Source organism: Lissotriton helveticus, chromosome 5_1 (genome assembly GCF_964261635.1).
Source record: "Lissotriton helveticus chromosome 5_1, aLisHel1.1, whole genome shotgun sequence".
Taxonomy (NCBI): Eukaryota; Metazoa; Chordata; class Amphibia; order Caudata; family Salamandridae; genus Lissotriton; species Lissotriton helveticus.
The window spans coordinates 1,341,207,534-1,341,279,622 of NC_136065.1; the positions used below are offsets into that span (position 1 = coordinate 1,341,207,534).

At 45.9% G+C, this 72,089-nt stretch overlaps 1 long non-coding RNA gene across 1 annotated transcript; it reads left to right on the top strand.

The window, feature by feature from the left end:
- The first annotated feature begins 11,396 nt into the window (after nt 1-11,396).
- LOC144755374 (uncharacterized) lies at nt 11,397-46,905 on the top strand. Its single transcript, XR_013594884.1, has 2 exons — nt 11,397-11,750; nt 46,541-46,905. It is a non-coding gene; the product is annotated as an uncharacterized LOC144755374 (long non-coding RNA).
- The last annotated feature ends 25,184 nt before the right edge of the window (nt 46,906-72,089 follow it).

The following is a 72,089-nucleotide window of genomic DNA, read 5'->3' on the forward strand; positions in this document are numbered from 1 at the left end:
GTCATATTCATGTCCCCTGCAATTGGCATATTGTTGGCACTTGGCTGGGCTTCGATCAGCTGGTCCAGTACTACTAGAACTGGAGATTTCCCACCGTTTGAACCTCTTCTATACAAATTATAAATGTCTAGCGGTTCCCATTTGGTCACATGTAATCTTATGTGCTGGATGTCATTATTACCTGTGGGGAGTTCTACTATTTTTTCAAATAGTGCCTGTCGAACCCAAATCGGCAATCCCCCTTTTGGTCTGCCCTTTGGGCCCTTCACAGCAGGAATGAAAAAGTTAAGGAAACCCAAGAGAAACTGGGGCTCACAGGCCCATGTCTCTTGGAAGATGCATACATCATATCCATTTATGAATGATACCCATTCTGGTGAATGCAGTCTGGGGCCCAATTCCCGCGATGTTCCATGATACTATGCTACCAACCCTGCCACTGGGATTATACCCTGATATTGAGTTGGTTAATGGAGGGTTCACTGGGCCGCCTTTGCTCAGGGAAACGCTATCTACTGTTGTCTCCTTGTTAGTTATTCGGGGTTCCCTCCCACCCACAGGGCTATCTAGATCAATCACTGTCATAGGGTAAGAGCCTACCAGACCCAAATGTTCACTTCCTTTAGCCCCACTACGTGTTTCCAGGGGATACCATTCATTGTGCACCTGTTGTACAGAAGATACCTCACCAACCCCCCCCCCTGGGGCAGTCAATCGTTGGAATTAAGCCTAGACCTAGGTACCCTTTTCCCTGTCTTTCCTATTTCCATGGCTAAAGGCATTGAGTAAGGTAGAGGGGGCATTTTCCTCAGCTGAATACTGGAATGGGCTGGGAGACTACATCTATACTCCATCTTAAATAGATCCTCTGCTAGAGTGTCGGAGACAAGGGTTAGTTCGATGACATCCTGTGAGGCCCCAGGGTGGCTCATCCTCCTGGCTCTAATGATGTCTTCCCTAATTATCGATCGACACCCTCTAACTTGCCTTAACCAATGTATGGCCTTGTTTGTTAGAGAGTCTGCCCCCTCCCTTATTCCATTGGGTCGCATATGGTACTTTGGGACATTTGCCATATATATAGTATTAGTTGCAAAGCTACCCATACCCTGCATGTGGGGCCTAGGCGGGTCAGCCTCATGGGAGAGAGACCCAACTACCGTTCTTGATCCGTTCCTAGGCAGCAACCCTGGTCTAACACTCCCCCCTGTGGATCCTAACTGAGGTTTCTGGGTACTAGTACTGGGCCTGTTAGGCACTCTAGAGTCACTCCTCAATGATTTAGTGGTCTTTGTGCTCGGGTTGGGGACAATTCCTGGGACCATTGTGCCTCCATCAGCTTGAACAGATCCTGGCAACTTAGGTGTTACAGCAGGCTTTCCCCCCACAACCTGCCTAGTGCTTTGAGATCGAATTGGGTAGGCGGTAGAAGATACAGCAGATACGGCAGAAATATTTGCAGGGGGCAAAAATTGTTAGCAAGGAACACGTTGGTTGACGTTTGGGGCATTTGTTAGATTTAAGACTAATGTCTTCAGACCTTCAATCTCGTCTCTTAATAAGGAGACTAGATTGACCAGGTCGCCAATGGTACCAGAGTTTATCACATCAGGCTGAGGACTACCAGACCCACTAAGAATGATGTTTTCTCCTTCTGGTTCCGGCTCAACATCTGCCAGAACAGTGAATCTATTGGCACAAACAATTGGGTCATTAGCAACAACGGATACAACCTGGGAATTGGCTATGATCTTCTCATTGGCTCCTCCTTTGTGTAAGTTTGCCTTACCCCCCTTTCGGGTGATCTCATGACCAGGTTGGTTTTGGGAAGCCTCCCTATGCTTTATACTCATTCTGAACATTTCTGGGATAGTAGTTACTGGACGAGATACCTCTTGTGAGTCAAGAAGCGGGTCACCCCCTGACTTCTCATGCTCAGATACTTGTGTGATTCCCACATCCCCATTTAAAATGTCCTGGCAGTCCTCAATGATGGTATCAATATTGTCCATAATGCAATTTAGCCCATCGTGCTTCGGTATCCCCTTAGGTTTCTTCTTTTTAATCCGCTTTTGTCGTTTAGCTGTTTCTATGGACCCACCACCTCCCTCCATAGTTTTGCGCTTACCCATTGCCAAACCACAGGAAGTAAAGGAGTCCCAAACAGCCACAGATATGTAAAGGGCGACGCGCAAGGTACCTTGGTAGATGGTAAGTCAGTGCAGGGTTTCTTAACGATGGTGCGCGTAAAAGGTCAATGGAGATTTTAGTAATGTGGCCCGTCCCGTCCTCTTCCGTCCACGGACGGCCCGCCCTCTGCCCGGGCTCAGCCCGGCGTCGCCCGCGCGCGTCCCACGACACGGGAGGAGCGCCTCGCTCTTATGCGCCTCCGGGCGCGGCAGAGTGATGCTGCGGTCAGCGTCCACGGAGCAGGGGACGCTGTGAGTTGTAGTTGAGCCCCAAAGACTCTTCCCTCTCGGCGGCCGCGATGTTCACAGCGGCGGCGGGGGAGATCAGAGGTGCTGGCGGGACCGGAATGCTGCCTCAAGAGGTAGGAGTGGGTGGCAGTTAGTATCACCCCTGGCTGAAGTTGTTCCCCGCTCCGCCGCAGGAGCGCCTCGCTCTTATGTGCCTCCGGGCGCGGCAGAGTGATGCGGCGGTCAGCGTCCACGAAGCAGGGGACGCTGGGAGTTGTAGTTGAGCCCCAAAGGCTCTCCCCTCTCGGCGGCCGCGATGTTCACAGCGGCGGCGGGGGAGAGCAGAGGTGCTGGCGGGACCGGAATGCTGCCTCAAGAGGTAGGAGTGGGTGGCAGTTAGTATCACCCCCGGCATTAAGTTTTGTGGTGGGCTAAACATCGTAAGCGCATCAACACAAAAAAAACGGTGGTAGGTGCATGAAAGGAAGATTATTCTCACGTTGGCTTGTTGCCAAATTAGCCCCACGGAGTAGTCTGGCAGAGGAGTGGACACTGGGAAAATAAAGGGGCCTCAGGGGGTTAGGGACCTGTGGAAAGAGAGCTTACCCGGCTCGTAGCTGAAGCGCTTGGTTTACTCACGAAAACTTAAGTCAGTGTCTGCGTTGAACCTCTTGTCGTCTCTGCAGCCTCCGTAAGACTGTTCTGGGCCGTGTTTGTGCCTTAAATGCAGTCTGCATCATTCGGAACACCTGTGCGGGCAGGACAGAGAAAACAGTCTGTGCGAGGACACGCTGAGTCATGGCTATGCTGCACATGTGCAGGAGAGTAGTGTATCCTGCTGTGAGCATGCCCGTTAGCGAGTGCTACACATTTTCAAAATTACACAATCACTTAAAAATTAAGTAATCTACACCTACACACTTTGGTCCTGAGGAAAGCCAGGTTTAATCATAAAGGTCTGGCTGAAACATGTAGACCACACCTGGACGTAGGAGACCCTAATTAATACTCATATAACATCCAACAGCCTTTTTTTAATGCTAACAGTGACCCAGTTATTAAAATATAATGTACTCCCGGGTACTGGGATCCCTGTACAGCTTTTAAACTTTCACCTTCACGTCACTACACAGCACACTCAGAAACATACCTGCTCCGCTGTATTCAGGCGTCGAAGCACACCCGGGACACACTCGGTGTCACTGGGTGGGCCCGATGATGAAGCATGCCACCAACCAGGTTGGTGGGTGAGGGCTTCATGAACAAACAAAAGGGTTTGTACCCTGTCGTACAGTCTTGAGTCTATGTAAATTCACAAATAGTCTAGTCCTTATTGATTTCACATATAAAACCCTGGGGATACGGACTAGCTACCTAGTCCTCTCTCTCTCCTTTGATAGTGATATATTTATATTTATTGAACATAATGTCATAATAAGGTCATGTGATTACTGGACAAAAAGGCGTGTCCTTTGATGGGAAATGAGCAAGAACGAGGCATTCATCCAGCCCTGCATTGCATACTTTGGAACCACGAATCCTAGGATCAAATTAAGCCTGGTCGGAGCTCTCGGAGTTTCACTCCATGGAATTCTGGGTGGAGTCACTGAAAAACTATGCAGAATTCCATGGAGTTCCATCTGCGGGCAGAGTATTGCTCGGCCATCAGGAACAGGTGAACAGGGATGCCACATCTGTGGTACTGTTGCACCTCGCACCTCTCACAACTTTAGCAGCATGGCCAGCACGAGCTACGTGAAATAACAGCCAGATGCCAACAGAGCATGGCACAGACTGCAGCGGCGGCTGTGAAATACCTGTGGGGGATGCAGTGCCTCTGTTGTCATCTGCATGTGATGCGGTTCGCTCTGGGTTATTGTAAATAAGTAAATATTAGCATACCACAAAACATCCATGCAAGCTTGGACCTCCATGGAACCCCGACGTGGTCCCCTGCAGCCTGCGCACCCACACCACAGTGCCAAACTTGCATTGGGAGTGTAGACATGTTCCCGAGAGGAGGCACTGACGTCTCAAGGTCCATGCTCCTCCAAGAGGGTCGGGCTCCCAGTCCCAGCACCATGAACCTGGCAGTGCCACAAAATTGTAATCCCAAGGTTAAATCCTGCGATTTGGCTGGTTGTGATAACTTTAGCTTTGGGGTTGGCTAAGGGAGCTATTGTTGTTCATAGGCAGTTGGACTTCCGAGATTGTTCCAATGATTTGGATTGACTAGAGGAACACTCCTATGTTGTTCTGTAGAGTGAACAACGTTCCTGGCAAAAGTTTGACGGTTGCAAGTCCCTATAAGTATCTACCGCCGGTCACTGGGAATGCTCTGAACTATACCGGATTCAACTCCGCTGCTGCTCCCATGGCCCCATCCATCCGCTAGAGCCACTAGGGCTTTGCCTATATCAGAAACATATCATCTTCTGTCTCACCTCAGTTTTGGCCAGCCCAGCAAATTAGCATTTAGTTGCCTTTAAAGGGCCGAATCCGTTCAGCATCCCTAGCTATGTGAAACGTGGCTGAGGGACGATATGACAGCAGTATCCAATCTCACTCTCCCCTCAGGCTATTCGATTTGTACCATAAATAGGGACTCCACGGGTGGGGTCGTTGTGATAATTTATAAATCTCAATATTCCAGCATATTTATTAAGGAAGACATCGCGGACTGTGAATGCGCCCGCTATAGGGTGTCTATAGGCCCGCATCTGACCCTCTCTGGACTCTTTGTCTATCGCCCTCCAGGGCCGGCTTCTAAGTTTATAGAGGGCTTGTTGGAGACTGTTAGCGCACTTGTTGTAGGATCCGCCAATTTCACTGTCTTGGGAGATCTTAATCTCCACTTTGATCTGACTCAGGACAGCGTCATCTGCAGTCTATTAGATGACTGGATGCTCTACAGTTGGAGCAACTAGTGTCTGACCTCACGCACATAGCCGGCATCTACTAGATCCTGTTTTTTCTAACATACAATCCATGAAGATTGAAACCCCCAAACCCATGGGATGAACCAATCATTCCTTGATAGAAATGTCGCTACCGGTCACCAAACCTCATAAATTAGATACAGACAACCCAGTCCTTAGACGTCCATGGCATAAACTTAGACTAGAAGGCCTTCATGCCTTCCTTATGGCCAACCCCCGGGTGACATGTCGGATCCCGAGGTGGCCTACAATGCGTTTTGCGAGTGGATCTTAAAGGGCTTGGATACCTTTATTCCTGCAAAATGGATTAAGGGGCGCACCTCCGACACCAGCCCCTGGTATAATGATTCGCTGAGAACTCTTAGGAAAGCTTGTAAGAAAGCGGAGCGTGACTGGAGAAGGGACTATGCTTGCAAGAAAAAAGTTACTTATCTCTCTCAAATTAAGCTCTATCATAAATCTATCTGCTCTGCTCCAGCGGCCTTTTATGCGAACGAAATAAAGTCAAGTTCTAATCCAACTAAATGCATTTTTAAAATCTTTAAAGATCTTAGGAGTAAAAAAGCGGCTATGCCTAGTATAGTGTCCGCACAGCAATGTGAAGAGCTTCCGACTTTCTTTGTGGAAAAAGTCCAAAAGATCTATCAATCTTTTTCACACACGTCTTCTTATTCCATTCTCTCGTCCTCTAGCGATGAGATTTGTCCAACCTTATCGGCAATCCCGGACATCTCCGAGGATGAATTTACCAGACTGAGTGGTAGAATTAAATCAGGCTCACCCTCTGATCCTCTGAGACCTTCCCAATTCATTGAGTCGCTTCCGATTTTTCGGCAGCTGCTTTGTCAAATACTTAACTCTTCCTTCTCCACGGCTACTGTTCCCGGTGACTGGAAACAGGCCTGGGTGTCACCTATCATTAAGAAGCCCACGTTAGACTCTTCAAAACCCGAGAATTTTAGAACCATATCTCTTCTCCCTTGGGTGGCCAAGATTGCAGAAGCCCATGTTAATAACGTCTTATCTCAATTTCTGAGTTCCAATAATATTCTGGACCCATCGTAGAACGGATTTCGACCGGGTCATAGCATGGAAACGGCTCTGTTGGCTACCACTGAACATCTCCGGTCAATCCTTGATGCTGGTCAAAGTGCAGCGCTGTTTCTGTTAGATCTTAGCCCTGCCTTTGATACGGTGTCACATGGCATCCTTCACAGCCCTAGAATGGTTCAAGTCGTTCTTGACAGAGAGATCTTTCCGTGTGTCCGCCCGCCCGTTCCTCTCCCAGTCCCACTCCATCGGACAGGGGGTTCCACAGGGCTCAGCATTGAGCCCGTCGCTGTTTAATCTTTACGTCCAGCCTCTAGCTGCTGTCGCTAAACAGTGGGACCATACGATGGTCTCCTATGCTGACGACACGCAGCTTGTTGTCACCTTAGCTGAAGGGCCTTCTACAACGGCTACTAGATTCAGAGACGGGATGACGGCGGTGGCACAATGGATGGCCAATAATTGTCTGCAATTAAATGCAAGCAAAACAGAGGTTCTATTGGTGGGAAAGAGTGCTGCTCTATGGAATGAACACTGGTGGCCATCACTCCTTGGTGTTATGCCTATGCCTAAGACAGTGGTAAAGAATCTTGGGGTCTGGATGGATTCTACTCTTAGTTTCCAGACCCACACAAAGAAGGTTGCTGCTACTTGTGTTGGCCTGTTACGGGGCCTTAAACCTCTTTTGAAATTTTTTGACCCGGTGGTACGACAATTGTGCAGACAACTATACTATCTCGCTTGGACTATGCCAGCTCCCTGCTCCTAGGGGCAAACAAAGCAGAGATACTTCGGCTGCAACGAGTACAAAACTCCGCAGCTAGAACACTGGTGGGTCTCCCCTGCTCCTGCCATGTGGAGGCTACTATTCGAGGGCTGCACTGGCTTCCGATGGAGAAGCGGATCCATTTTAAAGCACTATGTATATCCTTTAAGTTCTTAAAAACTGCCAGCCCAGTGCTTCTGGGAGACCTTTTGACCCCATATGTCCCCCCCCCTACAGCTGCGTTCGCTGGGGCAGCACTTGGTGATTGTCCCTCGGATCAAACTTTGCCGGGTAGGATGGCGTTCGTTTCGCTGTTTGCCCGCCAAATTATGGAATTCGCTGCCTGTACATATTCGTGGTATGGACGGCCAGCTCGCTTTCAGGAAAGCCATTAAAACTTTCCTCTTCCCCTCAGTGTAGTCTATTGGTTTCGTGACGCCTGTTGCGATCTTTGCAGCTGTGTGTGCTAATTCGATCCTTGCAGCGCCGGGATGCCCCTTTGCTGGGGCAGCTGCGCGCTATAGAAAAACGGTTAACATAACAGTTAACATGGTGCACTTCAACTAAATGGTGCCAGAGTATAGGAGAGAGTAACTTTCTATCATAGGGTGCAGACAGCTTTGTGGAGAGACGAGCCACTCTATTTCGCCAGCAGTAGGCAGAGTTTTTTGGGTCAAATTCCGCACTCCAAGCGGAGCGCAAAGTGTCAAAACTCTGCGACCTTTGCCGGTAGTGCAAAGTTTGCCGCCCACCCCAAAATTAAATCCTAGATTCTCCACTTCACCGAATTGTATGATCCTATGTACATTTCTTTAGTTCACTGTGCCTCTGTTAGAACCGGGGTCTCTAGTTGGCAGGGTTATGCACCCTAGTCCAAGTAGGGACCACCGCTTCCGACCTAGTAGCTTGGCGCAGAGCAGCAAAGGCGTAACTTCAGAGGCAATGTGTAAAGTATATGTGCAACACACAACGGCGATGACACAGTAAAAACACTCACAAAAGGAACACCACACCAGTTTTGTATAAGAATAAGAATTTCTTTATCTAAAAATTACGCGAGAACCACAAAAGCAGGTAAATCCAGCTCCAGGCAAGATCAATAATGAAAAGGATTCCGGTTTCCAAGCAAGATCAATAATCAATAAGAATGAATCCAGTTCCCAGGCCTGATCAATAATAAAAAGGATTCCAGTTTCCAAGCAAGATCAATGATCAATAAGAATGAATCCAGCTCCCAGGCCTGATCAAATCACCAAAAGCTCATGTGTGCCAAGGGCTCCTGCTTGTAATGTCTTTCTCACAGTGTCCTTGGATGGCAAAAGTTCACTTGAGGTAGGTTCTTATGGTCAAAATTCACTGTGGGAAGGTTCTTAGGCCAAAGTTTCCCTGCAGCGTAATAAGTGTGCCTCTCATAGAAATGATGCTCCCAGCGTAGGAAGTGCGGCTGCCCAGGCGCTGCTGGTAATGCTAAAAAATGCCCCAGTGTCAATTACCAAGTAATTATGCCCCCGTAGGCCGGTCAGTGAAGGGCGGTTCCCAGCCAAGCACAAAGCTCACACTCCAGGTACCCGGCCAACCCGCATCCCGCCCCCTCGCAGCAGCCTGGTTGCACTGAGGCGTTACCTGGGGTGGTGGTTGCGGGCGCGGGTGCGAGGCGCCTCTCCCCCTGAGGCCTCGGGCTCAGCAGGCGCTGCACGGGTGGGGGTCACGGCCACACAGCGCTCCTTTAGCACAGCGCTTAACAGTGCCTCCAAGTCCGGGGCAACGACGGAGCCTCCTGCCACACAGCGCTTCGCTTCTCAGCGCTACACCACGCGCTCCGGTCCCAGTGGCGGTGACCTCAGGGCCAGTTTCAGTCGGCTTGTGCCAGAAGCAGAGGCAATCACAGAGCCCTCGGGAGGATCACGGGGCAAGCAGTGCTGAGGGCAGGTACAGCGTTGCAGGGCAAATCTTGAGAGTGTTGTTGCTGTTCCAAAGGGCAGTCTTTAAAACGCTGTGGTCCAAGGACAGGTAGTTTCCTTTAGCTTAAAAAGGGTGCAGTCCCAAAAAGGCAATCTTTAAAATGTTGAAGACTCTTTAAATTGTTGTTCAAAGAAAAGTAGTTCCTTTGGGATGTTGTGGAGACACTCTGGTGGTGATGTTGCAGTCTCCCATACAGGGCAGGATCAGCAGACGGTAGGGCAGCTCAGCAGGTTGTGGGGCAGCAGTTCCTTGGAGCAGTCAGCCCCCTTCCCAGTGGCAATCCTCTTGCGCAGCAGTCCTCACTCCAGCAGGGATTCTTCCAGGTCCAGCAGTGTAACAAGAATGTGAGGCCAGGACCCTCCCTTATATATCTTTTTAGTCTAAGGGCTAGAAAGTGGTGGAAGTCTCTGGAAGGGTCTGGGGGCAGGGGCTTCTGGAAGAGTCCAGGGAGTTCTGGTATGTTCCCTGCCTTCCCTGACCTAGCTGTCACAGTGACGAGAGACAGGCCGTTAAGGCTACAGTGGGCAGCCCATCACAGCTCATCCCAGGGAAGAAGGTGTGAATCACCACTCCCACCTCCCAACCCAGGCAGGCTATCAGTCTGCAGAGGGGAGGGGGGAGTCTGCAGCCTAATCTAAGTGTAGGCAGGAAAAGGTCCCCTTTATAAAAGTGGGATCCCTAGCATAGTAATGCCCAAACCCTATATATCACTGGAAAGGGTTCCCCGCCCCGAGTCCAACAAGACCAAACATGATAGACTTATTAGGTCCCTGTCAGAAGTTATTCCATAAGGGGAGGTTCCCACTGTTAGCCTATGGAGGATTAAACCTTACTGCGGTAGCAGTGGCTTGTGGCAGGTATGCCAGCCTCACAAGGTTTTAGGGAAGAGCACCTGCACCTCAGCACTGTTTAGCAGTGGTGAGGCGCCCAGAGTCCTAAGTCCAACAAAATCTAGGATAAAAATGGGAGGCAAAAAGGGCAAACATGTAGGGGAGACCACCCAACGGCTGACAGGTCTAACAGCCCCATATTAATGTAAAGTCATTTCTGAATCTACCATGACGAAATTCAGTCCAGGAGGTGCACTATATAAACATCTCACTTAACCCTGGTTTAATAAACAATAGTTTTACTCCACAAACAAAAACGTTAGCCACATAAACAGCACGCATGACGGACTGACATCTCTTGGTTTAGGTAAGGCAGTTTTGTCAGGGCATTTGGGAAGAAATGCTCATATTTAAAAAATAATACTACTGCCAGGTATTAATGGCATACGTACGACAATCTAATGTACTAAAGTGAAACAAAAGCTGTCAATAAAATCACCTATTTTTAGTTTCGGAATTGTTATTTGAAATTCAACCGATAACACGTGTACAGCTACAAAGGCAACTGAATTAGTCTTGCGACATCTAGGTTAATATCATGGAGAAGAAAGATACAACAGCATCATGCACTAAAACGAGCGATTATTTGACTTTAGATACATGGCGAAGAGAGCCTTATCCTTGTAGAACCGCGATCGATAGTTTTCATTTTAGAATATAAAAATACAGAGTAGAGGGGCGTTTGCCACTCAGAGCCAGGCCAGGCCAGGCCCCGGATCTCCGTATGAATTTGCTGTCTTAGTGCCGCTATTTTTAGTGCGTGCACAGCTAGAGATGGTCCCAAGTAGCTGTGACATTTCCGTACAAGGAGACTCCAGTGCTTCAAATGTAGCGCTGCGGGTTGGGCGCACAGACTTCACAGCTTTCACTGCAGTATTTTCGTTCTCTTACATACAGATGTCAGACCTCCGGGTAATCAGCGCTGCTTTAACACACAGACAATCGAGCTTCACATGTAGTATTTCTGCTTTGCTGAAGAATACACAAGCTTTCTATGCGACATATATGTTGATGCAGGCTTTACATCCAGGCAGGCAGAGCAGGTACTTAAAGCACCTCCGTCAGAGCTTTCAGAATACTTCAGCTGCTGTAAAAACAGACATCAGAACTTATGGCATTTCTGATTTACAATATACACACACTGTGGAATCTTCCATGCATTGTTGACGATGCTGCAACCCCTACTTTAGAGATTTTCATGAAATATTTGATTTTGTAAATACACACTTTAAAGTCTAATACATGTCTTCCATCGATCGTCCAGGTTGCACTGCTGCTTATAGACTTTAGACTTAGGCCTTCGTCACTCTAGGCAGCCGCGGATACTTTGGACCTTGAGAAACCTGGTTAATGATTACTACAAGCCCAAGCCGTCTTGGTACAGGAGCCGCAGCATGGCGGAGCAGGCCTTCTACCCAGCGGTGGCTCTCTACTACTTCTTCAAGGTGTCCCGGGGATGCCAAGACGATGAACTGATCCTGGACTCAAGGGCCTCCCTGAATGTGGCCTGCCTCTTTGTGGTCATCCAGCCACTCTGCCTACTCGTTGGCGGCTACACGGGCATGCTGGTCTACTTGAGCTCAGCCCTGGTGTCACACAGCCTCATTCCCAGGAAGGACAGAGATCAGGCTGGTGCAGGCCCGGTGAAGGACAAGACAGACAAGAAGCAGGTGAAGGAAAAGAAGAAAAGTGGCACCAAAGAGGACTGATGTGACCACACACTAAGGTAAAGCTTGAGCGGAACAGGACTTGGGCAGTCCTGCTAGAGTTTTGTACTTTGAATCTGTTTGTACCAGGAAGCTTTCTTTTATGTTCAGGGGTGGGACAGAGTGTGTTCTCCTTCACTCTGAGTCATTTCTTTTATTTTATATCTTTTACCCGTTCCTCTGTCTGGGGCACACTTCTCACTATGTCGATGACTTCCTGTCTTTAGCGAAAAATACCCCTCTTGTAACTCCCTCTGCCAGGAGGGCAGCGGCCCACTCTGTGGGTGAGCCATCATGCATTTTCAAATGTCTGTCTCTACAGTGCCATATTCTCAAACATCCTTTTCGGAAATTTCTCATCTTCGGTCAAGCTTTAATCATTTACATAAGCTATCAAGTATCCCTCCATCTTGGTGAGTTGCACTACTTCTATTCCTATGGGATAATCTTTTCACTCTGGGAATGACGTCCCCATCATTCTCCTGTCTAGAGTTGCCTCTTTGCGGGGAGTTTTCATCTGTTCCTCCCGAAAGTCTACGTTCAGGGAAGTCTGAATCTGCCCCTCTCTAGTGGAATCATTGTATTGTACTGTTTTTTAATTGCATTGTTACAGCACTTACTAGCCCTTCCTATGTGTGGAAGCGCTTTAGAGCGAGTAGCATCACTTTGGAACCCAAGGTTAGTGGTTAATTTAGTGGTTATGGTTGGGAATTGAGATTAGGATAAATAAATAAATAAATAAATAAATAAAAAACAATTCTGCGAGAAAGGAGCAGATGCTGACTTCCCTGGCCGCATACAGGGAGGGGCAGATAAAAACTCTCAAGGAGATCAAATGTATTAACTCCAGTTTTTAGGTCTCGCCTGGCGACGCAGCGCGAAAGCGCTGTTGCCAGCGAGATCTATTGTCACTGACTTGCCTCTCATGGGAGACTGGAGATGGGCACGTGCAGGGCGGACTGGAAATGTGAATGCGCGCGTTAACCACGTACAGTCATCCGATGTGCCCATCTCCTGTCCCCCTTCCGTCCTCGCAAGGCATGCAATCTGCTGCATGCCTCCCGTTCAACCCCACTCACCGGGGGACTCTACGCTGCTCCGTGGCTGGCTTTTCATGTCTCTCACTGGATTTCCCTCTGCGGGGTAGGCTCCTTCATGCCAGTTGTAACACGCAGGGCTCTCAGCTCATGGGAGCCCCGAACACTTCTGGGCCGCACGCTCCATGCCCCGCCCATGTCACAGGCAAGGTTGCCAGCACGCATGCTCAGCTCGGGATGGCGTGCTGTCGCTTTCTCTCCCTATGGCGTGCTTTCGCTTTTCCTGTTCGGGACACTGCGCTTAAACTCGGCTACCCCTCCACCGGAGAGTCCGCGGGCTGCACCTGCCTATGATGAGGAGGCTCCGGGCTCCCTCGGCCCGTCGCCGCAGTGCGGGGCCGACATGCAGCTTATTGACCAGCTGTACGCGGGACGAGTCCCTGGCCTCACTGCACTTCAGCACCGCCAGCCTCGGGCAGCGCCTGGCGGGTGGCCGTAGGGGGCGCTGCCTCTATCGGGGCACGGTGGACGGCAGCCCGCAGTGATGGCCGTCTTCAGCCTGTGTGGGGGCCTGGACGGCTTCTTCGCCATGAAGCATGCCCACTACACCGTGCACCCACTGGGCAGGGCGTCGGACAACGGCATCTATGGGGACCGCTCCGGGCCGCTTCTGCACGTCTTCAGCAAGGGACACTTCAGCTTCCAGACCCTGCCGCCCCCGCTGGAGAGCTGCAGGACCCCTGGCCAGTGGAGTAACACCACCACCGCAGCCCCATCCCCGGCAACCCAGAGGCGCAGCCACAGGTCTTTGTCCAAGGCCCGGCACGGGGAGCTGCTGCTGGGGGCTGACGAGTCCATGGCCAAGAAGTACGGCAAGGAGATGCACCACTACCTGCTCACCCTGGCCTCCATCGCCTCCTCCCTCTACGGCATGCCAGCATCGAGGACCTGGTGCGCCTGGCCGTGGTCAAGGTGGTGGTGCTGTCCAACACGGACAAGGGCCCAGAGGTGAGCAAGCATGCCACCACCACCGTGAAGAACTTCTGCAAGTTGCAGCATCAGCACAACCAGCTGGACGATGAGCATGACGAGCACCACAACACCACCATCCTCTTCACGCGAGAGGTAGGTCAGGCTGGAGCGTGCCCCCGCGTGCTACCATGCTGGATACCCAGCTAGATGTGAGCTACCTCTCTGGACACCCTGCTCCTTGCTACCTTACTGGGTATTCTGAGATAGGCCACCTTACCAAATATCCTGGTGTAATTCTGCATGGGATACCCAGCTGTCTCCTGTCTTACAGGTTCTGGGCTATATGTTGCATGCTGGAGACACCACTGCATTCTTTTAAAGATATACCACTGCATGCGTCCTAACCAGAGGCCGCTCTGTGTGCTGCCTGGCTAGAAACCCCCCTGTATGCTCTGAGATTAGGGACACCAGCTGGGTAGACATCAGCTGTACGTTACTTGTCTGAATAGCCTCCTGCATGACCCCTACCTTCCATGTCCCCAGCCTAACAAACCACACCAGGTTATATATTTTGAGAAATGCAACCTGGCTCCATAGCTAACTAAAATGCTCTGTGCTTGCACACCTTGCTCAGGCTTGTCTCGTGGGATAATGTACCGAAGGCTACCCAACAAGATACTCTATGGAAAGTCGAATAGTTTAGTGAAGGTTCACTGGCTAGATGCAAACAAGACACAAGCTGCTTTGAGATAGTAGAATGTGTGTGGGGTAGGGAGAGAGGAATCATCAACCGACATATCATTATTGCTTTTTGAACAATGTTACCGACCCTGGTACAAGTCAGCAATGCATTCTAGGCAGCAGATTAGAGTACAGCCCAGCTGACCCTGCTTGAACTTTGTGTTAACTTGAACAAAATAGAACCCTTTCTTTCTCCTTGCAAGCTCTATGTAGCGGGTGGGCTGCAGCCATTCCTAGGAACAAGCATTTGCAAAGCAATAGGTCTCGCAGTTATGTGAGTTTTGAGCTATTGACATCGCAAATAACAACGCCTTTTATTCTTGTTTTTGTTTTAAAAACATAAATAAAAGGCATTGTCATTTACAATGCCAATAGCTTAAACTTGCGTAACTGCGAGACCTATTGCATTGCAAATGCTTGTTATTTTCAGTAGATTAAATTGCTAGGAGTTAGATATGGTCATTAGTGGAGACTATACGAGTTCTTGAAAATGATTGGTAGGATGAACAGACAGGCTAGAGATTAGTTAGTATAGAGTTGTAGGTATATTGCATGATCGCAGCAACTCTATTTGGTTTTTAATTTGCACCACAAGGTCCAGGGTGCCCCTACCTTGCCCCCTTATACTTGTTTATTTTTTTTAATTTTCAGGAGACAGGGACAGAGTTCCTGTATCCCGTAATGGCAGCTGATACATTTCACTTTATGTTGCAGCCAGCTAATCAGAGCACAAGCTCCAGTAGGAGCAAGGCAGTGGATGGGCGAAAAAGTCCCCTTAGCCCATCAGATCTCCCTATTATTTGAAGATGTGTGTTGGCAGGACTCCCTCGGGCCCAGCCATCCAAATATTTATACATTTTGAACCTTCATTTACTACTGAATGGATTTACACCAACGGGCAAAAGGCACACTTTCCGTGTAAAGAGCTAGCTTTCTGCCAAATTTTGTGCAATTCAGTTCAGCCATATTGACTGCACCATTGTTCAAAAATCCCTTTGGAAACCGTATAGGGAAATTGCATTCAGGTACCCTTCCCTTTCTCTCATCATCCTGCTTAATAACTAGTGGCGTATCTAGCCCTTTAGGTGCCCGTGGCGGTGCCTGAGTTTGCCGCCCCATGGCGGCCAGAGGGAAGAGTGGGGGTTGCTGGCGAGATCTCCGTTTTGTTTGCCACCCGCAGCGGCCGATTGAAGGGGGGGAGTGCCTGCCCCGCGACTGCAGGTAAGAGCGGTGGCAAGCCGCCGCCCCCAGAACTTGTCCCATCCGGGGCAGACCGCCCCCGCCTTTGATGGAGAGCGGTAATTTCTTCTGGTAGTTTCTCAATGCAAAACCCTCATGCTACCTCTAATTTACCGCTCAAAAGGTGTTGGGCCCTTCACACCATGTATTACCTTCAGGAGACTTTAAATAAACCTGAACAGTCAAAAATGCAATTTTATTATTCAAGCCAATAAAGAGAGTTGTTGAGTATTTTAAAGGGTTTTATTTTCTAGTCAAAAAGTTAATTTTTCTCTGACCCTTTATTCATTAGTAAAATATCAATCAGGTTACAGAATTTGGAAAACAGGAAAAATATCAATAATACAGAACACATTACAGTCTGCATATAAGCATTACATGTAGTTATGAAAAATGTGGCGCAAAAGTCTTAAAGAGTTTCTAAGAAAAATAGTCTTGCAAAGCTAATCAGTACTTAAATAGTTTGCAAAAATATGCTATTAAGAGAAATAAATGCATAAATCAAATAAATCTTTTCAGACCTAATTAATTAGTCAAAACATATTAGCATCTAATCCTATCCTGATCCACTGCACTCTCTGTCTGTCTGTGTCTAAAGAGGAAAGCAGCCCGCCCTTCACAGGCCTCAAAGGAATGTGGCAATGAAGTGCCAAGATATGATGTGGAAGCAAGAAACCTCCCCCTGACACTTCTCGGACGCAAACCTGCCCTTCAGCAATCTCCCGAGACGTTTCTCGTACCTAACCCATAGAAGCCAGCTGAGCTGAGAAAAAAGAAGAAGTGCCAGCTCCCATCCAGAGAGGACAGTATTTATACCATAATTATTGGCAGAGTACACAAAGATGTAACATTTTTCAGGAGAACCTAACGTGATTGGTCAGTCATAAAGGCATGAGGTCACACTTCCCTGACTCATTCTAAAAACCTGACTTCACTAGTCTTAACAAAAGAAGCATACATGAATAACTACATTTATAAACATTGCAACATTTACTAGGAAAAATGTTTCAATCTAATTCATCTTTCCTTCCTTCTCAGCGCAGTAGATGGACACTTTTAACTAACTGGTACATTGGCAGAATGACAAGAATTCAAGTTGTCCTTGACTTTTTGTCATGAGGAAAGCTGCCACAGTCTGCGCATGCTCCCTTCTCATTAAATTGCAAGCCATAGCCTTGATGGATTCACAGGCAGCCATGTTTTGTGTAGGCCCCAAAAATAAAACAAACACAAAGATAATATTAATTTCATGTAAATCAGTCCATTATGTATCCCAAGTGCATTATTAATTCACACACATTATAAAAAGAGGTGTTATTAACTGAAAATGTTTATCAAAATATGCAACAAGTCAAAGTCTATTAAGACAGGAATAATACATCTAGATTACATGGATGAGCTGGGAAGAGAGAAACACATTCAATGAATCCTCAAAGGTAAAAAGGCCACTTTTCTCTACACTGTAAAAACACATGTTAATGCAGCACAAGCATTACAGACTAAATAGGCCTCACTTTCATGTTTTTCATGTGCCATGTTTTTAACTTGCACCAAAATGTGCGTGGCAATTTAAATGCAGCCTGTCTGAAGCACAAAAATAAACAATGCATGACTGCAGATGAAATCTGCTCCATCACCTTCCCTTGCTACACCACTGTTGATCACCACAACAGCAAGTCTCCCTCTGACCTACAGTTATTTTACATCACTATTATTTTACTTTTTCATATGTGGGACATCCAAAAACTATTCAAAACACCAATAGGTCAATAAATGCAAAAGAGCATATTAATACTGCAAAGCAAATACATAATATGGGACAGTGCGCATAAAGTGTTTGCTTCAAAATGTATAGGGCAGCGCAGGTATAAGGTTCACTAAACTTTGAATTTACTAAACATCCAAATCCTCCCGTCCCCTTTCCCAAAGGGAGAAGAGCCGAGAAACACCAGTACTAGTCCATTCACAAACGCGCCTCTAACAAGGGTATCAGGCGTATCTTGCTGGATTATTCACAGCACGTGAAACACTTCCTGCCAAGTGTCCACTACTTCATCGATTATAAAGTTGAAACGAAGAACAAGAAAAACGCCCTAAACAGAGCGTTCCTTTTTAACAATAACCTCACCTTTGCGTGTACGGGTCCTGGGTCTACAAAGCCGGCCGTCTTCGCGGGTAAAGCACCTCTCAAACTGGCCTGCAAAAACCACTCGATTGAAGTACCGGAATTGGACGCATCCAATTAGCCCCGCCTACCGGAATTGTAGTCAGCTGTGATCATCTAATTAAAACTGTAAATGGACTAACTACAACCTCAGCGCTGTCGCCGCCATCTTTGAGCAGTATTAGATGTCGATAAGGAGGGGGTGGAAAAATGTACTATCGGTGTTGAGTTCACCTATACGCATGCAGTTCAAACCATGAACGCACTACATTAAACCTTGGCAGTCTAACTGCCAAATCCCGTTTTTTTACTATCAGTGGTACACATCTCTTACCAAACCTGGATATCTTTTAAAATCTATAAACACACAGATATTTTCAGAAATTTAAAAAAAATCAGGACCCTAGGTAATGAAAGTAATTTCCACGGGCACAACCGAGGTTGTGCCCAGAAACCACATATATAGCACTCTGTCCCATATTAAAACACTACACCTTTCTAGCAGCGAGCCCCTAGCTTACCAAGGATGGGTTACAATCCATTGTATATCCTCATTAAGGCCACTTCTTACACTGTCAAATGAAAAGATCCAGTAGGTTTCTCTCTTTTTGCGTGTTACGACCATCGGAAGACCAATTTTATTTTTTACCTTTTCCAAAATGCACCATCTAATGTCTTCTTCTGAGTGTTTTTCATCCAGACAATGTTGTACAATTGGGGCTGCAGTTTTTTTGGTGCGTATAGCTGATTTATGTTTTGCTTTTCATGATGGTCCAGAGAGATGTTAAATATAAATTGATTTATTCTTGTAATTATTATGTGCATCCTTTATAGTGCATTTCTATTTTTAGGTGGTTATTTCCTCGGGTTGAGTAGACACTTTCTTGTGTTCTCTGGCTGGTCCTGAAGAAGGTGGCAAGTCATCCTTGTTTAGCCGCCGAAACGCGTCGACTATAGCCTGACCAAGATCCTGCTTTGTGCAGTTTTAGGATATAGTCCATGGAAACTACTATGTCATGCTGTAGCAGATCCTCCCAGATTGATTGAGTGCAAGTTTGGGGAAAATGGTTGTATTGGTATGAAAGTGGTTGTGTGAGTTTGTTGCGTGTCGCCCTTCTCGGGGACAACATGTGTTGTGTATATTATGTCAATTGATTTCATTTGTTTATATATATTCTGATTTTGAATAATCTACATATGGTGCATAATTGTAAAAAAGAGAAAACAATTTATACATGTTTGAAAAAAGAGAACAAGACTATAAAAAATATTTTTGATAAAAGAAATTAAAAAAGATATTTTTATAAAGTTTCTTGTGTTTTGAATAGTTTTTGGATGTCCCACATATGAAAAAGTAAAATAATAGTGATGTAAAATAACTGTAGGTCAGAGGGAGACTTTCTGTTGTGGTGGTTTTGTAATTCCCCTCTTCTCCCTGACCTTTTATTGCTCTTTCAGAGGGGGTCCCTCATTTTTCTGCGCTACACCACTGTTGATAACACGTTCATAACCTCTCTTCGGAGTCTAATAAATCCCAGACAATAAATTACCCACTGCAAAGGTCTTTCCTCTAAAAAAAATATTCCCAAAAATGTTTCCTAAAGGTCTTTACAAGCCGAACTGCACAGGAGAAAAGGCATTACAAGCTCCATAACCTTCAAGAGTAAAAGGCTTTATTCCAATATAACAAAAAAAATCCCATTCAGATATAGCATATATTTCTTTCTTAGGACACAGTACATCTTGGCAGAGCACTAGGGAGCATTAAGTACTGCAGTTACAGCAATGTCTGCCCTTTTTTTCTTGTGTATTATTTTTATTGACTTTCACTAAAATGTTAATATGCAAAAGGAACATTGACTGTAGGAAAATGAGAAGTATTCAGATCGCTATGTGCAGTACTGTATCAAGAAAAATAATGACCTCTTGTGACTGCTCTGAACCCGTCAAAACCTGGAGAATGCTGGGCCAGACCACCCATCTTTCACCTGCCCGTTCTTCAGGTACGATGCCTGCCCCATATCTCTGCCCCTTCGCTGCATGCTGTCCCTGCACTGCCTGCTGTCCTGCCCCTGTGCTGGCTGCTGTTCCTGCCCCTGTGCTGCCTGCTTGCTGTGCTGCCTGCTTCTCCTGTCCTGCCTGGGGTCCCGGAGATGCTTGCTGCCCTATGCTGCCTGGTGTCCCTACGCTGTCTGGTGTCCCTGCACTGCTTACTGTCCCTGCACTGTCTGCTGTCCCAGAGAGGCCTACTGTCACTGCCCCTGCGCTGCCTGTGGTCCCTGCCCCTGCACTGCCTGTTGTCCCTGCGCTGCCTGCTGTCCTGGTCCCAGGGCAACCTGATCCAGATGCCTTCCCAGTGCATTGGTCCACTAGGACCACCTACCAAGACCACAAATACAGACTGCAGCATGGCCAGGCAAAAAATGCATACAGCGGGTATGCTGCCAATGCACCACCAGTTGGCCAAAACCCAGAGCCAGAACCCCTGACCCTCCCGCCACCTGATGGTACACTGTCAAGGAACACCTGGACATGGACCCCAGATGCCAAAATACCAGCTATGTCTCCTCCTACCCACGATCCAGCAAAATACCCTTCACCTGTCGACACTGCCACTTCTCCTGCGACACTACCCACGAAAGATCACACACCACTCCTGCTCACAAGAGGAAAGAACACCCCACAACCACTACACTGTATCTTGCTCAACACCCTCTTACTCTGAACACACACCACAGAATTGTGGGACACCATCACCACCCTCTCCACGGACGTCGCCTTCATCACTGAAACTTGGTTCAACACCTCCACGAACCCCGACCTAACCACTGCCACTACTGAATGCTACAAGAAGATACACTGATACCGTGCCAACAAACAAGGTGGAGAAATCACCATCATTTTGAAGGAAACCATCAGATCCACCAACGACGGCCCCATGCCACTTACCGAACACCTCAACTTCCTAATGCAAACAGACGTGAAGACCATGATAAGAGGCACCCCCACCTACAGAGCCCTGGGACCCAGAGCAACATTCTGTGACACCATCTACAACCTCATCACCCCCAGCAATCGATTCTCACCACTACGTCCTACTTTGCAACCTCAACTTCCATATCGACGACCCCAAGAACGCCAACTCCAATGCCCTCCTGGACAATCTGAACAACATCTACCTCAGCCAACTGGTCTCCGAACCCACGCACAAAGCCGGACACACACTTGTCCCTGCTTTCACCTCCAGTGACAGAATCAAATGTATTCACACCACAGAACTCAACTGGACTGATCACACCATCATATACTTCATCATCACTGACGCCCAGCTCACCATCACCAGGCGTCAGATCTTTTCCCACCGCAACTGGAGCAAAGTCAGACCTCGACCAGCCTGTTCAGAACTTTGCCACCTGGATCATCAACAGCGTCAACAGAATTGCACCACTGAGACCTACAAAACTCAACAAGACCTCCAAACATGCCAGCTGGTACACCCGAGAACTCAAGACCAACAAGCACAACTGCCACCAACTGCAAAAATGATGGCGCACCACCAAGAACCCCACCGAAATAGCAGCTCACAAAACAGCCCAAAGGCAACTATGACCCGCACATCAAAGAAGCCAAGAAAGCAGCCATCACCACCCACATCCACTCCACGGCCAACCAAGCAAAGGAACTCTTCAAAATAGTAAAAGAATTATCCTACCCAAGACCCATAGCGAACACCATCCACCCCTCCCAAGAACTCTACAACACCCTCTCAGAATACTTGCACAGCAAGATCACCAACATCTACAACTTCAACCTCCAACCCGCTGCTCTCAACCCTGCTGACCTCAACCAGCCAGCGAACATAAGCCAAACCATTACTACCTGGTCTCCGCTCACTGCCCTAACCACCTCAGCCATTGTGTCTTCCATCCGCTCCAGGGTGCCCACAGACCCCTGCCCGAACCACCTCTACAACCTTGCAACGAACTCAATCAGCACCCACCTCCTCAGCATCTTCAACACCTTCTTCTCCACAGCAACCTTCCTGGACAGACAGAAACACACAGACGTCAGACCCCTCCTAAAGAAAGCCTCAGCCGACCCCTCAAAAATGATCGGCCTATCTCTCTGCTCCCCTACCCAGGCAAAGTACTTGAGAAAGCCGTCAACCAGCAGATCACCTAATTTCTGGAACAAAACTACCTACTGGACGCCTCACAATCAGGATTCCGTGACAACCACAGCACTGAGACTGCGCCGATCGTGCCATTGATGACATCCGAACACTCCTCGCCCCATGGAGAAACGGTGGCCCTGATCCTCCTTGACCTCTCCGTGGTTTTCAACACCATCTCCCACCACACCCTCATTAAAAAAGACACCACAACATAGGCATACAGCAAGACGCCCTCAAGTGGATCGCTTCCTTCCTCACAGGACGCACACAGATCATCCAAATGCCTCCCTTCACCTCCGCACCCAAAGACATCATATACAGCGTACCAGAAGGATCATCCCTTATTCCCACCCTGTTCTACATCTACATGACCCCCCCTTGCAGAATTCATCAGATCCCACGTACTGAACATAATCTCCTTTGCAGATGTGACACTCAACTGATCCTCTCACTCACAGAGGACCCCTCCAACGCCAAACTTCTGCAATACCATGACCAAAGTAGCTAAATGGATGAGACCACTGCCTCCAACTCAACTCAGCCAAAAATAAAGTACTGATCTTGGGGAAGTACACTTCTGCAGTAGACCACACCTGGTGGCCTGCAAAACTCGGACCTACACCGACCATGAACGCAACCTCAGCATCATCCTTGACAGCCAACTGACCATAAAATGACAAGTCAATGTATCCCCCTCCTCCTGCTTCCAAACACTTCACATGCTCCGCAGCATCTCCAGATGGATCCCAACCAACACCAGGCTCTCGTCACCAGCCATCTTGACTATGGCAACACCCTCTACGCTGGCATTTCCACCCAGCGCCCCAGAAGATTCCAGAACATACAGAACGCCGCGGCAAGACTAATCCTGGACCTCCCCAAATCAATCCACATTGCCCCCCACCTGATAGACCTCCACTGGCTACCCATCGAGAAGAGATGCCAGTTCAAGATCCTCATGTACGCCTACAAAGTCCTCCACGACTTAGGACCTGCCTACATCAACCATCGACTGAACATCCATATAACCCTCTAAACACCTGCGCTCCTCTTCACTCGCTCTCGCACACACCTCTCACATCCGTCACAGCCGCACTTTCTCCTACATCACTGCCAAGACCTGGAACTACCTTCTCGTCCAGCTCCGCACAACCCCCTTGCTGGTAGACTTCAGAAAGAGACTCAAAGTCTGGCTCTTCGACAGAGACACAGAGCCCAGATTCCCCTAGGGGTGACAGTGTTTTGCTTTACAAATGCTGATTGGTTGATTGATCTCCTCACACTACATAAATGTCCTTTCCTACACCAACAACACTCATCTTATTTTCTTCATCACTGACAAGTCTCCTAGCACCTGGAACAAGTTCACAGTCTGCATGATAAATATTGGCTGGATGCAGACCAAATGCCTGAAACTGAACAGAGACAAGACCAAAGTCACGCTCTTTGGGAAGAGCACCTCTCCACCCAGGATTCACTGGATCATTATCTACAGCAAATTTGACATTATGGCCCAAGTAAATGTCATCATTGACTCATGCTCCCAGATGCTGAGGACGATTTTCAAATGGCTCCCTATCAGCATCTGAAAAACCGCCACCTTCTTACAAGTAAGCTAGACTATGGAAACACCCTTTAGGCCGGGATCAACAAACAACTCACCAGAAAACTACAGATCATCCAGAACTCAGCGGCTAGAATCATGCTCAACCTCCCACCCTACACCCACACATCACCTTATCTCAGGGAGCTCCACTGCCTACACAAATGAGCACAGTTTAAAAATCCTCACTCACATCTATAAAGCACCACACAACACTGGCCCAGCAGATATCAAAAATCCTATCTTTCTTCACAAACACTCCAGACACCTCCGATCAGCTGGACTCCTACTTATACGCATCCCACACATACCAAAAACTCGATCCAGCAGCCAAAAATTTTCTGACCACTCCTAAAGTGCAGAAAGTTCATTACATACAAAGTTCCTCATCACTACTGAAGTTTCACAAGAAGTTCAAGAACTGGGTCTTCAAGTAGCCCCATGCTGCCCTAGGCAAGGCCGAACTTACACCTAATCAGTAGGTGGATACCCACCTGGGTGATAGCGTATTATACAAATCAACATAACATATGTGAGAACATGGATAAGATCAGCTGGTTAAGCAGCTATTGCAGAGTCTCAAATGCAACACAAATGCCACAGGTTCAAAACCCAGCAAATTCAACAAACTATACAATAAGAAAAACAACAATAACTTATAATACTATCTTTTATATAAGCACTGAAAAGAATGACTTTGGGTGTGCTTCTTTTGATTTTCTTGGTCGTCTTCTTAGTCTTTTCTTGATCTTCTATTTATTTTCTTGGCCAGTCCCTTGGCTATTAGATCCCTCCTCAAAGTTTCATCAATGTTCATCACAATGCTCACATGGATATTTAAAATGTTGTTATTCAGTTAATCTTAGAAAAGAGAATGCAATTGAATGGACACATATGTTTTTAATAAACTATGCTTAAAAGCACCATAATTTACCGTCCAGTGGAGAACATTGTTCTTCTTTTTCTGGGGAAATCCGCCACCTCAGCTGTATTTCTGGACAGGGATGCTTTCTTCTTATAACTGGGACTCTTAAGTAGCCTGAAAAGTGCATATGGAGCCTACACAACCCAGCTATATATTAGAACAAGCATCTGTAACGCAACAGGTCGTGCATTTGTGGGTGTTTGAGTTATTGGCATTGTAAATAATAATTCCTTTTATTTATGTTTTGGTTTTTAAAACATAAATACAAGGCATTGTCATTTACAATGCCAATAGCTTAAATTCTCACAAATGCGAGACTATTGCATTCCAAGTGCTTGTTTAAAAGTGTGTGTGGGAGATGTTACAAACAGAAGGTAGCAGAAGGAACACAGACGGGGAGGGTGTGGGCAAGCAAAACAGAGTGAGGGTGTGGGGAAACAAAAATTATGGCACGGTGGGGGAAGGGCAAGGCGGGCATAGGGAAGCAAATGATAGACAGAACAATGTGGCGGAAAGGGGGGAGAAAAGCAAATGAGTGAGGGCAACTTTAAGCTGGGGGTGGAAGCAAATCCTTTACAGGTAATCTGAGCCGAGGAGCAATGTGCAGCGAGCTGCCACTTAGGAACTGGAGAACTGCTCATTAAAGATACCAGATCTAGCGGAATTTACATCACGCACCTTTGACCTCCCTAAAGGCATCGCTGAGTAGCCCCCTTCTGTCTCCCATGGCCCCCTAAGAGCTAACCATTTGGTCACAATTGCACATGAGACCCTCATGCCCTCCTGCAGCAAGAGAAACTCATTAAAAAATATACTGCTTACAGACTAAAGAAGACTTACTGAGTAACAACCAAAGTAAAAGGGCCAGTCTTCAGGGGAGGTTACAAATGAAGATAAGGCGGTACTGAGGAGGGACTAAAAAGCCTAAAAACGAATCAGAAGCCAGCATTTACGAAGGACAATGACACAAACCAATGACAAATATGGGGGGAGAGTGGGCGGGGGTTCAAGTACATACTCCAATACAGCATGGCTCGCAGAGCAGCGCATGCACTGCCCAGCCTCGACCCAAAAATTACAGCACCAGAGCACAGAAAATGGGACATCACAGATATAAGCCCATGAGAAGACAAACATTGGCGAAGCCAGTAGGTCTGCCTTTCATGTGGTAAGACGCACAGACAAGGGCATTTCCAAATGTTCTGGTGGTGGTAAAGGAAACAGTGATTGTGTACTTATGGTGGTGTTAGTAATGATGGTAGTAATGGTGATTTTGGTAAGGGCTCAGACTATAGTCCTGTCAAAGACACAGCCTACTGCAGAAAAAAATACAAAAAGTGATTGGTATCTGTACTGTATGTATTCAATACAAGTACGAAATAAAGAAATTAATGTGGGATGATTTATCGCCTGCTCGTGTAAAATAGTCTCTTGTGCATTTGAATGCAAGCACACCATGGGAACTGGAAAGATACACCAATCAACCAATAGTGATGACCTACTTCTGGTAAAGAGCAAAATGCCACTCTATGTATAATTTACATAACTGTTAGCAGTTACTAGAGAGATGCACTCTCAAGCCAGCCCTAAGAAAGGGGACTGCTGCACTGCAATGAGAAAAACATGACATTATAGCTTAACTACACTAAAGAAATGACAGCATAACTATATTAAATGAAAAAAATTACTTTTCAGCCGGGCTTAAATGACATCAAAAAAGGAAAGCAATAATGTATGGTAGCACAGTTCGAAGGTCACTACACTATCCGCATTACAGTGCATCTCGATATCTGATTAACGACCATTGTCTGGTGGTAATGGATGACTTGAATTACAAGGTGGAGGGTACACAAACCTGGTTAGCAAAACAATCATTGCCAAACCAGGGGACAGAAGTGTTAATCCAGTCTTCTCAGCTTTACCAAATTTACAATTCTGGACAAATCTTGTCCCTTATCTGCCAAAACACCAAGGCACACAATGTCATATGCAAATTTTATGACGTTAATCTACTTGGAAAGGAAAAAAATGTTTGTGATTAAGTGTAAAGAATGTGTAGCCATTAAACACTGCCAGACATCTGTGTAATACGGTACTCAAAGTACACCCTCAGTTGTTCATACTTGCAGGCTGATGAAATGAGCAAATTGTGTGATAAATACACCCGATAATTACAACGCCATTAAGTTCCGGGCTCGCACATATTTCAGGAAGACATGGTAATCCTTAACATTTCACACGGTATCATTGGCCCACAGGATGGGTGAACACTGAAACCCTCAGGCAACCTGGCGCCGCATTTATAACAAGATGTTGTCGCATCGGAATGGTGAACTGTGCCTGTTGCTCGTTATTCTTCTGAGCCCTGCCTTTAACGCCAGTTTTGAAAATGGCTCACCACGGTGGTAATACCAGTCGGAAAGAAACTAATAAATGGCGACAGCTTGTTATTCTTTATAGATACGGTGTTGTTCGTCACTCTTTACTTTAATGATTCTCTCTACGTGCAGGCAAGACATGCGCTGCTTCAGCTGCTTTATTTTGGCAGTGCACCTTGCAGTAACTATAGCGTCTGTGCGCCTTTATTTTCTGTGCAGCTCGTTTTTTTCTGCCCACCACCACCGCAGCAGCAGCAGCGAGAAACCTGGCAGTGGCGGGAGCTTACCCTTTCATTTATGGGGTGATGTTTCCCGGGGCTAGTGAGAGTGCAGAGCACACCGAGTACACGAGCGACTGAGACTTACTCTTTGTCCTGTATTTATGTTACACACAGTCAGTCGCCTAATGCAGGGCCCTGCGCGCTGCAGCATACACACATGCCTCGTATTCTTCTTGTTGCTCTGCTGTGAACTTGTTAGTGCTGAGCCATCGGACCTGCTCTCACTCTGCTTAGCCTACTCCCTCCGCAAGGATGTCTGTCTCGCCGTTGCCGTCCTTCAATGGGACCTCAGTCGTCATATAGGGTCCCGTTCTGGTTTCTGTGGGCTCGATATATCTCTAGGTTTCCTGCTGACTGCGGCGTTGCTGTTGCGAGTTTATCTTTCAATGGAAAGCAGCCCGGCGCCAGATGTGACGACTGGAAGAAGTAAGGTGAGAGAATAAAGCACTCGATTAGAAACGCCCTCATTCTGAGAGAGGAAGTGGGAAACGGTATAGACTTTCAGTCTATGGTTTGTCAGTCCATGTACATTAGTTTGCTAAATTTTCCCCACAGAATCAACGATGAGAAGTGCACCAATAGAGCATTTTTGGCTCACTTTATTAGTAGATCTGGAGGTTCATAAACATGTTTTATACATATCCGGGGTCATGTTTAAATCATCATTTTATGTAGAGAGTTTTATATAATTGCGAAAAGACCTCGGGCCGTGGGGGGGGGAAGAGGATGTAGCACAACGGCCAGAGCTGCCTACCTTAGAGCTCGAGAACCAGGCTCGAACCCTCTGGCGAAATCACTTAATCTCCACGCCCCTATCAAAAACAAGCATTTGCAATGCAACAGGTCTCGCCTTCGGGATCATTTGAGCTATTGGCATTGTAAATGTCAATGCCTTATATTTATGTGTTTTGAAGACCTGCAGGAGGTGCGTGTACCAGAGGGAAGGCTGGCAGCAAAAGAGGCGCAGTTACTTCCAGCCTTGCTTCACGTAAGCAAGGACTATAAGTACAAAGTGCATTTTACACACCGCTTGCAGGATTTCCAAACACAAATAAAAGACATTGCTATTTACAATGCCATTAGCTCAAACTCTCGCAAATGCGAGACCTATTGCATTGCAAATGCTTGTTATATTATGGGTATATTACAAGACTCTCTTCTGTAGCTTAATGTGCACTGGAGATATTGGCGTAATGTAATTAAAGAAACAGCAACGAATTACAGAAACATTTGAGACCTCAAGAGCATGACCTTGTGCCAAAAGAAACATTTTGAAACCAACTCTACAGGGTCTTAACTTGTTTGAAAGGGTAGTAGTGTGAGTATCAAGGCTGTTTGAGAGGAAAAACATGGCAATTATCACAGTTCACTGAGTCCAATAGGGATCTGGGCCCCAGTGACATTTTACCTGCTGCACCAAGGGTAGCTACGACCCTGTGGAAGGGTATAAAAGCACACGAGGACGGGCACTCCGAGCGAAGCTCTTACGTACGAGCCACAGAGAAAATTATTTCCCCAGTAATCCTCAGCCCTTTCTCTTCTAGATTTTAATTTGCTCTATTTATTCAGTCCTCTTGGCCGAATATCAGGCTCCTAGCTGCACTCACACATTTGTTAATGTCTAAACCCTTGCCTTCCTTACATTTATACTTCTTCACTGAATATGGCACAGCTCTCCCTGTCCTCCTCCCTTGCCTTTAACTCCTAACTACCCCATGCTCATGTATTTGCTGGAATTCATTGAAATTAGTCGGTGTAATTCTTTTGTGTCTGAAGACCGTATTACCTCCTTCCTTTACTACTTAATGTACAAAGATGTATGCTTGATGTTCAGAAGAGTACATGAAACCTGATGAGGCCCAATACACGTGTGCGAAATTCAGAGCAAGACGTCATGAGCATGTGGCAGCCAGTAGCCATGGTGTGTGTTTACAATAGGCACAGTGGGTACAATGAGGAGCATTTGGTCAGGCGCGCCACCACGGTCACGCACTGGGATGTATTTAAGGATCCAATGCTTTCCTAGAGTTGGAGTTCTTGTTCACACAACAAAAACACTTAGGCTTAAATGTCCAGGTCACAGGGGTTTTGTGAATGGACAACAGCGCTAGCGGATCGGGTCTTCGATGGCTCTGAACGATCTAGTAATCTTAGACACAGTACCTCTTCCAGGTTACCATAAGCAAGGCTTGAAGTGGGATAAAAAAAAACTGTTGGGTCTCTCAAAGGGGCGTGAACGATGTAATTGTAGGCGTGGATTAAAGGCACATAAGCTGAAAATCTATGCTTAGCATAGAGTGCCGCCGACTGCTATTTTGCTACATCCAAATATATAATCCACATTACATAAAAAAACAAGCACTGTTGGCTTTGTGAATGGTTGTCAGATGCAGAACAAAATAAGCACCAACCATGGCTTCGTAGTTAGGGTGACCCACTGGCATGGTTGTAAATTCAGGACAGTGAGTGTAAAAATTCAGGACTAAGGGTCAAAATTCAGGACAAAAATTCAGGACGGAAGGTCAAAATTCAGGACAAAAATTCGGGACAAAGGTACGTTCTACAGACACTACGAAGGAGGTCACGCAATGGTATATTACAGGCAAGGCACCAAAAGGGCATGAATCCAGACCACACAGCCCTGAAGTGTCTAGTTTGTGCAAGCTCAAAAGTCCCTTCATTCTTAAGAATTGTTGTCTGTCTCTACTTTACTCTGTTCTCCACATCACTGCACTTGAGATAAGATAGTAGAGAACGGAGAATAAGTATTCATCAGAAGTTCTGTGGGACTGTCATTTTTCTGCGGGTAGCCACTCCCCAGAGAGTTCTGACTGTCTTTGCCCACAGTTCTCAACCAGAAACGCAACCTTATTTGACTTGCATCCGACCTAAATGATAAAACTGTGATGTTGTTGAAGGAAATAGCCACGAGAGCAGCACTCCTACCCACAATACTTGGAATATTGGAGCGCCGGTCCCTTGACATAGAATTTCCCTCAGAAGGGTTCTTGAACTTTCAAGATTTTGCCATGGGCATAATTTATGGGTGCAACGGTGGCCCCCTGGTCTCAGTGAAGTAAGGGTGGTGTCAGAAACAGGAGTGATACAAAGCTCCAATGAGCCTTGTTTACTTTCTGTACCTCTCACCTACATCATTTGAAATGAAAGTTCTAACCAGCAGCAGGGTGTAAGCTAAGCTACACACTTGCAAAACAATGACTTATTTCTGAAAGTGGAACCAACCCTAGTAAAAGTTAGTCTCTGTCACTCCTCCACCCCATGAGCGTGTGAAGGTAATAAGAAGTACAGCAGAGGGGGAGAAATGGGTAAAAGAGAAAAACTATGAGGGGAAAATAAGGAAGGAAGAGCATGAAGAGTACACTAAAGAGAGACAGGTGAGAGACAAAGATAGGGGTTTGATAGAGAGAGGGATTAAAAACATAAGAGAATGGCGACAGATGTTAGTGAAATATAGACGTGAAAAAGAATGAGGCAGGTGACAGCGGTAGGTGATTTGCACATAGAAAGGGGACAAAGAGACAGCCAAGAATCAGAGACAGACGGGAAAGTGGCGATATGGGATGATAGTATGAGAGTTGTGATCTACATAGAGGCAGATGCGAAGAGAGATAGGACGAGAGGAGAGACAGATGTGAGAGAGGTGCGATAAAGAGAGGTTATAAAGACCGCTGAAAGGGTGGGGTAGTAGACAGGTGAGAAAGTACAAATGACAGAAGGGAGACAATTGAGAGTGGTTGGAAAAAACATCTGGGGAGAGGAAGGAGGAAAGGGGAGAGGTATGAACCTGATATAAAACTGCTGCGAAAGAGACAGACAAGGGGTTATAAGAGAGGTGGAAGACAGGTGAAATAGGTGAAAAAGTGATAGAACAGGTAAGAAAGTCAGTTGAGACTCCTTCAGTTACAGATCTGCAAAACGGCATCAAATATTTTCGCCCAACCACATCCAAGTGGCAGGGAATTCTACTAGAGCCGAGTGGTGCCCACCGAAACAGTTTTTTTCATATATTGTTTTTCAATCCAGACAAACTATCATCCGCTCAATAGCTTTTAAAGGACAAACCAAGGTCGGATGAGCAAGCATCATTTATTCACTGCTAGGCTCAACATCTTCACCTTTAGAGACGAAAAAACCTTTGATGAGGTTTCCTGAATCATAAACACCATGTACCGAATAACACGCTGTGATCTGGATATGATATTTTGCTCCTGCTCTCAGGAAGACTAAGGGCCCCATTTCATGTTAGATGGGATATTGTTCTCCAGATTTTAGCTTTATTGGGTGCAGAAATGCAGACAGTAAAAAAATGTGTTTCTGCATAGCTGCCAAGGTTTCTGATTGCTTATGTGTGACATTTTCATAATCTCAGTGAAATTATGAGTGACATTCAACAACTATGAGTGACACATTCTAGCGAGGAAAATCAAGCAATGAAGACAAGGTAAACCTATAAATATCAGAAATGACACCCACTTGAGCAACGACAAACCCACAGCTGCCAAGCTTTCAGGTTGTGACATTTTGAGTGACACTGTATAAAGAGCTGAAAATAGCAGTTACATCCCTGCAATGAGATGTTTCTGAAATTATCCCTTTTGTGCTATCTAATGGTCTCAAAACGGTTTCAAATATGAACTCATGGAAATTCTTTCACCTACTTCCGATGTCTTTTTCTCTCTCACAGTTAGGGTGACCAACCGTCCGTAAATTTCACGGACAGTCCGTCATTTCGGCCGTCTGTCCGTTGTCCATGAAGGATCTTTTAACGGACGCCATTTGTCCGTAATTTTAACAGGGCACCGGTTGCAACTCCCTGAAGCCGGCACAGCTTGCCCCCACCTCCCTTCTTGACTCCGATGCTGAGGTCGGGTGTAACACTCAGAGGCAGACAGCAGTACAAACGCTCAGATACCTGGCAGCACTGGAAGGGCATAGCGGGGTGGCAACCCTGACACCTTCAGCCTTTGATGAGCTGTTAAAGGTGCTTGAAGGTGACTGAGAGGGGGTGGGGGGAAGCTGCAGGAGCTGGGGCATCCTATTCTGATGCAAACAGCCCTGAATGCGGCATGTCTCCACAATTTAAAGGGGCTTGACACATTCCATTTCTCCCCAGGGCCCCAAACATCCTAGAACCGGCCCTGATTAAACCGAGGCAGCACGTGAGCGTAATTACTGTCACTAAATTGTAAGTAAACCTCTGTTCTTCAAACATGCAGTCTATAATGTAAGAAAAAAAATAATAGATACAATCGCACCCACACTGATTAACAAAGTATCGAGGACTATCAGTTAAATCAGTTCTCTTCGAGTATCTCCTTTAAGTACTGTACATCAGTGTTTGGTGGGGGGGAGGGGGGTGGGCAAAACTAACATTTTGGAAAGAGAGCCTGTCTTATCGTTGTCTTGTCCATGAGGGGGTGAGGAGCCCTACCCCACCCTGGAAGAGACTAAGATGATACTAGAATACTGCATGCCCACCCTGGTGGATCCTGTTCCCCCTCCTGTGATGGCTCCTGCCCCCCCAGCCAGTGATGACTCCTGTCCCCCCATGTGGTGACTCCTGTCCTGTCCTGTCCTCCCCTGTGGTGGATCCTGTCTCTGCCCTGGGTGGCTTCTGGCCCCCCATGTGGTGGCTCCTGCCCCCCCGATCCCACCTGTGGTGGCTCCTGTCCCCCCCTGTGGTGGATCCTGTCTCCGCCCTCGGTGGCTTCTGTCCCAGTCCTGGAATGGCTCCTGCAGCAAGGGTGAAGTTCTAGATGGGTCTCTTCTCAAAAAGGCTCAGCTCAAAATTAATATGAAAAGGTGGGCGAGTGAGCAAGTGAAGGGATGGATGGATGGCTGGATGAAGTAGTGAAAGGGTAAATGGATGAATGAAAGATTGAATAGATGGATAATGAGAGGATGGATGGATGGATAGATGAGTGAGTGGAAAAGGTAAATAGCTGGATGTATGGTTGGAAGGGTAGCTGGATGGGTAAAAGGGTGGATGGATGAGTGAAAGGATGGATGAGTGACAAGGTGGATGATGAGTGAGTGAGTGAGTGGGTGGATGGATGAGTGAAATGATGGATGGATTGATGAACTGATAAGTGCAAGGGTGAATGGATGGGCAGATGAGCGAAAGGGTGGATGTAAGGATGGATGAGTGAGTGAAAAGGAAGGTGGATGGACAAAAGGATGAATAGATGAGTGAAGGAGTGAAAGGATAAATGGATGAGAGAAAGGATGGATGAGTGATAGGGTCAATGGATGGATTCATGAGTGGATGAGTAGATGGGTGGGTGAGTGGATGGATGGAAGGAAGGATTGCAAAGTGAAGGGGTCGATGGAGAGAGAAAGGGAGGATGGATGACTGAAAGGGTGAATGGATGAGTGACTGGGTGGATGGATAGTAAGTAAATGTAAAAATGTAAATTGATACTTGTATAGCGCACTACTCACCCGCAAGGGTCTCAAGACGCTTGTACGAATACCGCTGTGGAACCCATCCTGGCTTTCCCTCTGAGGTGTCCACTCCTTGGCACCCCCAAGGTGGAGGCCAGGCATCCTTAGCGTTGTGGGGGCCGTTGTGGAGATTAAGCAAGCTATTGCCCAGAGTTGCAGAGTGGGACTCCATGATTGGAATAGGTACCGAGGCGAGAATTATCAGGTCCGTGGAATTTTGAGCCCAAGACCCGCCGAGGCGGAGAATTGAACCCTGGTTCCGGGCTAGATCTCTGCATCAGGGTCTGCCGCTCTAACCATTGAGCCACACTTCTCCATTAAGTGAAAGGATGGCTGGATGGGTGAAAGGGTAAATGGCTGGATGGATGAGTGAATGAATGGATGGATGGGTAGAAGAGTGGATGGATGAGTGTACAGATGGGTAGGGTGAAAGGATGGATGGATAATGGATGGATGAGTGAAAGGATGAATGAAGGGATGGATGAGTGAAATGAAAGATGGAAGGATACATGATGGATAGGTTTGCAAATGGTTGAATATGTTTGGATATGGCTGGGCTTACTTAAATACCATTGCGCGACCTCTGATGTGTCTGTAAAACGTATCCAATTATCCTGAAGTTTTGTCCTGAATTTTGACCTCCTGTCCTGAATTTGTGTCCTGAATTTTGACCCTTTGTCCTGAATTTTTACACTCACCGTCCTGAATTTGCACCAATGCCAGTTGGTCACCCTACTCACAGTATGATGGTAGAGTGTATATACATGGCTAGGCACAGGACATAAAAGTCAGAATTGCATATTGCACTAGACCTAACAGAGAGCAGATGGTTGCTATTGGGGTCACCTTACATGGGTTAAACATAACGTAAACACAAGTCACCAAATTGACAATTAAGATCTCAATCAAACAAAATGATCCCCCAGTTAGGAGAGATGTCTTAGTGGCTATACTTGCATTAAAAAAGGAAACCAGTGTGATAGGTTTATCCAAAACTGACTTTTTTAGCCAGCAGTGTGAAAATGTATTCTGGGACTTGCAGTTTCACTTTTCATATGGGCTGTTATCTAAAAACTGCAACTCACTGCATTTGCATCACTTGATTCATTCTGAGTAAAACATGTTCCAAGCAAAGAAGGGGTGCTGGGTGCATGCAGCATCCGTAGTCCCATCTTGGACCTCTAGCAGTGGCCTTAAGCAGTACATGCATCAGTGGTAAATCAAAATGTATGCACCAGTGGCCTCCTTACATTACATGCATCCATAGTCTCTTGCATTACATGTATCTGTGGCTCTTCGAGGTACATACATTCGTGGTCCAGCAGTCCTGAGGATTAATAATACTCCTACAAAATCAAATTAAAGGGTTGAGTGGAAAAAAGGCTGAACATCAACTTAAATAAATCACCTAAAAATCAGCTGGGCTCTCCATTATCAGTGATTAAATGACGAGTAAATACTCCTTAGAATTATCATTTTGAACAACTGTTCTATCGGCCATGAAGCGCACTTACTGCAACAATGTATTATAGGCTATTGCCTTTGTAAGCTTTGGCACAACACCAACTTGCGTAAGTTGGCTAATAAATTAATTTGGCACTAAAAATGTGGCAAATACAAACCTGTCTTCAGATAATACGTTTTAAGCCTGGTACAAAACTTCGGCTGAATCTATCCACTCTTAACTTTGAAATATTAGTAAGCATTTTACTTTTAATGGTCCAAAAACTGCACCATGTCCTGGAGCTCTTATTTCACTGGAAGCGAAGGGTCTTTCTATATGCACTGTAGCATCTAAATACCCAGGGATGGCTTTTGGGCGTTTTCTAAATGGAGTTGTAACTGCCTCTCCTGCTCACAGAGAGCAGCGAGTCTAGTCCTTTCCTCCTTCCTCTGAAGAAAGATCCCCGAGGCATGTTTAACCTGAAGTAACGTCTATCGGTGAAGGTGAGTGATTATAAAAAACCCATCACTTGGCCGATGGTGCTAGAAGACCCTTTATTGTTGTACTTCTGCATAATTGCAGCTCGTAACCGAAACGAGTGGCGGAAAAAACTTACTAAACATGGAACTTGCTCTGCTTTCCGATTTCCGTCCTTAAATAAATAGTTACAAAGCTCAAAAAAGTGATATTGTTTTGTTGCTAGCGGTGGGAACTAATCACTTCAATGTCCAAAGAATCATTCTCTACTCTCTGCCTGGAGCGCCGGCCGACTTCTGTTGAATGTGCGGCACAAGGCCTCGAATCGGGACACGCATGTAAAATTGAACTTGGTAATTCAATAGCAAGCATGATTTACCTGACTTTGGAGTCAGACCCAGTAACTCGTGACTCCTTGTAATTGGGGAAGACAGTGACTGAAGTCATCAACTTCGGCCCAGTAGCCCCTCACCTCGTTAACAAGCATTCCTCTTATCTAAAGAATGAGGCGTAGTTTGAAGGGTTAAAGGGCGAGAGAAAGCTAGAGAGAGCCTAGGAACGAGCACACTAGGGGAAATTGTGAAAACAGCAGACAAACTTCGATGAACTGGAAATAAACGCACACACACCTAAGTGAATGGTAGAAAGCACATTTATTAAATTTACCGACCACTTGAGAAGTTCTTTGCAAAGGGCAACGATTAAGACCATGGCTGTCAATATGGTCCAAAAACTGGGGCTGAGAGAGTCTGCGGACAAACGAGGTCACTCTTCCAAACATGCAGGAGTCGGACCCTACAAACAAAACTGAAAGCGTGCTTCTGCACTACTAAAGTAATATAAGGGTGGTGCCCTAAAGCTGTTCTCATTAGCCCCGAAGCATCGGTGCCAATGAAAACAGTCCTGAGTGGCGCCTGGTGCACTAGGATTGGCTGAAGGCTTTCAAGTCAATCCTAGGTTCTACACACAACCTCTTGGGCAATCATTCACGAGTGAAAACCACACAATTATTGGCTGTCATACAAAAATCAGCAAAATTACGGACAAATGGCGTCCGTTAAAGATGTTGTCACGGACAACGGACAGAGGGTGAAAATTACGGATTGTCCGTGAAATTTACGGACGGTTGGTCACCCTATTCGTAGAGCATATTGAAAATGCTTCCATTCTGAAATGGTGAGATTGTGAAAGTGCTAAAACGAGTCTCTTTGAAGTGCAGTGATACTGCTGCAGAGTTGAGATTCTTTTTTCCTGATGGTGAGGGTACAAATGGGGAGCCTCATAGAGACCAGTCTCAGTACCTGGTTTTCAGAACTGTCGGTGCCGAGCAAATACGTCCCGTCCTGCAAGCGCTGCATACGACCCCATTGTGAACAAGCATTTACAATGCAATGGTCTCGGGATTATTAAAGGTAGAGCTATTGGCATTGCTCATGACATTTTTTTTATGTTTTTTAAAATCATAAATAAATGGCATTGTCATTTACATTGCCAATAGCTTAATCGTTAAATAAATGGCATTGTCATTTAAAGTGCCAATAGCTTGCAAATGCATGACCTATTGCATTTACACCCACACAGAGCCACACATACAGAGCCACCCACACAGTCACAGACACACACACAGAGCCACACACACACACAGCGCCACACACACAGCCACACACACACAGCCACACACACACACACAGCCACACACACACACACACACACACACACACACACACACAAAGAGCCACACACACACACACAGCACCACACACACACAAAGAATAACACAAACACACACACACACACACACACAGAGGCACACACACACACAGGGAGCCACCAGAGAGACACACACACACACACAGAGCCACACACACACACACACACAGAGCCACACACACACACACAGAGCCACACACACACACCCAGAGCCACACAGACACCCAGAGCCACATACACACACAGGAGAGCAAGCACAGCCAGGGGGCAGGGAAGCAAGCACAGCCAGGGGGCAGGGGAGCAAGCACAGCCAGGGGGCAGGGGAGCAAGCACAGCCAGGGGGCAGGGGAGCAAGCACAGCCAGGGGGCAGGTAAGCAAGCACAGCCAGGAGGCAGGGAAGCAAGCACAGCCAGGGGCAGGGGAACCAGGGAGCGGGGGATAAAGCACAGCCAGGTGGCAGGGAAGCAAGCACAGCCATTGGGCAGGGAAGCAAGCATAGCCAGGGGGCAGGGAAGCAAGCACAGCCAGGTGGCAGGGAAGCAAGCACAGCCAGGGGGCAGGGAAGCAAGCATAGCCAGGGGGCAGGGAAGCAAGCACAGCCAGGGGCGGGGAAGCAAGCACAGCCAGGGGGCAGGGAAGCAAGCACAGCCAGGGGGCAGGGGAGCAAGCACAGCCAGGGAGCTGACAATTAAGTGTTCGGAAACACCGGCTCAAATTAAGCACTGCACGCCTCCCTCATAAATACACTGTTTTCCTCTCAAATGGCTCACTAAGGTAAAAGCTTTCAGATGCCACCTGCAGATCACAAGATCAAATTCTGACAAGACCAACTCAAACTTACATTTTTCTGAGGTTGGTAAACCTAGTTCTATTTCAATATTATCAACACATCTTATTTACAACTGATAGGGTCGGGTGGTGACAAAGTTGGAATATCACTAACTCTTTCACAGAAACCACAGGTGTGCTGGAAAATGTAGGAAAGCGATGGCTTTGTTATTCAAGAGCCAAAACCGAAGCTTTGTTCAAGTGTTTACTGCAACAGCGCTCGATTATTTTGCGAATGTACAAACCAGGACGCCCAGTATAAACATTTGTTTTCACGTAGCCAAAGTGGGGGAAGCAAGCTCTGAGGAAGGTAAAACCACAAGGGAGTATAACTGTGAGGAAAAGTCCGACTTCTAAAAAGTTTGAAATGAAGGCATTTTTCTGCTAATAAAACCTCATGACATCTGACCCGTAAGAAAATAGACGTTTTAAAACGGTTTATCTGCGCCACAGGCGGCTTTAGCGTGCAGAATGCTCCACGCTCTTGCACCTTGTATGTATATGCTGAAAGGTAACCATTTTACCGGCATCGGAATGTGGTAAAGCAAACTCAGCCCTGCTTGGAAGCCAACCTGCATACTGCACAAGCGCCTGAAACATTGTAGTTGAAAATGTAGTTTTAAGACAAAAGTACAGTAACGTATTCAGCAGTAAAAAAGATAGTATGGAATTCGGCCCCTTCAATTCCCACGCACATTGAACTTGTGAAAGTGCAGTGGAAATATTTTTACTGCACAAATATACGTTTGAAACGTAGTACGTAATGAATAAACTGCTGCCTTTGAAAACTCTGATAGGGCGGTGTGTGTATCTGTGGCGGTTAAGGGCATGGGCTGAATATGAAGGAGAGAAGCAGGAACTTCGAAATATGTCCAAGTCCAAACGTGTTGTAGTAATTGTTGCCGAGACTGTGGGCAGGAGCCGCGGTGTGGGCGGCATGGGGCTAGGGTGGGCGCTCTGAGCCGCGGTGTGAGCGGCAGGGGGATGGGGTGGGCACTCTGAGCCACGGGGTGGGCGCAGGGGGCTGTGGTGGCCGCTCTGAGCATCGGGGTGGGCGGCCGGGGTGGGGGCTCTGAGCGGGGACGGCTGCTGCTCGCTTCGGGTGACTGGTCTCACAGGCAGTTCACTGCACCGAGGACTCCTCTGGGGTTTGGAAAGCAGTCAGTCCCGCGTGCCTGTCTGCCTGGGAGGTTGTGCCGCCGTCCAGGGCTGGGATCTCACCTGCCCCCCAGAGCCAAGAGCAGAGATCCGGGCAGAAGAAAGATGCAGGCGCCGAGGCTGGGGACATGGAGCTGCGCCAGAGCCAGCATGCCATCGGAGTCTGAGGAGAGACCGAGGGAGCGGGGTCCAGGGAGCAGCGGGCAGCGGAGATGTTGGGGCACCGAGGACGGAGCAGCTGACTGAGCCCGGGGCGAGCGGGCCTCACTGAACCATGGGGACTAAAACATGCACATGATACAGCGTCACCGCAGAGGGAGGGGGCGGGGGTGACGGGGAAATACAGGGTAAATACCGGGGGTAAATACCGGCAGAAGGAAGGAGAGGAATGGTGGGGCTTCCTCACCCCGGGGAAGTGAAATGTACTCTTCGTCACCAGCGAGAGTGAAGAGGGAAACAAATGGCAAAGGCAGGAGGGGCATGAAGGGCAAATGTAGGAAAACTACCACAGGCAATTACAAGGTAAACACCGGCAAAGGAGAATATTCGGGGGGACTCGGAGAAGAAAAACGGCACAAACAGGGGGGCAGGGGCACGAAAAACGGCACAAACAGGGTTGCAGAGTCAAGACAAAGGATAGTTACCTCATGTCCTCGGTAGGCGAGGCTCTCCAGGTTTTACCGAGCAGCAAAATGGCGCCCGCAAAGCTCCGAAAATTTCGGAATCGGGGGCGTGTTTTTGGCGTTCTGAGTGACGGATGACGTCACAGGGTGAAAGAATGCAAAAAACACGCACCCGAATCGAAAGAGACGGGGCTTAAAGGGAGTGACGCCCCTCTCCTCCAATGGCTGGCCAGCATTTACGAGGCCAGCCAATGGAGAAGAGGGGCGGGTTCAAGCCCCCTACACCAAGAAACATAAAATCTTAGGAGCTCCGCCCACTGCTTACAGCAGTGCGACGAGTCCTCAACCTAAAAAGTGCGGCCGCTATAGTTAAAGCGGACCACACTGTAATTATAATAAATACATTACTAAAAGTGTGCAGCATGCTGCGATATAATGGAACATCATTAAATATCAGCTGAAGCAGTGCATGTCATGCCTCCAGTTAGAGAAACGAAGGAAAAGGAAAATAAGGCGGCACTAAGGAGTGACTATCAAGCCGATTCACAAATCAGAAGCCAGCATTTACGAAGGGCAATGAAACAAGAAAATAAAAAATATGGGCGGAGAGGGCGTGGCTTCAAATGTATACTCCAACACAGCATGTCTCGCAGAGCACCTAAATAAGGATTTATCCAGCTTACATTCTCATTGTAAATGTTTTTCCTCAAAGGCATACACTTTGTGACCAGGGGCGTAGCTCCAGGGGGGTGTATGTGCCCCCCTAGGAAATGTATTCTGTAGCAAGCAGTTGTGTACAAGTGCTGTCAGTCGGGTAATGTGAAGTATCAGTTGGATTTCACATGAGAGTTTTACATGTCCTAACTGACAAAACACACAAACTCTGTCTCATCTATGTATTGAAGGCCTTAAAATTGTTGATTAGTTTGAAAAATATTGTGTTTTAAGTACCCCTAACAATCAGCACTCCTCTCTTTCGACTGCCCCTTAAGCCCACCTCATGTCTGGCTCTCATATAATGTGTTTTAACAAGATGTCCCAGCGTGATTGTTCTAAAATCTGAAGCCCACGTCCCCTTAATCATACTGCCCAAGCTACGCCCCTCTTTGTGACTGCAGTAGCGTAGCTGGGGGGGTTGGGGGGCGGTCCGCCCCAGGCGGCACTATTATGGGGGCGGCCAGCGGCAGCTGCGTGGCACTGGTGTCCCACCGAACAGCCAGTACACCACACGTTTTACTGTAAAGTGCAAGCGTACCTGCTTGCAAGCAAATGCTGCACCACCTAACATAGTGGTGGTGTGGTGCCGTGCCCGTGCCGCACGGCGTACTGTGTATATGGGTCTCAGGGCCGTCAATCTTGCAGCGAGCGTAAAGCGCTACCAATGACGGCCCTGGGGTTCATTTTTGGCCAGCCCCGTGCTGCAGCATGGCTACACTGTGATGCACACCACCACGCGCGCTCTCTCTCCAGAGTGGAGGTCAGCTTTATACACTTAATGTGGAGTTGTCCACAGCTGAATGAATACTAGGTTGGGGTGCTACGCTACGCGCACTTAGTGAGGTCACAGGAGTCCAGCCAGACAAAACGGTGTGCCATTTCCTGCTCAGACGTTTGCCACTCACCAGTGCAGGGAGAAATATGAGATATTGATTCACATTGCTGCCCGCCCAGCCCCTGAGATAAGAATAGGAGCTCATTGTCACTCAGTCCAGGTATACAACTGCATCGCGCGGGCACTCTGGCACTGCAGGTAATGCTGTAGGGGCGGAGGCTGGCTTAGACTGCAAGGGAGTTGTGTTGGGGCACTGGCAGTGCAGGATTAGTAGCAACTAGGAGCACTTTCTGGACACCAGATCTAGGGAATAGGGCTGCTTGTGTAGGATCTGTAGTGGCTCTGGTTCCATGGTGCTGTAGAGGCACAGTTTGCATGGGAAATGCAAAACAACAGCTTAGGAACAGTGGCTGCATAGGTGCTCTAGGGCAAAGTGTAGGGGGTGGTTCTACAGGAAATGCAAGGAACGGCGTAGGACAGCAGTTTGATTAAGAGCTGTAAGGGACGGTGATGACTGCCTGTGTAGGAGCAGTAGTAGGATAGTGATGGCTGTCTGTGAAGGATCACTAGGGGGTGGCGATGTATGTGTAGGAGCAGTAGGCAATGGTGACGGTTGTCAGTTTAGGAGCTGTAGGGGCTAGTGATGGTGTTTGTGTAGGAGCTGTTGGGGATGGTGATGCCTGTCGGTGTAGGGGATGGTGTTTGTGTAGGAGCAGTAGGGGGTGGCGATGTCTGTGTAGGAGCTATAGGGGATGGTGATGTCTGTCTATGTAGGAGCTGTAGGGGATCCTGATGTCTGTCTGTGTATGAGCAGTAGGGGAAGCTACTTGCTGCCTGTGTGGGAGCAGTAGGGGATGGTGATGGCTGTCCGTGTAGGGCCTGTAGGGGATGGTGTAGGAGTGCTGGCTGCAAATGAGATGTAGAGTCTCTGGTAGGAGCTCTGGCTATGCAGGAGCTGCAGGTAATATATAGGAACACTGGCAGTACAGGAGCAGTAGGATGTGGCACAGGAGGTGCAGGGAATGGTGAACCAGGGATGACTGATCAGATGCTTCTAGGTAATGATGTAGGGGCCAAGGCTGCAAGGTAGCTCGAGGGAAGAGAGAAGGGGCCAGTAATACAATAGCGGTAGGGAGTGGCGTGTGAGCGCTGGATGCATAGGAGCTGTACGGATGTAGGAGGCCTTGCTGGTTACTTGCTGCAGATATCAGCGTAGGAGAGGGCCCTGGTTTTCAGAGACGTGTGCACCAGAGTAGCTTTTTTTAAATCAATATTACATTTTAAAAGTGACGTACTGTAACAGGTCTTTAAGTTCGCAACTGTAAACTTTTTTCAAAAGTGTATTGGTGAGAAAACGTTGCACACATTCGGGGGCTGCTATCCAAGCTGTCTTAGGTGTGTTTAGTCCCTGCCCTTTGAATTTACCGAGCGTTGTTGCCATGAATGCAATAACCTTTTTAAAGCTTGAGTTAGGAACCTGAGGTACCGCTTCGCTAATCTATTGTACACACAGGTGTGGCAAAAGTTTGTTTGTGACAGTCCGGGACCAAGAGAACAATGCACAAGGGGTTTTGTTGGGCAACCCGTGTAATACGTTATCACAGTCTGCAGCAGAGCTGTGTGGGGGACACTGGTTGAAGGGGTGGGCGCCCGGAAGAGAAGGAGGAGCGTGTTTAAGTAGGAAGTGGAAATTTTGTTGAGGATCAGGAGGGTGTACTTGTACCCCTGCTAAGATTTATGTAAAGCAGGGCCATGGGGAACAACAAGGCAACACCAGTAACGCGGAGGGCTATATGAACAGCACAGCTGCATCGTTGTTTCAGCAAAGCTGTGGAGTGGAGGCTTCGTTACATAGACACTCTTTCTTGGAGTTACTTGTCGAGGGAGAAAGGGGGTACGTGTGGGGGGTGGGTAGTATGCGAGCGAGGGGTGAGCCAGAGATACAGCCCAGAAGCGCGCCTAATTTATTATTTCCTGGGTCTCTAAGTTTGGTTTCTTCACAAGTGAAGTAACCTGACTCCAGAACATTCTGGAAGGAGCCTTCTGCTAGAGATGAGGGTAGGATTTCAAGGTGAAATGGTAGAAACTGGTTTGAATATGTTCTGACTAGGGTGCCTGACTCAGCTTCTATAAGACTTAAGCACGCATTGATGATTATTAAAATCTTACAAAGGGCTTCCATATTCAGGGGTCGGAAGGCAGACCATATGGACACACAGCTTGCTGGAGTGGTGGGCGGATGTGGTTTTCTAACAGTGTTAATTCAATGCTTTTGAGTTTTAATTCTTTTTTTGTGGTTGGATATGGTTAGAGCAAAACATAATTGTTTCGAAAAGGATTTTTGGTCTGTAGATTGTTTCTTTTGTTTTATTTTTGTAGAAATCCCTGTTTTTGATCACGTAGGGCCTGATTCGCAAAGGTAGCTTACAGTTTTGAGTAATGTACACTTTTGTGTAAGTCTGTTTACTACTTTGTCTATTCACAAAAATCCAAATGTAAATTTACTCCAAAAGTGTGACTTACATGTCTCCTTCAAATTGAAGGGCCTGGGGACTCTACACTTTTGAGTAATTTATACTTTTGAGAAATGTACACTTTTGAGTAATTTATACTTTTGAGAAATGTACACTTTTGAGCAAGATTACTAATTTTTGGCTATTCACAAAACCCAAGTGTAAATTTACTTTTAAAGTATATCTTACACTCTGATTCACAAAGGTAGCATACACTTTTAAATAAGTTTACACTTTTTAATTCATTTACTACTTTTCGGTATTCTCAAATTCCAAGTGCAAGTTACTACTACAAAAACAATAGGTAGTCCAGCACATTGGCGTAGCTAAGGGGGGATCCTACCTTCTAAAGGTATAAGAGTATGTACTAGCCACCCCATATTGTCAAAGTGTATGTGCAGCAGTTTGTTCAACTTCCACCACTTTGCCAAATGGGAGGTTGGGGGGAATTTTCTCCTCATTCTTAGTCAGGGATGAGAGGCAGTGAAAATAAAGAGGATTGGGTATCTAGAAGCACTTTGTGGCCCTCCATATGCTCCAGGCCTCAGAGAAGTGAGGAAGATCACAGTTCACCTACTTCTCAGTTCTCAGTCTGAGCACTGGGAAACCGGAGAACAGCCCATAGCTCTTTCAACACACATATTGCAATTGTCAACTGAGCACTCAGTGGGCTGTGAACTGTTCACAGTCCTCTTTGTGCTCAGTTCAAAACTGTGAGCGGAAAATTGGGAAAGCAAATAGCAGCTGACAGCTCTCCGAGAGCTCAGTTCACATTTGATGTAATGCTATGGTTTATTAATAAAAGCATGTACACCTTGGATTCTTGGCACTATAGAACAACATAATTGGAAAAAACTGTAATAAAAACAAGGAAAATCATAGAGAATTATAGATAAAAATTACAAAATACAGATTACATACAACAGTCTTAAGGTTTTTTTTATGCACAATAGGGGAAGGTCATTCTCTAGCCAATGCAAATTAAAAGGCCCTCTCCCAAAATGAAGCTATTTTATTCCTGAAGACATTCAGCAAATTGTTATTTGTAGTGTGCAAAGTTAATATAGGGCGTATTATTAAAGTGTATACCTGATACAAAGAGGAGAGAAAGAGTAGATAGAACGGTGTATAATCACTAGGGTCTTTTATGCCTCACAAGAAGCCAGTGGAGGATCTCAAAATCAGTGTAACTTTTCCAGGAGTCTGAAAATGACACCTGGACAAGTTCAGCATATTTCTGTGTGGCCCAACTTCTTGGCAGGGTGGACGGCATTCACTCTGTGAAAATAGTGGGTGGACACACACAGCGAACTCCGCTCTGACCTTTTCTTTCACCTGCAGTGGAGTAGAGAGTGGTGTCGTAACTTAAACCCTGCCAATCCACCCAGCTGCTCGCCGTCCATTTTTCACACACCCCCGCCCCCTGCTACTGGCCATGGGCGGCAATCTGAGGGATAGCCCTGGGCGCCAGAAGCTCTAGCTACACCTCTGTGTGACTGCTTACAGTTGGAACGGATGCAGGTCTCCTAATCGCTGCCGAATGAACCGAAGTAAGCCCCAAAATGAACCAGTCACCCCACCTTATGCATCGCCTTATCTGAGTCTGTGTAACTACTGAACATATTTTCGCTCATTCCTTATTGTAGCACACTCCTGCTATATGCAGATACCTATACGCTAGTGCCGCACTCTATGCGTCCCAATAACTGCCTTACTTGATAAAAAACCTCCTACCCAAAAAATACAAAGACCATTCTCAAAAATCTCTCCACTGAGAAAAACACTAATCCCCTGAATGTAATATTTGGTATGCCTTTAATGTGGATGCCTCCTTACTCCCTAAAGCTTTTTCTGTTTCCTGATCCCTCAAATCAAGACACTCTTCTTTATCAGCAAGATTTTCCTTCTGAAATCCAATTTCAGCACTATGTATTTTACTTCTAAACCAGTTGCTGTTCTTTAATAATAAAAAAACGTTTTCAACTCACCTACCTGAGCATATGGATATTTATATAAATCACAGGTACGTTATTGTTTAAGAAACTCTCCTCCAAAAATCACTAATAGGAATAACCCTCTGTACATACCCTGTAGATATTCCTGAAAACAATATATGCCAAATGTTATGAACAACTCTACTATGGTGTACGTGATATGTATATTTTATTAATATGTATCTTGCCACTATTATTGTTTCGGAAAATGCCTGTATATTTACCAACTCACTGGGCAGACACGGTCGTCATCCTTGACACTCTTGTTAACTTGTACACGTGAAAGAAAATTCACAGCCTTCATTGCACTGTGAACTGTACTCTCGCAATGGCAAAGAAACAAATCTTATATATGGTACACTGCTCCCAACCCCTCCTGGGGCATTGGGGGCAAGTCCGTGGTACACAGAACAACTGTACAGAAACAGCCAGAACATCCCAAATCTAAGCCAGCAAGGATGAGAAGTCTAGTGTAGGGGCGAAGTTACAAAAGGAGGTGTGCAAACGTAACCACATCCGTTTCTCTTGCAGGAAACACAGAGGACAAGAGGCAAACCGGAAATGAGCATCCTGGCCAGTGCTGCTATTACCAGAGGGGCCCTGGAACCGAACGATATGCACGAAAATGGCATCGGTATTTTCTGTCGCTAACAGGAATAAAGAAGATTCTCGTGTGCATGTTATCTCCTAGTATCTTTACAGGGACATTCTTTTAATTCACTGCCTCACTGAGTGCAGCTGCAAGCAGTTTCGTGTGGCTCCTCTGATGTAAACAGTGTATGCCCCACGACCAGGCGTCTGGCTTTAGTGCAGTGGTCTTGACATGATTTCATGCAGTTCCCCACCTCCAGATTAAAAAAAATAAATACAAGTCCAAAACTCCCCAAGTAACATAACCTCCTAAAATGCTTTTATGATTGGTGATTAATATTGAATATAGCAGATGGTAAGGGGCTTGCGGGGCTCAACTCAAAGGTAACATGATGTTCAGTGGTACACGACCCTTCACCTGTGCTGCACATATTAAAGGTAATGTGTGTCCAACACTGTTCACAACACAGGCAGAGATGGCATTGGGAACTTCACTGCATGCGCACACTGACAAGGCATGAACAGCACAAAGCAATGCAAGCCTCCTTACCACACAAACATGTACTGAATGGCAAGTGCAGAGCACGCTATTGAGACCACAAGGGCAAGTGGTTAATAGGTACAAACAACTGACTTCAGTGTCAGCCTCGGAATCTTTAGTTCTCCAGGCAACCTAAAATCTCATGACATACATAGAATGCAGGCATTCTTTAAATATATGAAGCATTGATAAACACAACATTTTCCTTCCTAAAACAAAACTATATATATATATATATGCAGGTAAATCTCTCCTCAACAGAAGAAAGAAGCAGCAGCCACGAGGGGAAGTGTAAGGCGGGGCTTTATTAAAATAATGACAGTCTGGTGGCGGCGAATGTATTTCGGCGCATTGGCCTTCCTCAGCGCACAACACCTGACAACAAAGTCTCGAAGAGCCTGCCAGCCACTCGTTGATAATGGCGCCACTCCGCTCCTCCCCATGCGATTCCGCTCACCTGTTGTGGTGCGGCTTGTGTCTGCGCACCACAACCCCTAGAATGCAACATGTTTATACAATCCAGGCCGGTGTGGTGGGGAAGGGTGAATGATGTTCCAAAGTGGTGTAATAAGTCGGAGGTGAGGAAACAGCAGCTGGGTTTAATAGGCTGATTCGGGTTATTCCATTGAAACAAAGTCGCTCCTTGGGCCCCCTCAAACTGTCAGTCCGTCAGGCTGGGTGAAAATGAGAGCAGGGGCATGGTGCCCAGAGAGAGGTATTTCGACCTCAACCACCCTAATCACCATGCGAGAGGGACGGGTTCCGGACGGATCCATAGCTGGAACTGAAGCAAGAAGCCGTGAAGCTGACCAGAGAAGTCCGGACCCTTGACGACAGGGGCTTGCTGCAACGCGCCTCTGGCTGTGCGCGGGGAAACATGCAGGTAAATCTCTCCTCAACAGAAGAAAGAAGCAACAGCCACGAGGGGAAGTGTAAGGAGGGGCTTTATTAAAATAATGACAGTCTGGTGGCGGCGAACGCATTTCGGCGGATTGGCCTTCCTCAGCGCCCAACACCTGACAACAAAGTCTCGAAGAGCCTGCCAGCCACTCGTTGATAATGGCGCCACTCCGCTCCTCCCCCATGCGATTCCGCTCACCTGTTGCGGTGCGGCTTGTGTCTGCGCACCACAACCCCCAGAATGCAACATGTTTATACAATCCAGGCCGGTGTCGTGGGGAAGGGTGAATGATGTTCCAAAGTGGTGTTAAGTTCTCCAGGCAACCTAAAATCTCATGACATACATAGAATGCAGGCATTCTTTAAATATATGAAGCATTGATAAACACAACATTTTCCTTCCTAAAACAAAACTATATATATATATATATATATATATATATCTTCACTACAAAAAGAACACCATGCAGATCCAGAAATATATTGCATTCCAATCCAAGAGTCTCTTGGTGTCAACAAGATCTGCTACAGGCTATTAAGATATTTACAAAAATACTATGGCATATATTTTACATCTAAAGTGCAATTACATCATGTGTTACTTAAGGACTTTTTTTAGGCATAACCTTGATGCGAACAATGTATCTCTCTTTTTCTTCAATGCCAGACTTAATGCCAGGTTTTTACCTTGGAAAGATTCTTTGCCCTTGTTCTACATTTCAATTTCGACCTCAGGACACTTATTGACTTTTTGATTGTTCCATCATTAGCCACCTTCCACACACACAACATCGCCATGCACATCCAACACTCTTTTTGGATTAGACCATTTCGAGTCACCCTTTCTGACCCCAGTTCCAATTCGCACTCAAACCTATTCTCCCTTTTTGAACACTTTACCTCTTAAACTGTGTTATGTTTGTGGGTATATTTCTCTTGATCTTGTTTCACTCTCAATTTCAAAGAATGGTTAACCGCATTTGTTCTATTCAGCCATGCTGGAGCAATAACCATGCACACCACTATTCGTTTCAACAAATAAAATGGAGTCTGTAACGTGACAGAATGAGGAGTTTTCTGTAACTCCATACATGTTTCTTACTTCTATTTTCCAACTTAAACCCTTTCCCAAAGCTAATTGGATAGACTCTCCCAAAAGTCAGTTAAACCTCTGGACTAAATCATATTGGCACGACTATATACTGTGGATTTGTGATGCTTAATTCCTATTTGAGAAATTATTTAAGTGGCCTGTTGTCTGACACCACTACTTCTGGACATCCTTCACTCCGGAAGTTTCCTCACAAAATGCTATAACATTGCGACATTTGATGTCTGACAAATGCTACCTCCGGCCATTTTGAGCAATAGTCTATTAGGACTAGGGGAAACCTACTACCTACACACCCAAACACTCAAAAGGTCCACAAATTTCCATCGCAACTGTCTCATAAGGCCTCTCCGGAAACTTCACAGCAGTAATGGGCGTTTCTGACACTTTGTGAGTTTTGTCGTTGTACGGTTCACAATTCCGCACACACCCCTCAATCTGTTTGTCCATCCCTGGCCACCAGAAATCATTTTGAGTCTTTTCATTGCTGAAATACACCTGTATCCTTGATGCAAACGCTCAAAAAATCTGTGGCACAGTGTAAGAGGTGCAACTAATTTGTCACATCTCCTGACTATTCTTTCCACCATATAAAACGCATCCCACACTGGCAAGTAGTCACATAGTCCTTCCTTTTCCTCCTGAGTCAGTCTCTCCCAAGTGGGTAACTTGTCTTGTAAATTAGTAATTTTAAGTTTGCATCATTAGCCAACTCATTCGAGCATTCCTCCTTCCATATGGCTCTCTTACATGAGAGATCAATCATCTTCATTACTACACATTATCACCCTCCAACGGCAAACGAGACAAGCAATCTGCATTCACATTTTTGTGACTTGGAACATACTGGACACTGAAAGTATATTCCTGTATAACCACTTTGCTATGGTAGGTGTGGCTTATACTGCTACCTTTCTGGTAAATAAATCAATAAGTGGATGATGTTCAAAGTGAGTTTCCCACATGAATGCCCTGTAGCACTGCACCCCACACCAACACACTAAAGCCTCTTTCTCAATAACTGAATAAGAACCTTCTGCACCCTTTAACATTTGTGATGCGAACGCGACACCCCTTTCCTTTCCCTCATGCCCATGCATCAACACAGCACCTAAACCATAACTAGTGTCTGTCACAACAATGGACCTCTTTACGGGGTAAAACAATACCAAAACGTTGGCCTTCAATATTGCCGTCCTTAATAGTGTCAAATGCTAATTGACAATCCTCTGACCACTCATACCTTGTCCTCCATTTCACCAAAATATGCAACACATGAGCCTTGTCGGAAAAGGGCTCAACAAATTTGGAGAAATGCTTTGCAAGACCCAGGAAAGACCTCAGCTGCTTTTTATTCCTGAGATCAGATCAATTAAATATACTTTACGGTTCCTCAGTTATCACCTTTAGAAGGGATGACTTAGGTACACTAAAAAGAAAATCAGTGATCGACCTTTAGAGAGTAATGACTCTAGTCCAACATTCACATTCCCAATATGTTTCTGCCCGCAATGTATAGCCTAACCGGTCTGGGGCATTCATGAGGGTATTAGCGGATCCCTATCTATTTTATCGTGGGTGTCCACCTCTAATATACATGGTGCAGGGAAGTAAGGTATTTTTAATTGATCTGGATCCCAACTTTATCCTGTAAGTTTTATGTAAGAACTCCCTCCTACCGCCAAGTCTTTGCGGAGGTTGAGTCTGTTGTATTCTTATTAGGCAACCTACTTCTTTCGTGGTTAATCTTGGGAGGAGCAGCTACTGTTTGCATTGCCATGTTGTGGTAATCCAACAAATATATACAAAGCCACAATGCAGAACGCTTGTCTTTCTGAACAAAATAAAAGAAAACAAAAAAAGTAGTCAACATGGTCAATGGTTCATATTCCTGTGCACTCCCTACTAAGAACTTTCAGAAGAATGGTTATCCCCTTTCTATGATGATGGACTGTTCACCAACTCGGGTTCCTTAGCCCTCTTTGTTGTCTACCGTAATGCAATGTTTAGTCCCCGTTCGTTGTCCATTGTTCCTCGTAACACTGCTCATCCATATCTTCTGAAATATGCTAATATACACTGACCACAAAATGGCTCCAGCACCTTCATTCAGCAGCGCTCTTCCAGCCCCAAACATGAGTTACCTTTATTTTACAATTATTGTAGTGCTGTACTCTGAGAGACTTGAAAAGATGCACCCTTTTGTTGTACTGCCCGGCTAGGAGCAGCGTGGAAAAAAAATGCGCCAATGTTTCTTTTTCGTTTCCCTTTGCGCCTTGCAGCGAGGATGCCCCCAGCAGCGGTGTTTCTCTTGGCACGCCGTACACACAGCAGCACCCAGAGGCAGTCCTTCAAATTCGGCACACAGCGGCAGCTCGATGAAATTCTTACTGCAAGGCTTGCACGCGCAGTGAAGCTGCGCCGGTTCTTTAATAAATTGTTTTTTCCTTTATAAATCTACCCAGCACTTAAGCACGTCGATAATCTGGTTCGGCAAACCTCAGTGAAAGTCTTTAAAGAAGGGCCATTTACGCATTGCTAAAGCATAAGGCTCCGTTTTTACTGATTTTTACAGATAAATACAGACAGAAAACCATTTATTTTCCTGTCTGTATTTTTTTTTTTTATGTGGATAAAAACGGAAATTGGGTTGTTTTTGTGTGAATCTAAATGCTGTCAATCATGACTGCCAGGTCAATAACTGTGCGGATTGACAGGCAAGGGGATTAAAAAAAAATTGGAATTTTAAGTAAGAAGCTTAAACAGCAGTAGATTTGCACAACCTTGATACTAAAATGTACATATGTTCTTACAAGTGCATATTTTACCACCAAAGTGAGTACATAACATTGAAACGGGCCAGGCGGTCAGGCATGAGTGCACATTAGCTGGTTAAATAAATGAAGAAATATACACATTTCAGCTTCGTTTTTCCACAAAACCTAAAAAAAAAATGTGGATAAATACAGGTAAAATTGGCACAAAAAAAATATGGATAAATACAGACGGAAATGACAAAAATAGAAATACCATAGAACCGAGAGCCCTACTAATGCAGGCTTGGTGATGCGGCCTCGATTGCCTCCTCACGGCATTGCCTGCATGAGCTGGAACGGCTGTTGGATGCAGCCCGGCCAGATCGCTGCGGCGAAGCGAACTCAGAGAGGTCTGTACCTTTGTGCTCTTTAAATAGGCATCCCATCCTGGTCGCAGGCTTTGAAACCACATGGACAAGTGGTTAATAGCCTATATTTCTTAAGGGAAGGTACACAAAACCGACCCTAGGCAGACTGGCATGAACTGTCAGCCTCGGACTCTTGAGTTTCGCAGGCAACTTGGAATCCCATGACACACATAGAATGCATTAGCTATCATTCTTTAAATATATTAAGCACTGCTAAACACAACACATGATTTCCCTCAAACAGAGCCAGTACAGCAGAGGCGGCAGCAGCAGTGCCAACTCCCCTCACAGATACAACTGGTACAGTATGGTCAGCAGTCAATCAAGCTTACCTCACAGACAGAATAGACATACAATGGGCAGCTGAATGCCAAGTCTTCGGTACTGACCTACTGTAGGGGGTCTCGCACCCTAACAGCGGCTATAGCCCGGTGTGAGGATGGGGACCGGCTACGGAACCTATTTGGCAATTCTTAAGTGGTCACTGATCGTCTGCAGACTTTCAAGGTCCCTAATGTTACCCTCACAGTACCCCAGCCAGCCACCACAGATATGGCCCCAAAAAACAGACAGCCCACCCCAAGCTAGACTTCAGCCACACAGAGATCCTCTGCCAGTCCTGAGCCACACTCATCCACCCCTCAGACATTGGCAACCAACATTGGACCATCAGAGTCGATCAGCTGGAACTGAAGTCCTCCTATGAGCTTCCATTGCCATCAACTGATGGACCGATGTTGCTCAGACTGAGCTCACCTGCACCCTCCCCACTTGGCCTTAGTCTTTTCACAGACGCCCTCACTCAACCCTCATCTCACATACATCAGCTCTCAAACCCATTGACAGTTACCTAACCATCAGAAGCCCATGTCCGCATCAGCCTCAGTCATACTGTAAAGGCCTTTAGGCCAGTCTTGCGAGCCCTCAGATCTCCTCAAGTATCTTTACAGGAATACAGCTCAAGCTCTTCATCTTGCCCCAATGCCCTTGCTCCGGACTCTTAGGTATTCTAAAAGCCCCTCTGCTGGAGCTGACAGTCATGGCCCCTTGCCACACTCAACAATGCTGATAAATAGAATATTACGCTCAGCACGTCTGCATCAATACACACACAAACTGAGCAGAGTGGGATGTAAAGAAACGTTCAAATTACTCAATGAAATAAATGTACATATACCAGAAATTACTATTTTCTCACAATGTGACACAAGAGGGTGCTCAGGAAACCATTATTAACATATTTTTCAAGTGTAGCGTACTTCAGGTACACATACTGCACATAATCATGTATACTTCAGAGAACAGCAAAACGGTCTGATCATTAACTGTGTGCCATCAAGACTTACTTCCACTCGAGGTCTAGTACCCCGCCCAGGCATTCTGCAAAGTGAAACAAATGGTCGGTGGTATAATGTTAGGGAAACTGGCGCTATAAGGGTGATGCCACTGAATATCTAAATATAGAACTGTATTAATTCAACGGTAATGTAGGGTGGAGAGAACCCCCGGCCTCCCCACAACTTGTGGCCCGAGCTGCAAATACAAGAATTTGCAATCCCCGGCATACGTTTCTCTTTTTCAAAGAAATGACAGCAGTAGCATACGTGAGTCCACTTAATCACAAAACAAACATAGTATTGAGGTTCTTCGTTTCTTTTCTTCTTTTTCCTTTTTATTGGTACAAGTTGTTAGCCAGCCAACACGTGTTTCGTCGCTACAGTGGGTATATGAACCTGCAACTTTTTCAAGGCTAAGTAAAAACATAAAATAGACATCCAATGTCACAATCTACAGACAGCTGGTACATAAAAAAAAACAAATCCCTCAAATCCTTCACCGTGCCTGTGTCTGACGATAGAGGCAGAATTGTCAGCATCAGACAGTATCATGCACTGTGTAACAAATTTCAAGTCTCATTACACAGAATTTCAAAAGGGCAGAAAACAGAAGGCCTTATGCTCTGATAATAAGAGAAGGTACAGAAGTGCTACTAATGTGGGTATACAACGTGCATGTATATAGCTGCTATATGAAACCTTAATCACCATTACTCATCATGCCCGTTCAGGCAATGGGCACGATACCATGACACAGTCATGCGCGAAAAAGTGAAACGTGTTCTGGGTATTTTAAATTCTGCAAAGTGAACTCCGCCTAATTGCACGTCTGACTGACTGATTTGGTACTCCTGTGGATGCCCAATAATACATAAAGGGCCAGATGTATGACCCCTTTTTACATTCGCAAACTAGTTTGCGAACCCGTTTGCGCACGCAAAAACAGCATGGGCCATGTACAAAGCCCATTTAGCGAGCCGCAATTGATTTGTGACTCGCTAAAAAGGTTTTGGCAACTCGCTATTTGGAAGGGGCATTCCCTTCCAAAAAGCGAGTCTCAAAACCATGTACTAATGTTTGAGCCCACAATTGCGAATATATTTTTTAAGGACAGGCAGCCCTTAAAAATTGGTATCACTCCAGTTTTTTTCCGAACCCAGCCCTGGTAATGGTTGCTCTAGCACACGTTTTCTGCTACATTGAATACCGTTCTTGGTCTGCTGCAGACACGACACATTAAATACACTTGTAAACACTGACATGTTAATTTTTAGGGCCTGAAATATTCATGGAGCAACATGCCAGATTTCCCAGGCGAGCCGTTAACCCGTCTCTGACATTGCGTAGAGGTGTCGGTGTGCAAATGGAGCGGCCTCAAACCCACCCGTTATCTCATGCAGTGGATAATGTTATGCTTCAGGAGCCGATGCCGACATGTAAATCCAGTTGCCAGTCGTCAGTCGTGCTGAGGCAGACGGGAGGACGGCGCGCAGGTTCAAAACTGCTGTAGCCCTCGTCTGAACTACTCTTACAGCGAGTGCAGGGGAAATAAACAACAATTTTAGATTGGGAATAAAAGTCTCAAGCTGGCAGAAGCAGGTGGTCCATTCACTGCCACTTAACCAAGAAGTGACCGAAACTGCTGATTGAGGGTGCATCAGGACGGACCCCTCAACGGATTTTCACACAGAATCAGTCCTCTCAAGGTGACCCACCTGGCCGGCGGAAGCCCACAGTTTTGAGAGGAAGTAGTAGATGCCCCAAAATGTGATTTTATTCATTTTAACTGTCCTAAAGTAAACGAATCCCAGTAATTTCTCGTAAGAGGCACAGCTTTGGGCCAGGTCTTTTCGGAAGAGTATTCAAGAACGCTTCGGCACTGAGGTGCATGTGGAGGAGGGAGTTTCTTCATGCCCTCTGCTATCAGGGGCAGCTCCCCCACTAGGGTGGAGGAGCGTCGCCCCACTGCTTTCTCACAGTGGGAGAAGCAGAAACATAAAATGGTAATAACTCTAAGTTTTATATTTGGGTGCGGGCTGGAGGGGGTGTGCCCACTCCTGAGGCCGCTCAAACCAGTCATGCACACTCTGATCTTATCTATGCAGCCTGCATGGAGAACATGACCTTCCCGTAAGGCCGTGCGTGACTGGACGGCGTCCCCACCAATCACAACGCTGAAACGTTGTGATTGGTTTAGGGGAGGGAGCCTGGCTGCTTACTTCTGTTCCCGCCAGAGGCAGGAGAGCAGGAGGAGCAGGCGAGAAGACGCGGGACCTGGCCGGCGGAAAGTTACGTCTTTTTTTTTTTTAATTGTTAAATTAACTCCCACCCTCCGAGTAGCCCCTCACCTTCCCATAAGGGCCACCCCCCCAAAACATGTCAGCCGCAACTGGTAGTTTTGCCGATATTGTTCAGCATCAGTAGAAAAAAGTAAAAGTGAGAAAAAGTGCATACGTGCACATGTAATTATGAGCTGGGAAGGTGGAAGAGAGAGCAACCTGGACCAAGCAGTGGGGCATTTCTGAGCAAATGCAGCACAAAAGTGAGAAAGCAAGGAAAGACGTACCAACACGAAGTGGTGGTGTATGGAACAGTGATAACATCTCATGAAGCAGCCAAGAGCAAGTGATGATGCCACATTAATGAACTACCAGCAGTGATGTTACATGGTCGATTTGACATCAGTGATATCACACAAGGAAACTGGCAGCAGAGATACAAAATAATATATAGTTGAATGTTGATGCTATTCGAGAAAACCAGCAATCAATTGTAAGGTCATCAGAGGCAATACAAAAATTAGCGATATCATGCATAGAAGCGGACATCAGTGACGTTACATAAGGACATATCTGGATTAATGTCACAAACGAAAACTGAAAGAGCTGAAACCACTTGGGGCAATTGACTTCAGTGATATATATGGGGACAGATAGAGTGATGTCACTGGAGGCAAATGACAGTGACGAAGTTGACCAAAAAGAATTCCCGAGAACAATAACAATTGTGATACTTTTGAAGTTTTCTATGTCGATGTCACACATGAAAACCAACAACAGTGATGTAAAGTGGCATGTTAAGTGGCATGAAAATGTGGACAAGGAAACTAAGGTCAACTATGTAACATGAGTTCACAGGACACTGAAACAGTAAAAATACTTACTTGGAATGTGAATGGCTTGGGCACAAAGATAAAGCGGGGATTGGTTATGGCCTTTGTTAAGAGAACGGCCCCAGACATAGCCCTACTCCAGGAGACACACTTACAGGGTACACGGTGTGGATTCTTGGCCAGTGGGGCGTATAGGGTACTGGCGCACGCGGGGTATACGTCGGGTTCCAGAGGGGTAGCCATTCTGGTTAGGAAGTCCCCCCCATTCATAGTCGCTAAAACATGGACTGATCCACAAGGTACATATGTTGGGGTAACAGGGACATGGAGACGCCGAAAGTATACAATCTTGTCAGTGTACGCACCCCTTAAACTACAGGCCAGAACTCTTACAGGAGTAGCTGATATCATACTGAATACGCCAGACACTTTACACACGTGGTTGGAGGGGATTTCAATGAAGTTGTACACTCCTCTTTGGACAGGTCTGGGGATCGGGTGGAATCCTTGGTACAGTCCCCTCTGGCGCGGTTTATTGACACAGTAGGGCTGACGGATGCTTGGAGGTGGCTCCATCCGCATGCTAGGACTTACTCATATTTTTCTGGGGCACACAAGGTATACTCCAGGCTGGACTATGTCTTCTTGCCCCGTCGAGCGCTTGATGTTACTAGCCAGGCAGAATACCTGGCGCGAGGCATTTCGGACTACTCACCGGGGCTGGTGACGAGACGGGGATCGAAGGGTAGGAGCTGGCGACAGGCGGCATGGGATCTCCAGAATAAGGACCTGTTATGGGGATTTAGGGCCGATGTGAAGGTGTACCTAGAGGACAACCTGGGCTCAGTGCAGTCCGGGGTGGTGTTATGGGAAGCTCTAAAGGCAGTTATGCGAGATAAAGTGCAGAATAGGCTAGCGGAAGAAAAGAAGAAAGTGCAAGGTGACCTACATTATCTTGAGGTCCGCATATTAGAGCTTGAACAGAGACATGTAACAGATGGGGCGGCCCACTCACTACGACAAGTGCTGGATGCTCAGCACAACACAAAGCCCTGACACATGACGAGGCCAGGATGCGGGCCCTGGCGACCTTACACAGACTCTACGATGTGGGGGACAAATCTGGGAAACTTTTGGCATGGCTTAGTCATATGGAGCGAGAGGCGAGGTGGGTTGACCAGGTGCTAGATGCTAGGGGCCAGGCCAGAAGGACAGATGAACAAATAGCGCAGACATTCGCGGTCTAATACGAGACGTTTTACGAGGCCAGGGATTTAGGCTCGACGGACGAGATTGGGAAGTACCTGAATAAGGTTGAGACCCCTAGTCTAGATGTGGACGCTCAAGAAAGCCTGGAAGAAGAGATCACAGTTGCCGAGGTTAGGGAGACTAAATCTCCTGGCCCCAATGGGTTCCCCGCAGAATTTTTTAAAAAGACTTCGGACCTACACTCTACCCACATGCTGGCTCTGTTCAAGGGAGCAATGCTGGAGGGAACGTTACCCCCGGATCTCCGTATGGCAATAAGACCTATCTATAAACAGGGCAAGCCGCCGGGGGAGTGCGTGTCCTATCGCGCCATATCACTGCTGAACGTGGAGGTAAAACTCCTGGCGACGATTCTGGCGTTGAGATTGAGAAAGGTGATAACAGATCTGGTGCATCTGGACCAGATGGGCTTTCTACCAGATAGGGCGACTAGACACAACTTGAGAAGGACTAAACTGAAAGTGGAAGAAGTCCCTTCAATGGCCAAATACTTCAACTATGTGCATACATCAATACATATCAAAAACTAGTGACAGAAGAAAGGTAGTACTGAACAAAAGTCATTCAAAACATTGTATTTATTATTTATCTTTTTTGTAAGTGTAAATTCATATAAAAATCGTTATAAATCAGACAATTTTATAGAAAACACATCAATTAATTATACAAATTCATGAGCAATACAATAGAATCATAAAAATAGGCAACAAATAAATAAATAAACCCCATGGTGTCAGGCATACAACCAACTTACTCTCGTGCTACCAATCATACTGCAATCAAACCTCATACATAGATGAAAAAAGGAACTGGTTAACAATTAGCCAGATCACACAGCTAAATTGTTCAAGGGCTCCAGAAAAAGAATAACGGCCCTTGTAGCAGGTCTACGCGCGTTTCGGTGGTTCAAGCCACCTTCATCAGGACCTTGTTCATCATTTTGTGCAGAACCCGGGGATCAGACAGAACAAAAAACACAGTGAGAATTTCTCATTAGTCAGTGTGAGTATAAAGGTCAAGTGAGGAACCAGATCAATAAAGCAGCATCAATGGCGTCGTTCATGATGGGAGCATTAAAGGCAAGCGAGACTCAGGCCTTCATCTGAGTTGATGGCCAGGTGGTCGCAGTGTGTCCTTATTTAGTGAGACTTCACGAAATACATCAATGTGCCATGTTAAAAGTTGGTCTCAAGTTAATTGGAGCAGACAGCGAAGGGACTAAGTACTGTTACTTCCTAACTTTTATATACAGTGGAGATGCAGTCCATTAATCAACTGCTATATAATATACCAGCGACCCTTCAGGTCTGTGGCAACGCGCCGTAATCCTTCTCTGTCACTGCGCCCCTTGGTAAAAACACAACTTGAGAAGGACCCATAACTGGCTGATGGAGGTGCGTGACAGTGGAGATCCCCATGTATTCCTATCCCTCGACGCTGAGAAAGCGTTTGACGCGGTACAGTGGCCGTTTTTGGACGGAGTGTTGATGAAGTTTAGATTTGGCCCGAAGTTCCGAAAGTGGGTTAACCTTTTATATACTGACCCACAAGCGAGGGTCAAGGTTAATGGGGTGTTATCAAGGGACTTCCCTATACGAAGAGGGACCGGTCAGGGCTGCCCTCTGTCACCGCCGTTGTTCGCCCTCACCATAGAAGTGGTAGCGTGTGAAATACGGCAAGACACGGAGATATCGGGATTTCGAATTGACCAAGGTGATGAATATGAAGAGAAAATCTCGCTATATGCGGATGACATCCTATTATACATCACTAATCCGGAGGTCTCAATACCACGTCTGTTCACTCTGTTGGGCCGGTACGGGTCACGCTCAGGCTATACTATAAACTGGCATAAGTCGGTCCTGTACAGCCCCCGGGGAGAGAACATGGGGCATACCCTACCTGAGGCGCTGCGAGTAACGACGGAGGGGTTTACATACCTTGGGATCTATATGACGAAGGATTGCGCTGTTTCGCTTAAGAAACATATCCATCGAGTCCTCGCAAACTTTGAGGAAGACATGCTCAGATGGAAGGCCCTCCCCCTCACAATACTAGGCCGGGCGGCAATGTATAAAATGATTACCCTGCCGCGGTTCTTATATGTATTGAAAAATGAGTATTTCCCCCTTCCTCGACAGGTTTTTAAAGAGATAAATGAGGGGCTTCGGACATTGGTTTGGTTGGGGAAACAACCTAGTATAGCCCTGGAGACTTTACAGAGGAACCAATATGATGGGGGGGATTTCCCTGCCCAAAATTGAGGCATATTACTGGGGGGAACATCTGGCGCTGATAAATGACTGGCTTCATGCCCCGGCTGATCACCCCACATATAGATTAGAGAGGGGAAAACTGAAGCGTCACACATGGCTCCACTACATATATGGAGGTAGGGGAAAGGAAACGCTACTATCCGCGACACGAGTGACGGTAGAGATGTGGGACAGGGCGACAAGAAGGATTGGATGAAAGCACAAACCGTCGAGACAAACCTGGATATGGCATTGTACATGGCTATGAGAGCTACATAAGTTGAAAGTTTTAAAAAGTGGGATGATATTGGCATTTCAGTCCTGGGTGACCTACAGAAACAGGGCGCTTTGAAGTCCTTTCAGGTGCTGAGGGCGGAATTTGGATTGCACCACAAGCAGTTTCTGAAATATGCACAAGTACGCCATGCCTGGTAGGCAGAGGGGGCGCTCTCTGGCCCGTTGCCGGAGTATGCCCCACTTGAGGGCCGTCTACTGCAGGAACAGGTCTTGGAGAAACTAGTGTCCTTGACTTACAAAACTTTGCTTAACAACATGCCAGACACACTGGTGAAATTGAAAGATACATGGGAATCAAATCTGGGGGAGATGGGCACACTTGACTGGGAGACTGCTCTGATGCATCCTAGGGAAGTGGCAATACAATCCCATCTCCTACTCATCCAATTTAAAATTCTCCATAGAGTCTATTATGATAGATATCGTTTGCACCAGATGGGACGAGCTAGCGACCCTAATTGTCTAAGATGCGGAAATGCAATGGGAAACTTCTATCATACTATCTGGGAGTGTGGAGTCATCCAGAGCTACTGGGCCAGGATTATGGGGGAACTTGGTAAAATACTCAAAACAGCCCTTCCAATGGAGCCTAAATTGGCTCTCCTGGGGATAACAAATGATGTGGATTTGACCCGACCTCATTTAATTTTTAGAACACTGGCCTTAGTGGTAGCTAAGAGGGATGCGGCCCGGGCCTGGGGAGCTCCAACCCCCCCCCCCCCACCCTGAAACTAGATGAATGGAGGAGGGGAATGGATATATACATGGCAGCCGAAAGGGTTACATATAAAGCTAGAGGTTGCCCGAAGAAGTTTCATAGAGTGTGGGGGAAGTGGAGACGATATCATGGTTTGGATGGAGGGCTTTGAAAGAGTGTGACTTGTCCCGCTGGTAGCCATGGCGTTCGGGGGAGGGACTCGGCTGCTGGTGCGTATTGTAGAAGTATATAACACGTTACCGTATGCAGGCGTCGAGACCTGCTGTGTGCAACCCTGGAAACGGTGGGTGGGGGAAGGATAGGGTTTGGTGGACAATTTTATGTGACATGCCTGTTATGTTTCTATGGTTTGAAAAATGCAAATAAAAATAATTTAAAAAAACAACTATGTAACATGAGTTAACTGCCAGCAGTGAAGTCACACTGGAGAACTGACAAGTGTGACCAAAGTTACGTAGGAAAGTGACAGCAGTGCTATCTTTTTAGGGACAGGATTGCATGACATAATGAAGAAAAACTGTGAGAAGGGAGGTTACAGCTGTGATATCGCATGACCAGACTGGGACACGTCTGAGTGGAGAAGTTTGAATTGAAGTGCATTCTTTTAGTAGCAATCAGACTTCTCACGTTTTTAATGACCAGGTTTGTAAGAAAGATAATTTGCTAGCAATAAACACACAATAATCAATCCACCGCACCGCATTTTGTGCTGAGACCTGCCGTGCAACACCCACGGAAAGGACAATAGTACATCAAAGCTGCAAATATATCACTAATACTGACGGTCTGTGCCAAAAGCATGCTGTGGGCGAGTTGCTGGACTGTAAATCTAGGAAGTGACTGCTGCCCAAGCGCAGCATGGCCCAAAATTTAAGTAAAGAAGCATTGTCAACGGAAATCAGGTGGGGTGGCTAGTGGGGGGTGTTTAAGGCAGTGATTAAGCAACAGCGCCATTAAAAAAGGTACTCAAATCACAGCTAGTAGAACAAGGGGTGCCATTACCACTCTGCTGGAAAGTCGGTCACTTTTAGCAGATTCACTCAATTTATATAGAAGGATTGGCACAATGGGAACAAGAAAATAGACTTCCCGTAGTAGACTTTCTCCTTCAAATGGCACACCACGGGTAGCTGTATGAAGAGGTCATGAAGTGTCTGGGTGCAAGGAAGTTGGTTATTATTTGTGGAGGTTAGGAGTCCTGAGCAAGTAATAAGGAATATGCTACTTACCAGTATGCATCTGTTCTTGGCATGTAGGGCTGCTGACATTCATATCTTGTGCATAGATCGCCGCCTAGTGTTGGGTCCGGATGATTGCACATTGTTGTCCTGGAAGAGTCTTCGAAGTATCAAGAGATAGGTGGCTCCTCCCCCAGATAACAGTGCGCATGGGCATCCTCTCCATCCTCAGATTGTTTTTCGCCATTGTGGCAGGGATGGAGTATGATACAGTAAGTGATGTCCATGCTAGAGATTAAGTCTGAGTGCTGCAGCTGCGACAGGCACCGGGGAGGAGGGAGGGCGATATGAATGTCAGAAGCCCTACATGCCAAGAACAGATGCATACTGGTAAGTAGCATATTCCGTTCGCGGCATGTGGGCTTCTGAATTCATATCTTGTGCATAGAATGTATAGCAGTCTCCCCCTAGCAGCGGTTGCCTGTGCCAGCTGCAGCGGTCTGAAAAAGAGTTTTGAGTACAGCCTGCCCTACAGCTGCCTGCTGTTTGGAGTGTACATCTACGCAGTAGTGTTTGGTAAATGTATGTATGGTAGTCCATGTGGCTGCCTTACATATGTCTTCTAGAGGAATGTTTCCTTGAAAAGCCCTGGATGCCCCTAACTTGCGTGTTGAATGCGCTCTTGGGGGAACAGTTAATGTGCATTTAGCTTTTTGATAACAAATTTGTATGCACTTAACAATCCATCTGGCTATACCTGGTTTGGAAATGGGGTTGCCTTTGTGCTGTGGTGAAAAGGCAACAAACAGTTGCTTAGTCTTTCTGAAAAGGTTTGTTCTGTCTATATAGTACAGGAGAGCTCTTTTAACGTCTAGGGTATGTAGAGCTCTTTCTGCCACAGAATCTGGGTTGGGGAAGAATTTTGGCAGTTCTATAGCTTGATTGATGTGAAACTGGGATACCACCTTTGGCATAAATTTAGGGTTTGTTCGCAGCACTACCCTATTTGCGTGAATTTGTATGAATGGCTCCTGAATAGTTAGGGCTTGCAGCTCACTAACTCTTCTGAGTGATGTAATCGCCACTAGAAAAGCCAGTTTCCATGTTAAGAATTGTATCTCACACGAGTGTAGAGGTTCAAAAGGTGGTCCCATTAGTCTGGTTAGAACCACGTTTAGGTTCCAGGCAGGTGAAGGTGGGTGTCTTGGAGGAATGATTCGTTTGAGTCCCTCTAGGAAAGCTTTAATAGCAGGTACTCTGAAGAGTGAAATGTGCTGCCTGTTCTGAAGATGATTCATAAAGGGGGTGGTGATGGACAGAGTATCTGAATTAAGCAGAACACTCCTACCCAGTCAAAAGATCAGGGCTTGATCCATCACCGTTTTTTAGCTCACTGCACCATCCCAGCTCAGAACCTGGCTACATGAAAATTAGTCTGACCCTGGCCCAGTGCATCATGGGAACAGGGCAGACCAAACTACCAAGCCAATTCTTTACTGGAAAGGAAACAAGCTTCCGGGGACCGGTTTCTGGCATTACAGCCGTCTTCGGCCCGGCTTGCTTGAATCCTGATGGTGCAGTGAGCAAGGGACTCATGTCTGAGCATACCCTTCCACTCCTATAGTGGCCAAAACGATTCATAAAGGGGGTGGTGATGGACAGAGTATCTGAATTAAGCAGAACACTCCTACCCAGTCAAAAGATCAGGGCTTGATCCATCACCGTTTTTTAGCTCACTGCACCATCCCAGCTCAGAACCTGGCTACATGCAAATTAGTCTGACCCTGGCCCAGTGCATCATGGGAACAGGGCAGACCAAACTACCAAGCCAATTCTTTACTGGAAAGGAAACAAGCTTCCGGGGAGCGGTTTCTGGCATTACAGCCGTCTTCGGCCCGGCTTGCTTGAATCCTGATGGTGCAGTGAGCAAGGGACTCATGTCTGAGCATACCCTTCCACTCCTATAGTGGCCAAAACGATTCATAAAGGGGGTGGTGATGGACAGAGTATCTGAATTAAGCAGAACACTCCTACCCAGTCAAAAGATCAGGGCTTGATCCATCACCGTTTTTTAGCTCACTGCACCATCCCAGCTCAGAACCTGGCTACATGCAAATTAGTCTGACCCTGGCCCAGTGCATCATGGGAACAGGGCAGACCAAACAACCAAGCCAATTCTTTACTGGAAAGGAAACAAGCTTCCGGGGACCGGTTTCTGGCATTACAGCCGTCTTCGGCCCGGCTTGCTTGAATCCTGATGGTGCAGTGAGTAAGGGACTCATGTCTGAGCATACCCTTCCACTCCTATAGTGGCCAAAACGATTCATAAAGGGGGTGGTGATGGACAGAGTATCTGAATTACGCAGAACACTCCTACCCAGTCAAAAGATCAGGGCTTGATCCATCACCGTTTTTTAGCTCACTGCACCATCCCAGCTCAGAACCTGGCTACATGCAAATTAGTCTGACCCTGGACCAGTGCATCATGGGAACAGGGCAGACCAAACTACCAAGCCAATTCTTTACTGGAAAGGAAACAAGCTTCCGGGGACCGGTTTCTGGCATTACAGCCGTCTTCGGCCCGGCTTGCTTGAATCCTGATGGTGCAGTGAGCAAGGGACTCATGTCTCTCTCCAGCGCGAAATGCATCGGGGATTTAACATATTGTGGAAATAGTGATTTATTTATCTACTATGGACAACTAATGATGGACATGCTTCTACAAATCCACCATATGATGCTAATATGATGGAACATTGGATTATCATGTAAAAAACTTGCTACATGCATTGAGTAAAGCTATATACTTTACCTTGGATTACTGGTATTTACTTATATTCAGCACACTTCTGTGCCTAAGAGTGCCACGGGTTATTCTTACTCCCTGTAAGATTTTTCTAATCATTTGGTTACCAGCACCTCAAGATCCAGGAGGTGAACACCCGGAGTACCTACAAGATACTTACTTTCTCACCTATTTAATACCCTAATCACATTGGAGTGCTGCAGTACCTTCATACTTTGTATCAATTTCCCTCTGGCTCACACCGCATTTGCACCCACAATTATCCTACAACCATGTCATACGCAGACATTGCAAACTTGACCAGCAACAAGGCAGATACTTTCGAATTTACCACCAACGATACCGACAGGATATACTCATTGATCCAAGAGCCTGATTATATTGCCTCAAGTACTGGTTCAGTGCAAGCCAACATTTGTCAATTACTATTCACAGCCAAACGAGAGATCAATCAGAGACTCCATGCTTCGACACTTATCAGATATCACCGTGTCCAGCGTATTCCCAGAGGTTTGCGAATTCCCCTCAAATCAACATTATGCAAAAACAATCCACGGTTCACAGAAAAATGGTATGGAATATTAAATAAGTGCTCACTAGACCTCATCCTTTTAATAGTTGAAGAACTATCCAAACTTTTAGAAGAACTTGAAAACGAGGTCAAACAATTAAAACATGAATTGAGTCAAAAAATCACACCAGAAGAATTAGCAACCACATTAGAGGACATCAACATTCAATTAGATAAATATATAAAGGAAATTAACGAAAGAAAACTGAGAAAATTCAAACGCGACACTGTCGACTACAAGCTTGGTGAGGTGTACAACTGGGCTGAAATTTATGCGACTAGAAGACAAAATCGTAATTAATCAAATAGATCAACAGATGCTGAAACATCGTCCTCAGAAGACTCTACTCGCACAATGCTTCCACGAGGCAGACCAACACAACAACCTGCATCTTCAGTCAGTAGAACATCGGAACAACCAACCACCTCCAAAAGTACTACCGAATTAAGAAATAACTCGCAAACTACTAATACCACGGAGCCTTTTTTAGAGGTAGGCCCCGAACCAATAGACGATCGAGGAGATGCAAACAACAGAGACAAGACACTTCCACCGGCCAAATCGACCAGAAGCCACAGAATTTAGTGGTGAACATCTCGCAAATTCCTTTAACTAAGGCACAAGAACATGTCTAACAAAAAGGTATGAACTTCGTCCTCACCTACCAAACCAATGAATTGGATATCTCCATATCATTGTACAAATTCATGAGATCACTACGCTTGCGACATTTTTTTGACAATATATGTGAACCTCAAAACACTGATGACAAAGATACCCTGATGGGTTTACGTCCCACCAGCAACTTCATGGCTCCCATCAGCCATAAGGTCCTTGATGTATTTGAACGTGCGGTTCAACAAGATCTACACACACTTTTTTAGTACCAAAAAAAAACAATCGGAGTAATTTAATGATTCAAGAGAGACAAGCTCTCAGACAACTTGCCAACAATCAGTCACTAATGATATGCAAAGCTGATAAAGGTGGAGCTATTGTAGTATTGGACTCTATATACTATTTCAATTGCCTCGCAGAACACCTACAAAACCCCGACTTATACATGCTGATGAACTCTGATCCCACCACCACTTTCAAAGAAACACTTACTATGATTGTAAATGCTGCAGTGTCCTCCAACACGATCAATGACAGATACAGAAGATTTCCAATTAAGAACTACCCGCAGGTACCATATATTTACCTAGTACCTAAAATCCACAAGAATTTGAGACAACCGCCATTTAGACCGATTGTTAGTACCACCAACTCTATACATGCACCAACTGGAGCTTACATCGACAAACATCTACAAGCCAGTGTCAAAGGCATGAGTACATATATACAAGACACTACAGACTTCCTAAACAAACTACAAAACATCGAGATTCCCACTGACCAAACTATCATCCTGTGTACCATCGACGTCAACGCGTTGTACACTTCAATCCCCATAACTTGGGGCTGGAAGCATTGGAGACAGCCTTAGTGCAAACAGACAAACCTTTGGAACTTCAGGTTTTCATAATGGAGTTGATGCAATTCATCCTACATCACAGCTATTTCAAAACCAGTGACAATCAACACTATCTACAACTGTCTGGAGTAGCCATGGGCAACTGCGCTGCTCCAGCGTATGCTCATCTTTTCATGTACTCATTTGAGAAACAACATTCTTCAGAACTCCCTATGGCAACCTTTTTTGCATGCCTACTTTCGATACATTGATGACATTTTCCTCGTTTGGCATGGCAACGAGGCTCAACTTTTGACTGCAATCAATGAACTCAATATGGCAAATGAACGGATCCAATTTACTCACACATTAAGCAAAACAGAAATTTCATTCCTGGATGTACTCATTAAAGTATGTGACAACCGATTCATAACCTCAATCTACACCAAAACAACAGATCGCAACAACTACCTGCATCATAGAAGCTTCCACCAACCAAGCCTAAAGCGTCATTTGCCTTACTCCCAACTACTAAGGGCCAAACGCATCGCATCGACAGAAGAATTGTACAAGGAAAACAGTTCCAAAATTATCGAGAAGTTCCACCAGCTTGGCTATCCGAAAAGCGCCACACTCAGTGCTGAGGACAGAACTAAATTTAAAAATCGTGAAGACCTATTAAAACCTGCATGCAAAATCCAACATCAAGATACTCGGCCCGTCTTTGTATCCAAATACTCAACTCATTCCCGTCAAATCAAAGAGGTGATTTGTAAACACTGGACACTACTTCAATCAGAAATGGACTTCAACCATATCTTTGAGAGGCCTCCCATTTTTGCATACCAACGCACCAAGACTATACAAGCCCTAATCAAACAACCAACAACTGTAACCAACACCACGTTTAAGGGTACAATCCCGTGCCACAATTGCAGCCACTGTAATAGCATAATACTAGGATCCAAAATGACTCATCCAACCCAAGGAACTCCTATTAACCTTCAAGTTAATGCTACTTGCGACACAAGCAACGTCGTCTACATGATTAAATGTCCATGCGGCTTACCGTATGTGGGCAAAACTGAACGGAAAATCAAAGTAAGGTTGAATGAACATCGGAGCAATATCCGAACAAAAAATTTGAAGTCAAACATTGCTGCACATTTCACACAACAGTCACACAATCCCAGTCAAATTCGGTTTCTAATTTTGGAAAGCGTTGAAAAAAAAGCCTCACAAAGACAACAGCAAATGCCTTCTTCAACGCGAATTATATTGGATACATCGCCTGCAGGCTATCCAGCCAAAAGGACTAAATGAAAGACTAGAATTTAGTTGCCACTTGTAAATACCTTATATTCAACACATGCTATTTGATCTCTCTTACTGCTGTGACATATGTTTTTGACCAACGTGTTCTTGACTACCCAGTCTTGTCTTCTCATACATTGTGTTCACATTATTTTTTTCATTCTATTGCATCCCAGACGAGATACGTTTCTTTTTTCTTTTTTCTGTTTGACACGATCACCTTATCGTCTTCCTTTTCACACACCTTCATTTATGTATTTATTTAATTCCTGGCTCTTCTTTTCACTTTTTTCACAATTTATACGCACGTCATCACATCATTCCACTTTCATGTAACAGCCGTTATTATTATTATTATTTTTACTTTATTTCTTAATTCATTCTTGAGAGTCCCATATGTTGTTTTCTATTGCGAACTACCACTCGGTTTGTTTACGCATAGTCTTTTTTCTATGCTTCCCTATCCTTGGGATTATCTCTTCGCACCACGCATTCGCGGCGTCTTCCGGGTTCACGGACAGCCGGGACCGGGCTTTCTCCGCGTTACGGCTTCACTTCCACAAACACGGGTTCTTTCCACAAACACCGGGTGAGGACTCATTTTTGATAATGTGTATACTATTGCCGACAGAACACCTTGTCTGGTTAAACTTTTATGGGACCTTTGGGTCTATCACGGTTACTATTTTTATCATGACTATGGGTTCCCCCGTTATCTCCTCTACTGGCCTTGTATCACCCTGCTACTACATCTGGAGGTTGTTTTGCACATAGTATTTACCTATTTTACACTGGACTCATTTTTCGTACGTGTATCTGCACTTATATGATCAGACCTTTACTCCCCTGTTTCAGTTATTTAGAACTCAGGTTACCGGCTTTCATTCTCATTTTGTCATTTGTAATATGCATGATTATTTCCAGCCTATTTTTTTTTTGTAATTATCAGGCTCTTGTGACCTAGTATCGTTACATAGATGTTTCTCTTACCTTTCTAGACCCCCTGAAGAAGCGCTCTCCAGCGCGAAATGCATCGGGGATTTAACATATTGTGGAAATAGTGATTTATTTATCTACTATGGACAACCAATGATGGACATGCTTCTACAAATCCACCATATGATGCTAATATGATGGAACATTGGATTATCATGTAAAAACTTGCTACATGCATTGAGTAAAGCTATATACTTTACCTTGGATTACTGGTATTTACTTATATTCAGCACACTTCTGTGCCTAAGAGTGCCCCGGGTTATTCTTACTCCCTGTAAGATTTTTCTAATCATTTGGTTACCAGCACCTCAAGATCCAGGAGGTGAACACCCGGAGTACCTACAAGATACTTACTTTCTCACCTATTGAATACCCTAATCACATTGGAGTGCTGCGGTACCTTCATACTTTGTATCAATCATCCGGACCCAACACTAGGCGGCGATCTATGCACAAGATAGGAATTCAGCAGCCCACATGCCTCAAACGTATGCAATTATCTTTTTACTGAGAACTAAGTACCCATTTGTAGTACTTGACTCTCCCAAGGTAGTGAAGTATAGCAGTCCATGACCTACACAAGAGAAGGGGTGTAGCCCAGCAATCCCAATTCACTGTCATCCAATAACACTCAAATTATTGTAGTCAAAGCATTTTCTTTAAATAAAATATTTAAAAAACACATACACTACTAAATACTACACATTAAATGACAATTCTATAAGTCAGGTAGATGAAAATACATCTGTGACACCCTCACATCATAATACACCCCACATGGATCCATAAACTCCATATTCCTAATGCCACCCACCTACAACAGAAGCAACACCACATTACAGGGGGTATCATTTTAAATAAGGAATGCCCACTAGCTTTTTCAAGGGTCACCACACACATATATATATATATATATATATAGATATATATATATATATATATATATATCAGGCTTATAGGCTTTATCAGGGTGTCACCACATTAATAACAATACCCACATTATGACTCTCCAGAGGGTCACCATTAAAACTGATGAGGACAATAACCAGATTCAAATGGAAGTATTATATAAGTATCAGCATTGTAATGTTCATCATGAATATTATCAATAAAGCATGTGTTCAAAACAAACACAAACATGCTGTCACAGTCTATGTTTTACTCTCAACACGCTGCAGAATGCAGCCATAGGGCCAACCACTAGGGGCCCCTGCACTCCAGAGATAAAAGCAAAACCTCCAGCTCAGCGTGCACTTTAAAAACATCATGCTTTCCTTTCCAGGGGTCATGAACTTAATATGCCCTGAGACTTAGGGTGATTTTTTTTTTTAATGAAGAACGTCTTGGGGCTGCTGCCATCCTTGCAGCCCCCTAAATAATAAGTCACAATTGGTGGTGGTGACCCTGCCTCTCCTTAAGTCACAATTAAAGCCATTAAGTACATTTCATGGAGGATTATGGAGTGCTGCTCAGCTGACAAGTGTCTTTTTTCATTCTAAGGGTGTCCTGGTCCCACACAGCCCACATGATCATTGGTGGCCTACAAGTGGGACAAATATTTGGTAAATATAGGTGTTGGCTGAACCGTTGTTAAGATTGATCAGCCAACCTTTTTTCTTACCAATTACCTTGCTGTATAGGACGCTCTTTAAAGGCTGGAAACACCCCCTCATGACCCTGTACAATGAGGGCTATGACTCTGAAAGTACCATAGGCGACTAGTTCAGCCTTACTCTGTAAAAGCCTCAAGAGGTTTTCTAAATATGCAACGGCATCAAACACATCGAGGGACATTCGTTCGGTAAACAAAGGACTGTCAAAACCCTGCCCCTGGAAGCATAATTGGAAAAAATCATTAGAATCCACATCGCATAACAACCTCTCTATGAGTGTTTGCACCTCAGGATGTATGGCTAAAACTCCATGAGTGGAGGACCTTATTTGGTGAAGGTTAATAAACCTAAACTCCTCGTAGTGTTCTGTAGCGTTAAATCTCTCTACAGTCAGTCAGTAGCTTCTAATGTGCTCTAAAAACACGGCCTCTGAATCCTCATCTTGAGGAATCTGACTTGATGGGGAGTTTGCTGCTGTATCATTTTGGGGATTCTGGTTTAGCAAGGGCTCTGGGGCTCTTAAGCCACAGTGTAGCGCATATTCTGGCTTTCTTTAGTTTACTTATTAAAATCCTGTGCTGCTTAGCGCTATTAGCGGGACCATGCTTTTCCCAGCTCTTTTCTTTGTCACATGTCCCTCTTTAGATGTTGAAGATTTCCATTTCAGCTGCCTTTTGTTCGCTGTGCAGGCTCTTGCACAACTGCGCCGTCCGTGCATGCCTCTGTGAGACCTGCAAAGAAAAAAAAAAATCACATTTGAGGTACAAACATGGCCTTAGCAGTCCCTTCTGAGGTGCACTCCTACATTTCGCCACTGTGGTTTTTAGGTC